At 44.3% G+C, this 72,089-nt stretch overlaps 1 protein-coding gene across 1 annotated transcript; it reads right to left on the bottom strand.

Annotated features, from left to right (window-relative positions):
- Window positions 1-40,825: 40,825 nt before the first annotated feature.
- On the bottom strand, window positions 40,826-42,242 carry LOC147683371 (uncharacterized). Its single transcript, XM_086942527.1, has 2 exons — window positions 41,906-42,242; window positions 40,826-41,610 (listed from the first exon to the last, which is right to left on the bottom strand). The coding sequence occupies exons 1-2, from the start codon at window positions 42,240-42,242 to the stop codon at window positions 40,826-40,828; spliced, it is 1,122 nt and encodes a 373-aa protein (XP_086798653.1).
- Between the last annotated feature and the right edge of the window lie 29,847 nt (window positions 42,243-72,089).

Raw genomic sequence — 72,089 nt, 5'->3', positions numbered from 1 at the left:
CAAAAATTACTACGACTAACTGTTCTCTTCCATCTACTATTTGATTTGAAATCATAAATTGCCTTGTTTAGTTTCCTAATTCTATTGATTGATTGAAGTGCACCTAGCAAAAACCATAGGGCTCGCTAGTATTTCTGGTTAAATCCACAGAAAGTCACTTTCTTTACACTGTTTAACATGAATGATTGTGAAAAAATTGTGCTTTTATATGGCGGATGTGCAAAACTATGCATAGCAGCAGTAAATGATATGTGCAAAAAAGTGCTGATATAATCTCTAAAGTACTAGAGAAATAAATAGCATGTTGTAGTGTGCAACAATATGAATAAATAAATACAGATAGATAAAACCATACATATTTATGAATTTCAGATTGAATAAAATCAGTATTATTAAAACAGACAATACATGCATACTAAAAACATTGTGCAAAATGTGTGTTACTGAATAAAATAACCACTTTGTTAGTGTTTTACAAAAAATCAGCTTCTCTCTGATGAGGACTTATATCGGAAACCTCCTATGAACACAAACCATATATAGTCTTTTGACCAAAAATGAAGCAAACCAAATTGTTACAGGTGTCTTACTGGAATATTGTTTACTGAGATCTTAATGTAGTATTCCCAATCTAATAGATTTTCTAATTAGACATGGCGTTATCGTGATTTAATAAACAGAGATCCAATGTACCTGGTAAACATACCAGTCATTAGACAAATACAGTTTAAAGAAAAGTGTGCATGTCTTCTGAATTGTTAAGGCCGTTTGGACATTTGCTATCAAATTCTAGAATAAATCTAGTCTCTAGTTGCCTTAATAGCAATTCTCTATTTCCCCCTCTGTGTTGTCTAGGAACAGAGGCTACCACAAAATATTGTAAGCAATTCACATTGTTATCATGCACTTGCTTAAAGTGGCGCGCCACTGGATAAGTGGGGTCACTGTGTATGATTGCCCGTAGATGTTGTAAAATCCTCACGTGAACAAGTAGCTTTGTACTTCCGATGTAATTTAAGCCACAGGAACACGTGAGGAAATACACTACAAATTCGGTCTTACAATTGTAATTTCCCACTATTTTGCTTGGAGAGGTGCTAAAAGGCGTAAGATAATTATTTTTATTTACTCCAAATTTGCAAGCTCTGCAAGAAGAACATTTACGAAAGCCTGGAATTGGTTTAAACCAAGTAGTATTAGTTCTGGTCTCAGGACTTGGTTGATCCAGAATAGAGCCCATATTCCTAGCTCTACTAAATGTAATAGTGGGAGTCAAAGGCAAGCTGGTACGTAAAACCGGATCCGTAAGTACATAGGGCCAGTTTTTATTCAATATGGACCTGATTTTCCGCTCATTTTCACTATAGGCCGTAATCAATCTAGGACCTTGTATGTTTACAGGTTCTGTATTTTGGGCACCCAATTCCTGAGGCTGAATATTGTCTTCCAATAAGTTCGGCAAAAGACTTTCTCTGGGTCTAGATCTAACTTTGGCCATGGCAGTGTTAAGCATCTTATCCGTGTAGCCCCGAACATTGAGTCTTTGCATTAATTCTTTTGCGTAGATTTCAAAGTTACTATCTACGCTGCATATTCTTTTTAGGCGTAGTAGCTCCCCGTAGGGGATGCTGGCCACAAGATGCTTGGGATGGGAACTGGTGGCATGAAGTGTCACATTTCCAGCTGTTAGCTTCCTAAAAAGAGTACTTTCTACTCTATTATCTTATATATATAACTTGACATCTAAAAATTCGATCTCAGTTTTACCTATATGGGATGTAAAGTGGAGATTTAAGTCGTTGTTATTGATAGCATCAATACATTTTAATGCCTCCACTTCACTACCTCTCCATACAATAAAGATGTCATCAATATATCTAAGGAAGCACATTATGTTGTTATCAAAATGTGCACTATGTTCTTTCCTCAGTACCTGTACCTCCCACCAGCCCATGTGCAAGCACGCGTAACTGGGGGAGAAACAGGCTCCTATGGCCACGCCCCTAAGTTGTCTAAACAAATCTTTGCCAAACAAAAAGAAATTGTTGTTGAGACACCAATCTATTAGGCTAATCATAGCTTTGTTATGTGAATAGAATTCACTAGATCTTTGTTGTAAAAGTATTTGACAGCCTGCAAGCCTGCACTGTGTTGAATACTAGTATATAGTGATTCTATATCTAATGTTATTAATAACAATTCTTCAGACCACAGTATATTCCTTGTTTTAACCAAAAAATCCCCCGTGTCTTTGACATAAATTGGCAATGATCTAACCCAATCTTGCAAGAAAAAGTCTATATATTGGCCAACCTGTTCCGCCACACTCCGTATGGCGGAAATGATTGGTCTACCTGGAATAGGAGAAACAGCTTTATGAACTTTTGGTATTAAATAAAGTATTGGCAGCACTGGACTATCGTTGTTCGTAAATTTCCATTCCTCTTGCGAGATAAGTCCTTCTCTGCGCCATTGCATACGCTGTTTTTTCAACGTTTTAGTAGCCTTCGTGTATTCCTTGTGGCTTGTTTTCTCATAACACGTAGAGTCATTTAATTGTCTCTTGGCTTCTGCAATATAATCCTCCTTGGGCCAAATGACTAGGTTACCACTTTTGTCCGATTTTTTAATTATGATTTCATTATTCTCCCCCAGTTTTTGGCATATCCGCGTTTTTTTTGTTGCACGTGTTTCTTTTTTTAAATATTTTTCGATGTTACTTGCAAATATAATTTTTTGATATCTTCAACAACACAGTCGTGGAATGTATCCACAGCATCTTTGGGCATAATGGGAATGAAGTTGGATTTTGTCCTAAAGGGCCTGATCCCAGCTCCTTTTTGTAGTAGGTCGATTTGTCTGAGTCGTGACTGGGTCAATTCATCTATGTCAGGATTTGAGTCAGAAGACTCACCAATATTTAGTTTGTGCAAGGTTAACAAAGTCGGAATATCAGCTGCTGTTAAGGTAGAACTCTGATTCTCAATACTTTCACTACTTTCCCCATTATTTTTGACTTTGTCTTTTTTCAGCACAAAATATTTCTTTAATTTCAATTTCCTGACAAAGCGAAAAATATCTATTCTAGTTGAGGCATAATTGAAGGGTTGGCCAGGGCAGAAGTTCAAGCCTAATGACAAGAGTTGTTTTTCCGCCTTTGTCAAAATCACAGTGGACAGATTGATGATAGATTTATCTAAATCTATTTCTTCCGTTGCCACGTGTTTTTCTTCTTTTTGTATTGACCTTTGCTTGTGCCTTTTTCTCCTTTCTTTTTTTTCGTTTGTCTTTTCTTGAGTTTGTGGCCTGTTTTCTTGCCTCAGTCTCAGGGTTCGAAGTCGTTCCTGTACTAAAATATCCAATTCTTCTTCCATATTCAGGATCGTTGTCACTGGCTGTCTATCCAAGCCTTCATTGCTCGATTCACTTATTAATAAGATTGTGTCAATGCTGGATATTTCTTCAGTTTGGCCTGATGCACCACCACCCGTCTCAGAGTGGGTGATGTTAAAAAAAAATTGGCATTGAATTGTTTGCGTTTCTCATTATTGTATTTTCGAGCGAATGTAAAGATTTGTCCGCTCGCGGCAGCGAGAGGGGGCAGCCACCAAGTTTCTCCACGAACTCCCAACAAGATTGGTTTGAGGGTGGCTACCGCTTCCAGGTCAGAGGGTCCATTTAACGGAAGCAAACCAAACTTCCGTGAATTAAATCCAAACGACTGCAGCTCCTACCACTTCCACCACAGCGGCGAGGAAGGAGAGACGGACCACTCGATTCAGGCAAGATGTTTTATTTAAACCTTCACATCCAGTTCAGCTATGGCAGAAGATGCGTTTCGAGCTGTGAAGCCCTTGATCACATAGAGACTGTATGAAAATTCGCCACTTTTAAAGTAAAGCTGCATACCCGCCCATAATCACATGATGCAATCACATGTTCATTAAACTAGAAAACAGACTTATGGCAACAAAAGTTAATGCATCGCAAAATCCATTCATTTTTTTTCAATGGTTATTTTGTGTGATGGTGTACCAACTATCTGCTAATTACATTCTACAGTGTACACTCACATGTATAGATAAATAAATATATAAATAACATGTACAATTGTGTGCAAACTTTGTATAATTTCAGGATAAATGCGATTATTGCAAAACGACGAAGTGCACCTAGCAAAAACCATAAGGCTCGCTAGTATTTCTGGTTAAATCCACAGAAAGTCACTTTCTTTACACTGTTTAACATGAATGATTGTGAAAAAAATGTGCTTTTATATGGTGGATGTGCAAAACTATGCATAGCTGCAGTAAATGATATGTGCAAAAAAGTGCTGATATAATCTCTAAAGTACTAGAGAAATAAATAGCATGTTATAGTGTGCAACAATATGAATAAATAAATACAGAGAGATAAAACCATACATATTTATGAATTTCAGATTGAATAAAATCAGTATTATTAAAACAGACAATACATGCATACTAAAAACATTGTGCAAAATGTGTGTTACTGAATAAAATAACCACTATTTTAGTGTTTTACAAAAAATCAGCTTCTCTCTGACTAGGACTTATATCGGAAACCTCCTATGAACACAAACCATATATTGTCTTTCGACCAAAATGAAGCAAACCAAATTGTTACAGGTGCTTTACTGGAATACTATTTACTGAGATCTTAATGTAGTATTCCCAATCTAATAGATTTTCTAATTAGACATGGCGTTATCGTGATTTAATAAATAGAGATCCAATGTACCTGGTAAACATACCAGTCATTAGACAAATACAGTTTAAAGAAAGTGTACATGTCTTCTGAATTGTTAAGGCCGTTTGGACATTTGCTATCAAATTCTAGAATAAATCTAGTCTCTGGTTGCCTTAATAGCAATTCTCTATTTCCCCCTCTGCGTTGTCCAGGAACCGAGGCTACCACAAAATATTGTAAGCAATTCACATTGTTAACATGCACTTGCTTAAAGTGGCGCGCCACTGGATAAGTGGGGTCACTGTGTATGATTGCCCGTAGATGTTGTAAAATCCTCACGTGAACAAGTAGCTTTGTACTTCCGATGTAATTTAAGCCACAGGAACACTTGAGGACATACACAGCAAATTCGGTCTTACAATTGTAATTTCTCACTATTTTGCTAGAAGAGAGGTGCTAAAAGGCGTAAGATAATTATTTTTATTTACTCCAAATTTGCAAGCTCTGCAAGAAGAACATTTACGAAAGCCTGGAATTGATTTAAACCAAGTAGTATTAGTTCTGGTCTCAGGACTTGGTTGATCCAGAATAGAGCCCATATTCCTAGCTCTACTAAATGTAATAGTGGGAGTCAAAGGCAAGCTGGTACGTAAAACCGGATCCGTAAGTACATACGGCCAGTTTTTATTCAATATGGACCTGATTTTCCGCTCATTTTCACTATAGGCCGTAATCAATCTAGGACCTTGTATGTTTACAGGTTCTGTATTTTGGGCACCCAATTCTTGAGGCTGAATATTGTCTTCCAATAAGTTCGGAAAAATACTTTCTCTGGGTCTAGATCTAACTTTGGCCATGGCAGTGTTAAGCATCTTATCCGTGTAGCCCCGAACATTGAGTCTTTGCATTAATTCTTTTGCGTAGATTTCAAAGTTACTATCTACGCTGCATATTCTTTTTAGGCGTAGTAGCTCCCCATAGGGGATGCTGGGCACAAGATGCTTGGGATGGGAACTGGTGGCATGAAGTGTCACATTTCCAGCTGTTAGCTTCCTAAAAAGAGTACTTTCCACTCTATTATCTTATATATATAACTTGACATCTAAAAATTCGATCTCAGTTTTACCTATATGGGATGTAAAGTGGAGATTTAAGTCGTTGTTATTGATAGCATCAATACATTTTAATGCCTCCACCTCACTACCTCTCCATACAATAAAGATGTCATCAATATATCTAAGGAAGCACATTATGTTGTTATCAAAATGTGCACCATGTTCTTTCCTCAGTACCTGTACCTCCCACCAGCCCATGTGCAAGCACGCGTAACTGGGGGAGAAACAGGCTCCCATGGCCTCGCCCCTAAGTTGTCTAAACAAATCTTTGCCAAACAAAAAGAAATTGTTGTTGAGACACCAATCTATTAGGCTAATCATAGCTTTGTTATGTGAATAGAATTCACTAGATCTTTGTTGTAAAAAGTATTTGACAGCCTGCAAGCCTGCACTGTGTTGAATACTAGTATATAGTGATTCTATATCTAATGTTATTAATAACAATTCTTCAGACCACAGTATGTTCCTTGTTTTAACCAAAAAATCCCCCGTGTCTTTGACATAAATTGGCAATGATCTAACCCAATCTTGCAAGAAAAAGTCTATATATTGGGCAACCTGTTCCGCCACACTTCGTATGGCGGAAATGATTGGTCTACCTGGAATAGGAGAAACAGCTTTATGAACTTTTGGTATTAAATAAAGTATTGGCAGCACTGGACTATCGTTGTTCGTAAATTTCCATTCCTCTTGCGAGATAAGTCCTTCTCTGCGCCATTGCATAAGCTGTTTTTTCAAAGTCTCAGTAGCCTTCGTGTATTCCTTGTGGCTTGTTTTCTCATAACACGTAGAGTCATTTAATTGTCTCTTGGCTTCTGCAATATAATCCTCCTTGGGCCAAATGACTAGGTTACCATTTTTTAATTATGATTTCATTATTCTCCCCCAGTTTTTTCATCAGGTTGGCATATCCGCGTTTTTTTTGTTGCACGTGTTTCTTTTTTAAAATATTTTTCGATGTTACTTGCAAATATAATTTTTTGAAGTCTTCAACAACACAGTCGTGGAATGTATCCACAGCATCTTTGGGCATAATGGGAATAAAGTTGGATTTTGTCCTAAAGGGCCTGATCCTAGCTCCTTTTTGTAGTAGGTCGATTCGTCTCAGTCGTGACTGGGTCAATTCATCTATGCCAGGATTTGAGTCAGAAGACTCACCAATATTTAGTTTGTGCAAGGTTAACAAAGTCGGAATATCAGCTGCTGTTAAGGTAGAACTCTGATTCTCAATACTTTCACTACTTTCCCCATTATTTTTGACTTTGTCTTTTTTCAGCACAAAATATTTCTTTAATTTCAATTTCCTGACAAAGCGAAAAATATCTATTCTAGTTGAGGCATAATTGAAGGGTTGGCCAGGGCAGAAGTTCAAGCCTAATGACAGGAGTTGTTTTTCCGCCTTTGTCAAAATCACAGTGGACAGATTGATGATAGATTTATCTAAATCTATTTCTTCCGTTGCCACGTGTTTTTCTTCTTTTTGTATTGACCTTTGCTTGTGCCTTTTTCTCCTTTCTTTTCTTCGTTTGTCTTTTCTTGAGTTTGTGGCCTGTTTTCTTGCCTCAGTCTCAGGGTTCGAAGTCGTTCCTGTACTAAAATATCCAATTCTTCTTCCATATTCAAGATCGTTGTCACTGGCTGTCTATCCAAGCCTTCATTGCTCGATTCACTTATTAATAAGATTGTGTCAATGCTGGATATTTCTTCAGTTTGGCCTGATGCACCACCACCCGTCTCAGAGTGGGTGATGTTAAAAAAAAATTGCCATTGAATTGTTTGCGTTTCTCATTATTCTATTTTCGAGCGAATGTAAAGATTTGTCCGCTCGCGGCAGCGAGAGGGGGCAGCCACCAAAGTTTCTCCACGAACTCCCAACAAGATTGGTTTGAGGGTGGCTACCGCTTCCAGGTCAGAGGGTCCATTTAACGGAAGCAAACCAAACTTCTGTGAATTAAATCCAAACGACTGCAGCTCCTACCACTTCCACCACAGCGGCGAGGAAGGAGAGACGGACCACTCGATTCAGGCAAGATGTTTTATTTAAACCTTCACATCCAGTTCAGCTATGGCAGAAGACGCGTTTCGAGCTGTGAAGCCCTTGATCACATAGAGACTGTATGAAAATTCGCCACTTTTAAAGTAAAGCTGCATACCTGCCCATAATCACATGATGCAATCACATGTTCATTAAACTAGAAAACAGACTTATGGCAACAAAAGTTAATCCATCGCAAAATCCATTCATTTTTTTTCAATGGTTATTTTGTGTGATGGTGTACCAACTATCTGCTAATTACATTCTACAGTGTACACTCACATGTATATATAAATAAATATATAAATAACATGTAAAATCTTGTGCAAACTTTGTATAATTTCGGCATAAATGCGATTATTGCAAAACGACAAAGTGCACCTAGCAAAAACCATAGGGCTTGCTAATATTTCTGGTTAAATCCACAGAGTCAATTTCTTTACACTGTTTAACATGATTGATTGTGAAAAAAATTTGCTTTTAATGGCGGATGTGCAAAACTATGCATAGTAGCAGTAAATGATATGTGCAAAAAAGTGCTGTTATAATCTCTAACGTACTAGAGAAATAAATAGCATGTTATAGTATACAACAATATGAATAAATAAATACAGATAGATAAAACCATACATATTTATGAATTTCATATTGAATAAAATCAGTATTATTAAAACAGACAATACAATCATACTAAAAACATTGTGCAAAATGTGTGTTAGTGAATAAAAAAACCACTATTTTAGTGTTTTACAAAAAATCAGCTTCTCTCTGACGAGGACTTATATCGGAAACTTCCTATGAACACAAACCATATATTGTCTTTCGACCAAAATGAAGCAAAGCAAATTGTTACAGGTGCCTTACTGGAATACTCTTTACTGAGATCTTAATGTAGTATTCCCAATCAAATAGATTTTCTAATTAGACATGGCGTTATCCTGATTTAATAAACAGAGATCCAATGTACCTGGTAAACATACCAGTGATTAGACAAATACAGTTTAAAGAAAAGTGTACATGTCTTCTGAATTGTAAAGGCCGTTTGGACATTTGCTATCAAATTCTAGAATAAATCTAGTCTCTAGTTGTCTTAATAGCAATTCTCTATTTCCCCCTCTGCGTTGTCTAGGAACTGAGGCTACCACAAAATATTGTAAGCAATTCACATTGTTATCATGCACTTGCTTAAAGTGGCGCGCCACTGGATAAGTGGGGGCACTGTGTATGATTGCCCGTAGATGTTGTAAGATGTTGTAAAATCCTCACGTGAACCTGTAGTTCATTGTGGTATATATATATATATATATATATATATATATATATATATACAGCAAACTCCCAACTGCTCTGGACGCAGTTAAAGCGGGCGCAGACCTCCAAAGCAATCCCTCAAGTTGGAAAAGATGAGCCAGCACAACAAAAGTTTTCAGTTGTAGCAGTGCATTTTAATCGACAGCAAGTAGTGCAGAGCAAGTGCCCTCCATGACGCGTTTCGCCCCGCGGACGGGGCTTGGTCACATATATATATATATGTATATATATTCTGGTTCACAGTGCATAGCTACGCGAATGCACTCTCCTCGATAGGCAAAGATCACTCCCAATCCATTATGCGCATTCCAATTGTGTTTATTTCCTCAGATGCAGCATCGTGATAGCAAACACGGAATAAACCCCAACGCGTTTCGGCGAAACACTCGCCTTGGTCACGGGTGGTTACAATGCCGGTGCTCAAACAATAAATAAAGTTCCACGTGATAGGTGATCAAAAATAAACAAAGGACTCAAGGCCCTATTATCGTGGCCATCTTGAAGTGGAGTATACTAACGTAAATACATATGGCGCACTACAGCATATTATGCAAGTTATATGTAAACACTCCTGTCATTCGAGTGAAGGCATAGGAAATATCATTTAAATTAATTGATAACATTTGCAAAATCAATTTCATATCACATATTATCCAATATAAAGTGAATTGGTGTACAGCATAATTATGATATTCGTGTGGAAATCATCATGGGGCAGCAAACTGATAGCAATTTGTAAAACATGGTTGCCACAATGAAATTCAAATTAATTTTTTTTTGAAAGTGTCATGAATACTCCAGTGAGCAGCATTACATTGTCAATACTCCATACACTGTTGCAAACAGTATTGTATGTGCCTGTTAAATAGTCCCAAGTGAGATTATATAGTGTAAGTCCACACGATCTTATCCAATTAACATCACCCAAGTGGGATTTCGTCCTGTGCACCATTATACTTCCATTACCTACAATCAAAACACAAGAGAATGGGCCAATCAGAATTCCTGTATTCTATGTAGTAGATTTTGCTTGGAGCATAACTTCTTTGTCTTTAATGATATGCATTACAGACAACGACAAGGTACAGCGATGGGAACTTGTTTTGCTCCCAGCTTCGCCAATCTATTCATGGCGAGCTGGGAGCAGCAAGTAGAGAAGACCCACCAGATGTACCGGAGCCATGTGAAACTTTGGCTGCGCTACATCGATGACCTGTTCATCATCTGGGAAGGTTCACAAAAGGAAGCAGAGAGCTTCATTGGTGACCTGAACATAAATGATCAGAATATTATCTTGGAGGGCCAAATGAATACACATACCAAGGTGTTTCTTGATCTATGTGTCAAAGTATCTGGCAATAAGCTATCAACCAGCCTATACCGCAAGGAAACTGCGGGGAATACCTTATTGCATGCGGAGAGTAGACACACAAAAGCCTTGATAAGGAGCAATCGGTGAGGTTTGGTCTCTGTTGTCAATCGATCTCATGTGTTCTAGGACACGTTTTTTGGCTGGGAACATTGTGCTCCCTACGTATTTCCTGGAACACGGGCACATCAACACATATACACAATATTCAGATAAGCATGTAAGATGTCTGCATCTGAGGAAATAAACACAATTGGAATGCGCATAATGGATTGGGAGTGATCTTTGCCTATCGAGGAGAGTGCATTCGCGTAGCTGTGGCTACGCGCTGTCAACCAGAATCTGTATACAGGGTTACCTTTGCCCTGGATTGCACCGTTGTCTTGGTGTCCCGGCGCTGTTGCGAAGGATGTGAGCCTGAATATATATATATATATATATATATATATATATATATATATATATATATATATATATATATATATATATATATATATATATTACCTACTGGCGGTCGCCAGTAGGTATATATAGTTAGGATTTTTTCTCTATGGGATTTTTGAAAATTCTATGTCTAATACCTTTGGCGTTTGTCGACGGAATTGGCTGAAATTTTCAGGAAAATGGAACATTTTGTTTCTGAGCAGCCCCTGACAATTTGGGGGGGTTTCATCAAGGGGGGGGCCGAGAAAAAAGGGGGGTCCCAAAACGCGTTTTTCCCATGTTAATTTCCATAGGGCGGTTGGCCTCACTTTTAGCTCGAACGGCTGAATGGATTTGCACGAAACTTGGCAAAATTGTAGGGACTGTTAGCCCGATGTGCCTTTGCTAGGTCTCAATATATGTGCTCCAGTGGATTTTGAGTAATTTAGGTTCAAAAAAAGATATATATCTGGGCGGAGCCTAACCACACATCTGATCTGATTGGCTGTCAGCACTTCATCCAAGAAGTGTTGGCAGCCATCTTGGGACCAATATACATGATAGCACCTCATTAAAAAGCATTGTAGTTAATAGAGGGTTTTAGGACTTTAGTTGCATTATAAATCATTTGTTGATGGTACCATACTCGTTTTAGGAATTGTGGTGGGTTCTAAGGTGATTTTACCATGTGAAAAAACCTTCTGCTGTGATATCATGAATATTGTTTGAACGAAAACTAATATCTCATGATTTTCCCACAGTGGTTTGGAAGGGGATCTATAAGCTAAACTGAAAGCATATTTTCTGTAAATTCACATTATCTTTCTCAGTCATGTGAAAATGAAGTCTGACATTCTCAGTAAAACATGTACATCCAACAAGGACAGAGACTGTCAGTTGATTCCTTTGTGTTCTACTGCAGCCTCCTAGAGTGTTCTAAAGAACAACTAGAGCGCTAACAGTCCTACTTATTACAAAGGTATGGCACACCTGAAGCCATCTTGATTGGAATAAAGTGGTAACTCTTAAAACATTTAATTTAAAAAGGAACAAAATGAGGGGGTATATTATGCAATAGAAGGTATTATTAGTGCTGCAGAAAGAAAAATTAGGGCACATTTTGAGTGACTTTTCAAATCCTCTTCTATTTCATTAAAAAATTCTGACATGCAGTCTCCCAAAATGGCCACCAGAGACAAAAGAGCCCAAATGTAGCCCAAATATCACCCAGATGTAGCCCAAGTATAGCCCAATGACAGAATGTCCCAGAGTGTTCTAAAGAACAACTAGAGCGCTAACAGTCCTACTTATTACAAAGGTATGGCACACCTGAAGCCATCTTGATTGGAATAAAGTGGTAACTCTTAAAACATTTAATTTAAAAAGAAACAACATGAGGGGGTATATTAGGCAATAGAAGGTATTATTGGTGCTGCAGAAAGAAAAATTAGGGCACATTTTGAGTGACTTTTCAAATCCTCTTCTATTTCATTAAAAAATTCTGACATGCAGTCTCCCAAAATGGCCACCAGAGACAAAAGAGCCCAAATGTAGCCCAAATATCACCCAGATGTAGCCCAAGTATAGCCCAATGACAGAATGTCCCAGAGTGTTCTAAAGAACAACTAGAGTGCTAACAGTCCTACTTATTACAAAGGTATGGCACACCTGAAGCCATCTTGATTGGAATAAAGTGTTAACTCTTAAAACATTTAATTTAAAAAGGAACAAAATGAGGGGGTATATTTTGCCATATGAATTATGATTAGTGCTGCAGAAAGAAAAATTAGGGCACATTTTGAGTGACTTCTCAAACCCTCTTCAATTTCATTAAAAAATTCTGACATACAGTCTCCCAAGATGGCCACCAGAGACCAAAGAGCCTAAATGTAGCCCAAATATCACCCAGATGTACCCCAAGTATAGCCCAATGACAGAATGTCCCAGAGTGTTCTAAAGAACAACTAGAGCGCTAACAGTCTTACTTATGACAAAAGTATGGCACACCAGAAGCCATCTTGATTGGAATGATGTGGTAAGTCTGAAAACACTCAATTTAAAAAGGAACAACATGAGGGGGTTAATTTTGCCATAGAAAGTATGATTAGTGCTTCAGAAAGAAAAATTAGGGATCATTTTGAGTGACTTCTCAAATCCTCTTCTATTTCATTAAAAAAATTCTGACATGCAGACTGAAACATGCACTTTGAATACCAGCAGCAGACGTCCCTGGTGAGCAGTAGCTTTACTACAGTGATCTAATGTGCAACTAGAGTGCTAACATTCAGAATTTATGGCAAATGTGTGACACATCTGAATGCCTTCTTGATGGAACCAAAGTAAACAAGCATTGAAAATGCAATAGATCTCGCCCTCGTTTAAGTTAAAGCCATTCTGTTTGTAATGAGGTGGCTTTTTAGCTTTGCTTTTATTAGTGTTTTTTCAACTTTCATGTAAATAACATGCATCTGTATGCATATAAGTATATGTATGCATGCATTTATGTTTGTATTTATATAGATATACAGATGATATATGTTTATATATGTATGTATATATATATATATTCATTGAAAAAACCATAGGCTATAGACCATATATAGTTAGGAATTAGCATTTACAAAACCTTGAAAATTCACTGAAAAAACCATAGGTTATAGACCATATATAGTTAGGAATTAGCATTTACAAAACCTTGAAAATTCACTGAAAAAACCATAGGTTATAGACCATATATAGTTAGGAATTCGCATTTACAAAACCTTATTTTACTCACACAAAACCATTGAAATTCCATATATAGTTAGTTGCACTAACTATATATCGCGCACCCGCAATCCACTGCTGATGATGTCACATATTACATCATTCATGACATGGTCAGTGACATCACTGATGACATCACTGATGACATCTCAAATGACATCACTGATGACATCACTGATGACAACATCCAGTGACTGTATGTTTCTGTAAAGTTAAAATATGTCTTACATATTGAAGAATGAGTGGATGTATAAGTGTCTGGATGAAGGATTTAGTAGGTGCATGACTGACTGTATGAGTGAGTGATTAAATGTGTCTCACTGAGTGCATGGGTTAGTGACTAAACTGTCTTAATTTGTGCATCATTATGTCTGTTGTTCTGTAAACTGTTGCATGTGTTGATAAGTAGCTATATGAGTAACTATATGGGTTATTGATTGGTTGCCCAAGTATTTGTATGGGAGACTGAGTGTGTGTGTGGGTGGCTGGGAGGTGTATGACTCTGTGCATAGATGTGTGAGCAGTTGATTCACTAGATGTATGGTTTCAAAAGTGCATGTGGAAACAGCTGTATGGGTGGTTGACTGTGTGCATGAGTGTATTGGTGAGTGAATGGATATCTCAGTGCTACATGTCAAAGTAAGTACATATGTAAAACACAGTACATGTGAGAGTTGACATATATAAATAACTGTGCATAAGAGCCAGTGAATGTGTGAGTGGCTGTATGGATCATTGTGAACTTGTATCAGGGATTGTATAAGAGAGTAAATATGTGTTAGTATATGTTTGAATAAGTAAAGTTTGTATAACTGTATAGTTGAGGAAATGGAGGTGTGATTGATTCTTTGCATGACTGACTAGGTGTGTGAGTAACTCCATGGATGAGTGACAGTCTGTGAGTGTCTGTTTACACTGATTGTATCTAAGGTTATATTAGAGTCTGAAGAGGTTCATCGTATTATCACATGAATGATATCATCAGTGATGTGATCAGTAATGTCAAATGAGATGTCATCAGTGATGTCATCAGTGATGTCATTTGAGATGTCATCAGTGATGTCATTTGAGATGTCATCAGTGATGTCATCAGTGATGTCACTGACCATGTCATGAATGATGTAATATGTGACATCATCAGCAGTGGATTGCGGGTGCGCGATATATAGTTAGTGCAACTAACTATATATGGAATTTCAATGGTTTTGTGTGAGTAAAATAAGGTTTTGTAAATGCGAATTCCTAACTATATATGGTCTATAACCTATGGTTTTTTCAGTGAATATATATATATATATATATATATATATATATTTCCATTGCACAGTTCCATTAAATTGCCGCCAAACACTTGTTAGGTAGGGTCGTCGTTCATGAGGATGGACTCACATTATTTCAAGTGAAAACTCTCCGGGGAAGGAGAAATCACTGGATCTCATGGGCACGTTCTTGATTCATAATCCACCATTTATTCAGCGATAGCAAGACACGTTTCGGCTCACATCCCTTAATCAGTACAATGATGCTCCTATTGGAAGGCAGCAGGGGCAATGAGAGGACTGCGTCATCCCTGGACAATACCATTTTGTGGCCGCCATCTTAGGTGTAAAATACATATATATTCAGTATAATACTTTAATGCCTGCTTTAGCTGTATAGATGTAAATATACTTTATGTTACAATCAATATTCGACCTATGATAGCCAATTAAAAGCAAGTTAGTGTAACATCATTCATTTCACCACAGACTGGCCCAATATTTGAGTCCCCTTAAAAATTCTCGCTCTGTATGAGCCGCCCTTTGTTGCCCTTATGGACTGTTACTGTTTTTGTGATTAATAAATCATAGAAACAACTTGGTAATTAGCTGATTCGGGCAAGTGGTATTGAGTGCTTGTTGCTGAGGGACTGTGAATGACTGCAAAACAACAGCCCCTAAGGGCAACGGAGGGCGGCTGATGAATGATATTTACTGGTTGAAACCTTTACCATTCATATGTCTTTACCATTCATGCTTTTACATTGAAATTAGTTGTAAAGGCATGCCCTGTAAAGGCATATGTTGTAAAAACAGGTGTGGTAAAGGTTATGCATGGTAATGGCATTCGTGTTGTAACGGTATGCATTACAAGCAAATGCGTAGTTCCGTCATACATCCGCCTAAGTGGTCACTAGGGCAGGAAGACAGTAGAGTAGTAAGGATGCCATGGGCTATGGTGGAAGCAGGGAAATGGCCCTTTTGACGGTTGGAATAGTAAATACAGTAATTATCAGGGTTCATTTGGCCCCTCTGGGCCCTGATGTTACTGCACCTACTGCACAGATGGTAGTTACGTCCTTGCAGGTGGCCTAGAAGCCACATGGGAGATTCGCCAAGTCACTCTACAATTATAAGCCACAGAAGGACATATGCAGAACATGTGCTTGTTGTTGCCTCATCTTCCCCATCGTTTATGGGACCAGTTTAATTGCTCTTGCTGCAGGGGTCCAAATTAATGCAAGACAATCCCATCCTACACGCACAGTCGTTAATCGCTTCCTCTTCTAAGTATATTCGAAACAAATACAAATATATTGCAACTCTTATATTAATGGAGCTCTAGAAAATGGATTCGGTGCTCTCCTGCTGGGAAGATGAGTGTTTCCACAAAATGTTTTGCTTTCTACCTTTTTTAGCCTTGTGTTGATAATTACGAGAAGGCATCGCTGAATATTGGAATTTTTTGATTGCTGCCTTCCTACGTATGTCCTGATTTTGTACACATTTATCTAAGAGAATGCAAACATTTTTGTTCCCTAAAGTACCATCTTTTTAAAATAAAAACTGGGCAACAGTTGACTTCTCAGGTAGGCTGTAGCATGTGCGTAAGACTAGTGGTAGTGGAATAGCTGTGATGCAGGGTATTGACCTGCATCATTGTCTGCAATCATACAGCAGTCCCAAAAGCGAGAGATGTCAATATATGTATTACAGCTTCATATAGTACTCAAAACACTCTAGGATCTATTCATGTAAAAGTAACACAGCACAGCGAGTCACCTTGCTGCGCTGCATTAGAGAGAAAGGGCAGGAATGCACCGTATTTATTACAGTATTGTGCTTTCCTCTTCTTTCCCCAGTGCTGATTCACCATAGGCTGCCTAGCACCAATGCAGGCACCCTTGTACCATGGTGCAAGGGTGCCTGTGTTGCATGCAGGATTGTTTTTATGCAGGAAGGTGCCCCTTCCTGCACAAAAACAATCCTGAGAGGCATTTTCCTCTTTCTATGTGTGTGGCATAATGCAGCACGCATAGAAAGAGGAAGTAAAGAGGAGAATTAAAGATATTTCTCCTCATTACGCCTCCCCTTGGAAGGCGTCGCATTTTGACGCCTTCCCAGGCCTACCACTTTTGGCGAATCTGGGAATGCACCAAAATCATAGGGAGTTGCTCAGGAACAGCCACGCAACGCCAATGAATGTCTTCCCATGGCAGAGTGATGCAACACAGCAATCTGTGCAGCATTGCGTTACTCTGGATTTATGAAGCCACTCAGCGTCACGCAATAGGGCCTTTCGTAGCTTCATAAATCGCATTTTTGGCTTGCGCTGAGCATGCACCATGTTGAGTGTTGCAAGTGCGAAGCAACCCCAGTCATAAATAAGCCCCTGACTGTTCCAAGGCAAGGACAGAGAAGGCAATGTTATGTTAAAAAGTTTATACCGCGCACGTACACCGAGACGGTTTCTTGGCGCTCATAACAAACATAGCTAGCCAGGGCAGAAGGTGTTACTCAAAGGCCGCCTTGAAAAGGAAGGTTTTCAGGGTTGACTCATCATTGCAATCAGGGGTTGGGCCTAACTTGTGCAATTCTGTGTAGCATAATCATGCAGAATTACCTACAAATTCCACAAGATAACACTTGAATGACATGAAACGAGTACTTCTGTGTTCATCATTATTTCTTAGTGAAAAAAATGCCCCCTTACATTGGAGGCTTTTTGTTCTAAGATATAGAGCTAAATGCAGCAGAACGCGAACAGCAAGTGTGAGCAACCGCTTGATCTTGAGGTTGGATATTCATCCACTTTACTACTGGCATTGAGCTCAGTTTTCTAAACTGGGCGGGAGGATACATTGTGGGCAAAGGAACTGCGCAAAATGCAGCAGAACAAGAATAGTGAGTGCAAGCAGCTGCTCACACTTGCTAAATGTGCTCTTGCAGTAGGTTTTCCCCCCCAAATTACTCTTAATGTGCGTTACAGAATTCCAATAGAAGGCCAGGTTAGATGTCCTGCACATCTAACCTGGGCTTCTATTGGAATTCTATAATACATATTAGCAACCCCATTATCGCCGTTTTAGCGGCAGTTTCCTGCCACTAAAACGGCGATAATTTTAACGAGGTTCTTGCTAATATGCCCCATTATTTTTTTTAGAACTTTTGTTAAGGGCTCTAGAGATGACATTACAACGCCCTTCATGCTTACAGTGTCTTCAACAACAAAAAGATTTAGCGCTTTTTTCACAAATTGATTTTTCTGGTTTAAGCATGTTTTTATGTGTGAAATGGCTGTATTTAGGCCTGATATACAGGATTAACCTCCATGCAAAGGGTGGGATATGGGCATTAAAAGGTATGATTCGGGTTAAGAGTTGTGACCACACAGACATTTGTACGTTTACAGACTGATCTTTGCCAAAGGCTCATGGGTATCCCTTTCCAGGATGGAAGGAAAACAGACCCCATGCCCCAAACCTCTAGATCGTGCAAAAGAAGGAGTTTCTCCATGCGTAAAAATGTTTTCCCAATAGAGACAAAAAATGATAATTTGTAATTGGACATGGTCAGTGGCTTCCCCAATGCACAATAGTACTGTGTGTGCAACATCACAATGTGGGAACACTAGCATTTAAAATGTTACAGGACATTCACAGTAGTCAACTTGAAAATAGAGAGCAACCAGACGAACTACAGGGAATGTTTGCCAATTCCCAAAAGTTGTATATCTACACAGGTGCATGTATATGGGTTTAGTTTTTATTAGCTGAAACAAGCATTCGTATTGAGTTTTTTACACTGCTAAAAATAATGGCAAGGACACTTGCAATTCAGAGTTAAGAAACTAAACATGATGGCAACAGTAAATATATATTAGTGCACAGCCTTAAGTTGAGATCCTCTAGCTAACGGGTCCTAATTTAAAATACATTCAACTGGCAGAAGAGCACTTTGTAGATTTTGAAATGTAATAGTCTTATAATACATGAGAATCTGCAATCCCTGTATAAACACCTGTCTCTAATTTCTTTATAATCAGTGTCTTGTGACTCACCCAGTCCCAATTATAAAGAAAAGACATTAGTACTCAATTGTGATAAGTATTGCAGTCCAGTTCTGATGTCGCAATGCCTACAGCCAGTGCCAGCCACGAGGTGAAAGATAGGTCAGGTCATGGAGCAGCTGTATAAAGCAAGGAAAATTAATTGTTGCTTTTCTTTTTCCTGCTCTGTTTTTTCTAGTTTACAGTGACTAGCCAAAACAATATTATTTTTTTCTTTCCTTAGATAATTATAGAAAAAATTGAATATTTCTACATCTTTCTACACATACTAAGCTACTGAAGTTTTCTTTTTTAAACTAACTTGTATTGGGCTAATTCTGAAACCTTTTTGCAGCAAATATCTAACAGGTTTTTGAAGTATTTAAATTTTTGCACAAGAGCTTCTCCTTTTATTCTTCATGTTTTCAAACATGCCCTGTCTTTCATATGAAAGAGTGGTTTGTGGGAAAGGTGATGGTGTGACTATGTATTATAAGGGATAAAGTACCCCTTGCCTTACATGATAAGGATATTGCAAGTTACCTCGGAGTTTCATAACCCTATAAAGGAACTCGACCTTCGGGCTCATTCCTCTCTATAGTTATGGAATTCCGAGGTGGCTTGCAATATCCTTACAATGTATGTCAGTGGGCGCTTTATACGTTATATAAATGTAGAGATAAAAACTCATTCTACTTACTTAAAAAATTCCAAATTCTCTAGATACCGTTTTTGATTGAACCATTATGCAGGACCATTTCAACATTGCCACTGGTGCGCTTTCGTTATTCATTATAAAGAAATAATTATTTAACCCCTAACCTTTAGTAAGCATCTGGCCCAAAGTCAACCTCCTTGTTTCATTTTAAAAATGTTAAATCTTTACCATTATAACTCAAACACATCGTCATATGATCTCCTCATTGCAATCCATTTCAAAGCCCGGATCTTCTCAAAGAACAGACTTCACACTGCTTTTCTTGCAAGTGGTAACCTGAGATCACAGTCCAAGGAGCACCAGAGCACACCACCCAGAGCTCTAATGAGGATACGCTAATGAGACCTCCAACCAAAGGTCAGTTTGCAAATCTTAGCCAACGTGCAAGTGAAACAAGCCAATAGATAAGCTTCGGATGTTCTATGGTGCTTTCGCACCGCTATCCTCACAGTGTCTGTTTCACCACGTCTGTGCATCACTCTGGACTTCTGTTGTGTAGGCAATTTGACTAAACCGTAATATAGTTCCACAACATCTGGAATACCGGAATTAGAAACCTAACCTTACAAAGAACAGGGATTCCACTGAACATGTGTGAAACCCCCTCTTTCCAGAAAAAAAATATTTTCTAGAGTCCCCTCACCCACTAGGGTTACCCCTAAGTGGCATGCTTTATCATTGGGGTCCTCTCAATCTGCTGCGGATTGAGTCGTGTTGCCACTTGCGAACTAGGTGGGAGCACTTAGTTTTTGGAAAATATGCGTGGTGCAGTGATGTGGCGTGGGAAAAATAGGTTAAAAATACCTAGCTAGTGAGCTAATCTTTTATTCCTACTCCTAGTTTGTATGTTTCAAAATCAGGGGTTAATACTAGGGAAAGACCTAACTGGAATGAGTATGGTGTTCTTAGTACTGGGTCAGTAAATTCCAAAGAAGAGTTTAGATTACGCACTCCACTTTTGAACAAATTGTATGATTTGTGGCGTGCACAAGAGATATCACTCCCCGACAAAAGGTGTGGAAATCAATATACAGTCCGCGACACTTAGGATAAGTGCCGACTCTCCTGGCAAAACCAATCTAAACGAAGAAAACGTTTGGCAGAATTTGTTTCAATAAGTGTATTCAGTCAGTGATGTCCTTTATCATCATAACGATTTATTCCATGTTGTCTTTCACATGTAAATTAAGAGTTCATAGAATCATGATAGATTAATCAAAGTATCGGTTCCAGATACAATGTATTCATTCATAGTAAACTGATCGCATCACCCAATACATTTCGGACAGAGTCCTTCATCAGGGGTTATCTGCAAACAATACAAATTAACGTTTTGTAAGAACTACCAAAGTGTCTACTTAAACAATTAATTAACATCAACCTCGGTGTTCAAGCAAAAATAGAGCGGAAAAGTAAGCAGGTGACAAAAATAGAAGTAAACGTGGTCAGTGGGTGAATCGGAAATGAGAGAGTGCCGTTATGATTATGAAACAACAAAAGACTCAGTGCGATGATAACCGCGTCGGTGCAGAAAAAAAGTGCTTGAGAAAATCCCAGTAATGGATTGAAATGAAAGTGGCTAAAGAACACATGCTGTTCCACGTTGCATCAGGAAATCCCTAAAACATAGCCTCAGTGAGTTTACCAGTGATACGGTTAAACTAATGTGCAAAGTGACACGCGCTACATTCGATGCAAAACTTACCGGCAATTCAGCTCGGAGTAACCCAACTACATCGTGCGACTATCGCTATGAGTGAATGTTTGTTGCTATTGCATGTGAGAGAAGAAAGCTGAGTAAAACATGCTCATAGAAAGAGGACAAGGTGAAAAGCCAAGAGAATGGCAGCCATGTTGTAGTGATGTATAACATGAAAAACGTAAATAATGTGCGTGGTAAGTTAGAATGTCTAAATCCAACAAAAAATACGCCAGATTCATATATAAAGATCAAGGATCAAATAGCAAAACAAATGTATGCATCAAACAATCAGCATAAAAGTGACAATGTAAATATAACAATATACAAGTAACGACAATGTGATAGAAATGAAAGGAATTCGCTCTTCACAAATAACAAGAAAATTCCATCCGGTCATTTAAACCAGAAGGCTTGAAAGATTGCAAAAACTTAATCCAGTGATTCTCACGTTGCAAAAGAAAATTATTGTTGTCTCTACCCTCACGCTTGGCCACCACTTTAACAGCAGCAAATCTGAGTTGACTTACACTATGTCTATTGTCTTTAAAGTGCATTGCCAAATTAGATTTTATGTTCTCAGTCCGTATGTTACTTTTATGTTCGTTAATTCTCGTTTTCAATTTGCGCGAGGTCTTGCCAGTGTAGATCAAACCACATGGGCATTTTATGATGTAAATTACATTATCAGTATCACAAGTTGCATTGAGTCGCAAATTGATGTTCGTGCCTTTCATTGGATGTTTCATGATTGGTCCTTTAATCAAATTATTGCAATTCTTGCAGTTCAAACATGGTTGATTGCCCTTATATACAGTAGGATTGGATTGTTTGGGTTTGGTGATGATCTCTTTCAAATTATTCCCCCTAGTGTAGGCAAATAGAGGTTGTCCTTGATAAATGTGTTTAAAATCAGGCTCTGTGCTTATGATGGACCAATGGCTTAGTATGGATGCTTTATATGCTCTAGAAACTACTGAGTACTTTGAAACGACCACTGGTCTTTTCATAGTGTCTTTCTGTGCAGGGTGTAATGTCTCATCACAATTCACTTTGTCACAGCGTTCCTTGGCATTTTTCAAGATCGATTGTGGATATCCCCTCTGTTCAAAACGTTTGATCATGGTAACAGCTTGTTCCTCAAATTTAGTAGTGTCTGATACAATTCGTTTGACACAAAGGAGTTGAGAGTATGGCAAGTGGTTCTTCAAGGCTGTCTGATGAAAAGATCTGTAGTGCAGAGTGTTGTTTTTGTCTGTCACTTTTCTGTATAGATTGGTTTCAAGATGATTACTGGCCCGGATGATTTTGACATCCAAGAAAGTGATGGATTCTTTATTGAACTCGTGTGTAAATTGAATACGGTCATTGATAGAGTTCAATTGTGTTAAAGCTGTTTGTAGAGAGTTTTGGTCTCCATGCCATAAAACAAAAATATCATCAATGTATCTTAGGAATATCGTGGCATGCGTTTCCCAAGAGATGAGGTTCAAGATGTGATTTTCCTCAAAGTACTTCATGAATGCATTGGCATAGACCGGTGCAGCACAGTTGCCCATAGAAGTACCGGACAACTGTACGTAGTGTTGATCTTCCCATGAAAAGTAACTCTGGTACAATTTAAAGTGCATCAATTGCATGATGAAAATTTGGAATTGAATGTCTAGATCAGATTGCAACAAAATGTTCTCAATGGCTTCCATACCAAGATCATGAGGTATGCTGGTATCCAGAGATTTAACATCTATAGAACACAGCCAAATAGAATCCTGTTCTGTAAAGGAAACATCTCTTATTTTGTGTAAAAAGTCTGTAGTGTCTTTGACATAAGTGCGTGAGGATTGAATTAGGGGTTGTAAGTATTTGTCAATGAGCTTTCCTGTAGCTTCATGTATGCTGCCTCGTGTAGAGACAATGGGTCTAAAAGAAGGTTCTGTCAGATTTTTATGATTTTTCGGTAGCATGTACATGCTGGATCTTCTTGAGTTGTTTGGAGTCAGAAATTTCAATGTTTTCTGGTTGATGATCCCATTGTCATGAGCTGTCGATAGAATATTCAACAATACTTCTGTGAATTGACCCGTAGGGTTGTGTTGTATGACACTATATGTGTTGGTATCAGATAAATGTTCTTTGACTTGTGCACAATAGAAGTCTGTATCCATGAGTACTAGTGCTCCCCCTTTGTCTGCAGACTGATAGGTGATATCTGCTTTTTTGGCTAAGTTGTTCAGAATAGAGTACTCTTTGCTGGTCATGTTGGTGTGTTTCTTGCTACGTTTGTAACTGAAACTAGCAATGTCATTCTTTACCAAGTTCTCAAAAATATCAAAAGATTTGTGGCTAATAGGCGCCATAAAAAGACTCCTAGTGAGTAAGCCTTTGAGTTGGTCAACTTGACTGCCACTAGTGTCTGGCATGATGTTTTCGAAAAAATGTCTGAGACGTAGATTGCGCATAAATTTGAACAAACTTATCTCCAACTCTAACTCGTTGGTGGGACTGGTTGGAACAAATGAAGTGCCCTTTTGTAGCACCGACTCTTCTAGCTCTGTAAGAGTATAGGATGAAATGTTAATCACTAGGTTACTTTCTTCTTTGGTTTCTCTGTTCCCTTTTTGAGTGTGGAGCTCCTGGTATCTCGTTCTGTCTCCCTCTCCTTTTCTTTTTCTTTTGACTTGGCTCCTCCGGGGTCGTTTCTTTCTCCTGTACCTTCCTCTAAAAAAGGAACCGCAGTGAGATTGGATGAATCAGCGCTTGTGGAAGGTTGTTGAGAACTGACATTTCTGATGTTAATGCATGTTTCTCCTTCAGAAGAGGATGTTTCGGTGTCAGTGTTGGTCTTGTATGGATTATTCTGGCGTCTCCTGGCATAGACCTCAGCCCAGGAATACACTTCCCCCAGCTTGTAATCAATAGTATCTCGTCGATACTTGTGTATCTTGCGTTCATTGATTTCACGTGTGTGTTTGTCAAGTTGTGTTGTGATGTCCTCCAATATCTTGGACCCTTCATCTTTGAACAACATGTCCGATAATTTCTTTTTACATTCTTCAATGTCTTTGTTTAAATCTTCCAGAGCTCTGGAAAGTTCATCTACGATTAACAATATCAAGTCGAGCGAACATTTATTTAAGATGGCGTACCATCTGTCTACAAATTTAAAGCTGTTTCTGCATAGCAGTGGTTTCAGCGGGATTCGGAGACCCCTCGGAATGCGTTGAGCTCGGTGATAGCGTATCAAGGTGCTGGCGGGCGTGAAGCCTTTGGCTAATTTCCTTTTTGGTGAGGTATAACAACTGTTTTAGGCAACTTTCTTTATTTCTTAAATCCGTGAGTGCTGTGATGTCATCATACGCCATGATGTAAACTGAGGGGTGCGGTAACCACGGTCAGGGTCAGTAAATTCCAAAGAAGAGTTTAGATTACGCACTCCACTTTTGAACAAATTGTATGATTTGTGGCGTGCACTTAGTACTGGGTTGACATGTTTCGAGCTTTTCCCTAAAGCTCTTCTTCAGGACCACATGAGGGCCAGCCCCGTGCATACCACTCCTAAAGAATCATGTGAATGGGAAACAATGGGGTGCACACCTACTGTGTGTTCACCTAATACTTAATACATACGGTTGTACACTGACATGCTGTATTTTTGTTCAGGCAGAAATATGCCTCATGATCTGCAGGGGTAGAGGGGCTAGTAATCACATCTTCCTCAAAGCACTCCTCTCAGAAAATGACCTGATGGCACCCCTGGAGACCGGTCTGGGACAGGATTCTTAAGGAGTGGTACGCATGAGGCTGGCCCTCGTGTGGTCCTAAAGAAGAGCTTTAGGGGAAAGCTTGAAACATGTCGACCCAGAACTAGGGACACCATACTCATTACAGTTAGGTGTTTCCCTAATATTAACCCGTTATTTTAAAACACACCGATTAGGAGCAGGAATAAAATATTAGCTCACTAGCTAGGTATTTTGAACCTATTTTTCCCACTCCACATCACTGCACCACACATATTTTCCAAAAACTAAGTGCCCCTACGTAGTTTGCAAGTCGCAGCATACCTCAATCTGCAGCAGATTGAGAGGACCCCAATGATGAAGCATGCCACCTAGGGGTAACCCTGGTGGGTGAGGGAACTCTAGAAAATAATGCTTCTTTCTGGAAAAAGGGTTTTTCACACATGTTCAGTGGAATCCCTGTTCTTCCTATGGTTAGATTTCGAATTCCGGTATTCCAGATGTTGTGGAACTGCATTCAGTAAGGAGGGTGAACCTAACCTTAACCTCTACCTCACCCCGTTTTTTGATTGTAAACCGTAGTATACATCGTACCCAACTGTAATATCTTACTGCTGACTGATCATTGCCCTTATCAGCTTTGGTCCAGTCAGTGATTTTTAGTAATGGAATTGACCGTTTCAGAAGCCTGCATTACAAAGTTATTGATTTTCAGCCCTCATTAACTGATTTTTTGCACCCTTGTTTGTAACATATTGAAGGTTCAATTATATGTCACTTATTCCAGTGTTGCAACAGATGTTTCCTTAGATGTGCATGCCTCCTGGTATATTGAGTTCAAGGTGTGCTGTTTCTAGTCTATTCCTCTTGGGGATGAAGTGTACACACATTGGTTAATTGAGGTTTTTAAATGTTTCTTATGGAGAATGTCCAGAGAAGGTGCCTCTCTTCGTGTGCCAATAGATAAATTAGAAGCTGTAGCTTTTGTTTATCTTCCACTTCAAGAAATGTCTTTAGCATCTTCGGACACCGTTCTACTTGTACCCCAACCTCCATGTATTAGGGACAACCATCTTTTAGGTACGGGGACAAGTCCGATGAGATTCTCTCTTCAAGCATAGTAATGTGGTTGTGGGGCTCTCTGCTCCTTCAAATATAATACTGTGTGTGCCTCACTACTTCCAAAACAGGTTTCCACTGTATCTTTATTTTGAGATTGCTTTACTCTGACACTATCACAGAAGCCTGACGAAGAATATCACAGGTGTTAAAACAGATCCACCTTAGTACTTCATCAGAATACCTTGTGCCAGCTCATTTCCATCAACTGTCCTGAATGGGAGTTGTGCTTTCTCTACTCCTCTCATGTTTTGAATACTTTTTAAATAGGTATGGTTATTTACTTATATATGCTAAATTATATGAAATTATTTCCAGAACCTTGCAGAATCAAGGTGCTGGAAGTAGGAAGCGCCACCATCACTCAACTGAATAGTATTTTATTTGCCAATCTCAAGGGGATGAATAACTGAGGTGTACCATCTGGAATTCGAAGTTGTGACTGGCAGATCATTTTATGTCCTAGCGGCAACTATCTTACTCATATTGTAAATTTGGATTTGTCCGCTAGCGACCCTTTCCTTTGTTATTTTCTTTGCAGGTATGTTACTTTTGTTTTGATTCGCAAATGGAATGATTGTTGTATTGTCGGTGCACAGTGCTAGCAGCTAGTTGTACCTGTCTCCAGAGTGAAAAATTGAACCATCCTAAGTATTTTTGGGATTTCACTGTAGTTATTTGTATAAGGCATCCCTACTTCCTCTCTCCTTATGCTATGTGCAAAGACACCTGGGGCCTTATTACTTATGCACGCATTTTTTTCCTAGTTAGCAGTGGGCGCACCTTACAAAAGGTGCCCCGAGCGCTAACCAGGAAAAGGCACGGCCCCCAGGGCAGCCGCAAATTCACACTGCCTTGGGGGCTGCGCATTCATTTGAAAAACGTAGCAGTTGCTTTGAAGCCGCTTTGTGTTTTCACAGTGCAGGCAGCAACACACCTGCAAGTTTACACTGGATTAGAGATCCCCTTGCAGGCGGGTGCAGTGAGTGACTGCACCCACCTGCAGCTGGATGTTTGGGAGAATCCACAGGACCCCCTTCACCCCACCTGAGGGCTGCTATCAGGGGTGCAGACAGTACGCCACCTTTTAGGTGGCGCACTGTCAGTGCACCCCATGACAGCTTCTTTGCCTCTGCATCTATAATAGACGCAAAGGGATTCCTTCATTTGCATGGGCCATGCCCACATGCAAATGAGGGAATGCCCTCTTGAGAAAGCACTGGCACTGTATGTGCACCTGCGTTTTCAGTATTACAGAACGGGCAGCACAAGGATCTGCTGTCCCTTCTGTTTTACCAAAGTGCCCAGGGCCACGCAAAAGCAGGCACAAAGGCCTGTTGTGCCCCTGGGGCACTTTGATAATACCCTGGTGGCCTATTTAAGAGCTGGCTTACGTCGCTCTTGCACCACGCAACATGGCGCAAGAGCGATGTAAACCGTGGGTCGGATTTATGAAGCCAAGCAAGACCACTTTGTGTGGCCCTGAGGGGCTCCGCAAACCTGGAGTAATGCAATGCAGCGCAAATCACTGCATTGCCTTACTATGCCCTGAGAAGGTGTTCCTTGGGCGTTTCGTGGTTGTTCCAATGCAACTCCCCTGTTTTTTTTTGCACATACCCAGATGCACCAGAACTGGTAAACCTGGGAATGTGTCAAAAAGATACCCCTTCCCAGGAGAGGTGAAACGAGGAGACATATCTTTCTTTCTCCTTGCTACTCCCTCTTTCTCTGTGTGCTGCATTCTACAGTACACATAGATAGAGGAGTATGGCGCTCAGGATTGTTTTTGTGCAAATAGGTGTCCCCTCCTGCAGAAAAACAATCCTGCATGCAATGCAGGCACCCTTGCACCATGGTGCAAGGGTACATACGTTGGCACTAGGCTGTGAAAAGGGCACCAACTCAGAGGAAAAGGCAGCAACGCACATTCCTGCCCTTTCACGCAGTGCAGCGCAGCAAGGTGACGTTCTGTGATGCACTGCGCGACAGTGCTGCGACTGCATGACTTCTTCATATATAGGCCCCCTACTGAGGAGAGCGAAGGGCCTCTCTCTCCAGTGGAAACCCTTTGGAGCCTTCCACGCTGCCATGGGGCTGCTGTCCCTCAGTGAGGCCAAGCAGGAGTGCTACTCAATGCTGCTTGTATGGTGCTACACGGAAGGGGCAGGAAGAAGGACAGCAGCTGGGGGCAGCAAGTTCCGCAAGCTCTTCAGGGAAATGCAGCTGCCCGCAGACACTCTGCACCAGGTGAGAGCATGCTGCTGGCCAGGCATAATGCTGCCACATTCAGCTTCCTATTGCTGCTCAAGCCCCCCTGCGAGGCAGCCCCCCCAGAACAGCAGCATTACTACCCAAAACTAACACTGGGAGTAGCGTAGCTAAGCAAAGTGCACATCGCACTATGCAAGCTACGCGTAGCTACGCGAACTGCGTAGTGCGGTAGGGAAAATGCTGTTTGCACTGATTGCACAGTGCCGGATACTTGTCTGCACTGTGCAATCATTGTAAACAGCATCTTGCGCAGTGCAAGCAGTCGTTTTCTGCCGCTCAAATAGATTTGTACTCGAGCTGCAGCTTTCTCAACGCGGACTGGTGGTTTCTCATCTCGAGCGGTCGCAAGCTCACGCGACCACTCGCAATGAGAAAACTGACCTCCCTGGTTGAGAATCTCGCTGGGAGGTTTATTTTCCATGCTCGCGATCAGCAACTTGATGTTACTGATCGCGAACGAGGAAAAAGTCTCGTCGGGATGGTGTTTTGCTCGCTCACGGTCACAAGCAATAAATGCCCACTACGCTACGCCTTTTTGCACTGTGCTACGTGCAATTCGCGTAGCGCATAGTTGCGCAAACTACGCACACTCCGCGAGCGTAGCGTAGTGTTTCGCCCAGGGCTACCCAAAACATAATCTGCAGCAAACCACACTACTTGCAATTACATATAATGACGTTTCATTTTTTAAATGTCTTTGCATTCGAGTTTCAAGCGCCTTGATTCCCATATTTCCAACAGCTTTGCATATTTCTGTTTATATTTTTGGATATAACCTGACTTATGATTCTTTGCAAATCCTTATTTTACTTAACATGTTTTCGTATGTCAATCTGCAGATATTCATTATTCCCAGGACCTTGCTTACTTCATATATCTTTTCATGTAAATGTACAAGTAGTCAGTAACGTGTTCCTCGTGCAGAGCATGCCTCGCTGCTGCAAACATACCTTTCTGATGTCAAGCAGGACACAAACATCATCTTTGCTCTCTTCAAATATATCCTTGGCTCATTGTTTAGACGCGTATGTTTTGGCCATGCTTTGAAGGTATCAGGCTGGAACTCATGTAGGTTTCACATAAAAACCAAAAGTGTCTCCCTGTGTATTTCTTACTTTAAAAGTACTTTGACTCTTCTGGCCTGCATGGTCTACCGCTTTTTCAACTTTCTTCACATTTACTTTCATCAAAAGATATTTTCACGACCCAAACTTGTTGGAGATTGACTTCTATCAAAGACATGGTATATACGATTTCAAGGAAAAATACTGATGAAGCGTTTCCTATAATGGGAAATATTTTCTCCCTGGATTAAAAAGTTAATTGGTGCAATTAGACACGAGTATAATGTCTGTATGCAAACATACTTATACATTAGCTCATTCCTCGAAGTCTGCGGGTGGCCCAGATTTTCAGAACTACTTACAGAATTTCTTGAAAAGTGAAAGGATATCTGAAAATTGATCCAAACCTGAGATTGAGCATACATAATCAAATTTCCAACTTGCTCAACAGGTCCTTTGGGGTTCGAGCCCTGGCACTTTCAAAGACATTTTTATCTAATGGCCAGATGTATGCTTTTGACATTTGAGGTGTGTGGATTTTGGATCAGATCATGGTGGCAGACCTCACTTTAGATGTAAACATGTTATAAAAACAAATTCTGCACAGAAAAATCATCAGATTTATAATAAATGGCAGCAAATTCAGTGACTGACTATAATATAAAACCAGCACATTGAGGTGTCCCAGGGCTACATTGATCACCTTAATTTAAATCACCATGGAATAATAAGCGGCTGGCGAGGCGAAGCACAATGGCTAATATGGATCGGGCGGCGGGGGGGGGGGCGTCCGCCATGGAAGTAGGCTGCCGCAGAAAGGGTGGAGGGCGGACACTGGGATTTTTCCCTGCCTCTCCGATCCTCTTCTCACAGTGGGGCTTGTCGGGCATGGGAAAACCCACATGCTTGATTGGCCGAGGCAAAATTGAATGGGCCAATAGAGTGCAAAAAGGGTGGAGCCCAAGGTGTTTCAAAAGTATGGAGAGCGGGCCACGTACATATGCCATCACTATGTTCTGATCGCCATCACTGATTGCAAGCCATCTTCGTTGTCAGTGCCCCCCACTCCACCACCTTCTATCAGGAGTGGCGTAGGAACGACAGAGGGGGGCCAGCAGGTGCACAGTGAGGGGTAATCTAGAAGACGCAGGAACCACGAAGCCGGAGCCACCCAGTGGGAGCAAGAAGCCGTGGCAAATGGAAAACAGCCTCTGCAGTGTAGCGGGCCTTGCTTGTATCATAACAGCACCCGCACACGCAGCAGTAGACACCACGCTACCAGCGGCTGCAGACAGGTGTAGAGGCGAGGCCAGGGTCAAGGCAGGGCAACAAAAGCAACAAGCATTTGCAATGGAATAGGTCTCTCATTTACGCGAGTTTAAGCTATTGGTATTGTAAATGACAATGCCTTTTATTTATGGGTTGTTTTTAAAACAAATAAATAAAAGGCATTGCCATTTACAATGTCAATAGCTTAAACTCTGGCAAATGTGAGACCTATTGCATTGCAAATGCGTTTGGCGCCCGTGTTATAATAAAGTTTTTAAGCGATATGAGAGAGCTTGCCTGCCTGCAAAAGCAGGCATGACAAAGCTATTTGAGGAAATAGTGCTCGGAGGCTCTAATTAAAGCCTACCAAGTAACAACACACGTAACAGCTGGTGTCACTATGGGAGGCTACAAAATGAGACAAGGAGATACTAAGGAGGGACTACTAAGCCTATTGACAAATGAACAGCCACAGCTTAGAGTGGACAATGACACAAGCCAATGAAAAATATGGGCAGATAGTGGGCAGAGCTTCCAGTCCTTACCTGAACCCAGCATGTTTCGCAGAGCATCGGATTCGCTGCCCATGCTCGACCTAAAAAGGACAATGCAGGCTCAGAAGTAGCCAGAGCAGTGAGGCTACAGGCAATAAGCCCTGCCCCCCATTTTACATTGCTTACATTGCGAGTGGCATGAGAACAGCAAAGTGAGCATGCAGTTGACCAAGCCAGGGAGGGAGCATGGTACCTTGGTAGCTTTCTTGTGATTATCATGATTGATGGCAAGAAAGGGGCAAGCAGCGGTAGCAATGGAGAGGAGGCAGCCAGGAGATACTGCCTAATACCAGACCTATATGAGGCAGAGGAGAATGAGCTTGAGCAGGCAAACTGGTATGGAGATCATCAAGTGGAAGCATGGAACCATTTAAGGGCACCCAGACACGGAGAACAGCTCAAGGGGAACAAGAAGCTGAAGCGCCTGATTCAAAAGTTGTTCTTGATGGCAGGTAATCTTTCAGGGTTTTTTGGTACCTATGCCTTCAGTATGGGGTTGGCCAAAAATGGAGAGAGCTTTGATATGAGAGAGCATAAAATAAAAAGACTGAGCAGACGGTGGTTCCGAGTTCACTGGACATACATCAGGCCCGACGGTATGGCTGGTCTTGCACTCGCACATCACCAGGGTCCAAAATTGGGGAAGCTTGTAGAAGCAATACAAGGGGATCTCGTGAAGAACACAAGCTTGGTCTAGTTAGGTAGGCCGTGTGAAATGGGCTCAGCTGTTGTTATTAGCGCTGGCGACACTGGGCACGAGAGGGCCACCAGATGCCATGGTGATTCATTTGGGGGGCAACGACCTTACAATGTTGGGCAGGCAGATGCTACTAGAGAACCTGCAAGCATATGTAATGGAGATAGCCAGGCTTGTGCGGCCCGTGGACATACTTTGGTTGGAAATCATTGCCCATTTTGAGAGGCAACGGGCCAAAGACCACGGTGCGGTCGAGAGGTCCAGAAGAAAGCTGAACATATCTATGAGCAAGTTTGCAAGGGCATGGGAGTTTGTTACTCGCTGATTCATTAATTTGAGGATGCCAGACTACTATGTGGAGGACCGGGTTTACCTATCAGGTATGGATATGGTCCTTCTTAACATCACAGAGGCCCTCGGGCTTATAGGTTGCTCATAGTGATGAGTACTGGTCCTGAGTCAGCACCATTTAACCTGTGCTAATAAATTCTGAAGGGTGGCCGGTAGAGGGTAAAGAGTTGTAAGCAAGTTAGTCCTTGGAATGCCTCACGGAAGGGATGTTAAAGGAAAGCAAAGGATTCCAAAGCAAAGGAAAGTGATTTATTTTTAAATGTCTCTCTTTCTTGCTTCCAAATGTTGGCATTATGCTGTTTATGGTGCATTACTTCCCTGTGCTCAAGGAGAGAGCAGGCCTGTCTGCAAATGTGTGTGTACTGAAAGAATTATGTACTGGAAGTACCTATGATTCAAGTACAAATGTCAATACTTAATAATACTTAGTGTGTTTAATAGACAGGACAATCTGTACTTTCCTAATAACTTGCATTAGTGTAGAATGCATTTGGGAAAAAACTAAACTATTAACAAGTCTAACAAAATAAATCAGGCACCTTCCGCTTACTTTGGGAGTGTTGGAACATGGTGATCCAATGAAATATGGAGGTCATCTCCCTCAACATGCAATCATTTAAGCACGATGTTTACAGCTTTAGGCATGTCACTTACAAATCACCAAGATAATGCGTTGGAGTCAAATTAGTTTAACTGAAGCCAACAGACACTTCAACATTAAATGCATTAAAGTGCTTGGTGCGCGGCTCTCCTGGATAGGTTTGACGGCTTCTCAGGGAGCACGGCGCACAGTTTGGGAACCATTGGTTTAAGTGATGATGTCAAAGCGATGATTTATTGTTTTATGATTGATGATGCAGTTACTAGACAAGAAGTAACATGATATGTTTGTGGTTGTGTACTTTTGACAGCTTTACGAGAACTTTGACATTTAATGACTGATTAATTTGGTGATGCAAGAGAAATGGGGGTGTGTGTAGTTCCTTAAACGTATAAGTCAGTTTCCAGGGGAAGAAATATGCTCCAGCAGGAGCACAGGCCCTCACAGATCCCGAAAGGTGTCATGCTTCATCATCGGGCTAGCTCCTTAGTGGGCTGGTGCAGCAATGCCTGACGGGCACCCACTAGGACCCTCTTTGGCGGAGATCTTTTTTTAGCCATAAGGTGAAGTGGGTGTGTGAGGGCTTAGCATAAGTGTTGGGTGAATGGGTAGATGTGAGTTAAAACAGGTGTGGTGATGCTCAAAATCACTGAATTTAATGAAGGGGCTCAAACCCCTAATTAAAGAATTATCAGTGCCACTTTAGGATATAATGGCCCCCGTTAGCTACATGAAGTAAAAATGGTTTTATATGGTCGACATGTTTCTCACCAAAAAATGTCAAGAGGATCATGTGGTGATTCTTCAGGACCGATAGACAAAACACACACTACACTGTGACTGGATTCAGTAAGTCAGAGTTCTGTGAAGATGAAATCCAGTCATACGATCACTCAAAGGATAATATTATATTCCTTTAATAAAATCTAGATCAACCCGATATGGGTAGTTATGGCCCCAGGAAGTAGATCAGAGGAAATGCTAATTAGCATCTCGAGCACCGCTGTGTAACTTACCCCGGCTCTGCTTCCTCGATAGCACCATTGCACGTATTTACAGTAATTGAATGAATAAATCAGTGTTGAGGTTCTGAGACAATTACTGTAAATACGTGCAATGGTGCTATTTACATGTTTGTGGACTAATTGTGTTACCGCCACACGCTATTATGCCTGGGTTCTGAAACTCTCTTCTTGAATACTGTCCCACTTTCTATGATTTCTTTACTTTTGGTGTAAATAAAATTATAATGTTCTTATTGGGACTCCTATAACATAGATATTAGTGTATCTCTGTGTTCATGACTGTCTTTTACTTATTTTGTTATGTTCCTGTATAATTATTTGTAACCCAGGTCCCCTACAGATTACTTGGGCTCCCTTGTTCCTTTAAAATATACTTTTAGAAAGTTGGCATTTTCTTGCCCCAACCCTTTGGTGCCTGCAGCCTGTATCCTAGGTGTAGCTGGTATTTGGTTTTTGTGTATTACTCCTAGACAGTGGGACAAAGGGGAATCGGTATTGGTAGGATGGGCCATCTCTTACACTCTGTCACCTACCACACATGTGCATCACAAAGACTCTGCCTTAGCGCACTCACAAAGGGTTTCACACTAATCTTGTGTGCCCCAAGACAAGCTGGAGCCAGGGCAGGGAGGTAGGGAATTCCAGACACCTCTGTAGGGAGAGGACTGTAGAAGCTTCTCCTACTTCAAAATGGCCATTGTGTATAAGAAGTGGGCCCTCAGGTCCAACTCTTCAGTACACATCAGGACCTGTGGAAGATTCATAAGCACTGCAGTGCTGCTCGAATACAAGAAGGACTGTTACTTTGTTGCCCTGCAGCCCTGCTGCCTGCGTGAGAAGGACATGACCTGCATCTTTAGCCCAGGACCACCAGAGTGACGATAGTTGGCTGGCATGCTGATCAGAATCTCAGGGACAGAAAAGGCTCCCTCCAACCTCAATAGTGTACCTCGATTTTGCCTGCTGTGAATCCTGCCCCCCTAAGTTGTGCCATCCCTGTGATGGACTCTTGGAAGTGGGCCAGAAGGTACTCTTCCAGCCCAACTGTGGTCCTAGCAGAACTAACGCAGAACAATGCATCGCCTCGCTGCTCCGCATTGGAACTGTTGCTGTGCGACAAAACCTCAGAACTGGCGCTGCACAACACATCCTTGACTCAGAACCTCTCATCACAGCCCACAGCTCCTCTAAAACAGCATGACACATTCTCGATTCAGTACCTCGCATTGCAGCCCCACAGCTCCTTGGAACCACTGCTGCGTAACTCATCTTCAACACAGGACTTCGCAACGCTCCACACCCAGGATTTAAGGGACTATGTTCATCGGGCCTAACTTGGTCCCTGTATCTGTCCTGCGTTCCATCACAGTTGGCCTGGACTCGTGACTTTGTCCCGATCTGTTGTGACAACATAACTACAGTTGGCACTTTGTGATTTTAAGAGCTATTCCTGTTTAAATTTTTTAAATTGCAAATCTACAGTTCTACTGATTAGATTTATGTTATTTTGGAGTCAAATCATTTATTACATTTTACTCTATTTTTCTAAACTGGTATGGGATTTCTCATCTGTTGTGTGTTCACTTTGTTGCAGATTTTGTGCTGCATCAATACTTTACTCATTGCCTCTAAGTTAAGCCTAACTGCTTTGTGCCAAGCAACCAGAGGGGTGAGTACAGTATAATTTGGGATTTGCTTATGTTTCACCCTGACAAGAATGGTGGTTGCTACTTGAGTAGGGTTTCACACACCCTCAACGAGTAACCCAATTCCCTACACATATGTTTTCTTTCATTTTGTAATATCTGGTGTTTGTAATTAGAATACATTGTTATCATAGTTTAAAAAAAATATTTATGTATATCTAATATATATTTTAAATATTTTGTTTATTCATTTTTTGTAATTATATTAAAATATATATTTAAATTTTATATTTGTAAAGTATAATTGTGTATATATTTTAAAAAGTACTTTTTAAAACATATTATTTTGAAAGTTATTATATGTTTAAAGTTAATATGTTTTCAATTAAAATAGTGTATAATAGTTTAAATTCAATATAATGACCTATTCATTGATGATATTGTAATCTTCTATATTTTTGTTATCAATATTTTTGACTTTACAATCAAAGTATATAATGTTGATGTTTGCACATTCAAAATCTTTTTAGCAATATTTGTTGTGCTGATATTTTTGTCAATGATATTTCATTATACAACCCTGCACCCTGTCTCTGACTCTGTATAAACAGTTAGCAGCAACATGGTCTGTGTAGGGCAGGTTATGTGTAGATTCCACCCCACCACAGAAGCAAGTGCACAGGCCGTTGTTGTCTCTTGGGTCTCCTTCCCATGCTCTGTGCCAAGGCACTCCTGTAGCTGGAATGAAGTCCTCTCCCTGACAACTAGACAGGCTCAACCTTACCAAATGATGCTGAGGATTCCACACCAAAAGTCAAGGGGGAGCACAACATATCTGCATTTTTACCTATTGTATCACAAGTTGCTGTGTCACAGGCTCAGGCAGAAGGAATGATTAAGCAACACTATATTCACTGAAAAAAAGAAGTTAAAGTGATTTTATAGTTAGAACAAAAAGTCAAACACCACGTAACATTAAAAAAACAAAAAACACACTGAAATGCACCAGTTATAGATTACCGAGCTAACTATAACTTTTGAACAACCTCACATATAGCATCACTCATTACATTTTAAATGACAATTGATTACACCATTATTGACAAACATTACATTGTGTGTGACTTTTTCACCTAATTATAATGTCACGTTACCACTGTGTTTTTTCAGTGCATTTCTGAGGGTTTGATTTCTATGTAAGCGAAAGTGTTATTTCTTTAACTAATTATAATGCCACTTTAACCTTTGCTTTTTTCAGTGAATTTCTTGTTTTTCTCAATCCAATTTAAGGAGTGTTTTCCATACAAAACTATAACATAATGTCAGTGAATTTCTAGTTTAAAAAAAAATCATATTCTCTGAACCTACCCTATTGCAAACTTCCTTTGTCCATGCGCAGTGTAGGGCTGCACTAGGCCTCCCCAAGAGGTGGAGGGGTAGCACACAGACCATGGAGGGAGGGCAGGTAGGGCTGGTGCAACACATGGGATCACAGCTGGCAGCCTGAGGAGCTGGGGCTGCATGCTCACCTCGGAAGGTATGAGGGAGGGACAAAACAAGGGGCAATGGAGGGCAGGCCAAAGGTGCATGGACAGCAAGCAACCTTGGAAACTACACAGGAGGAGCAGGAAGCTGTACAATGGACTATGGAGGGGAGGCGGGAGAGACAGGGGCGCCATATGGAACACATTGAGCAGTTTGGAAGGGCAGGGGCAAGAAGCTCACCTTTGAGAGCAAGTAGAAGGGAGAGAGGCAGCAAGAGACCATGAAGAACAGACCCTAGAGGTGAGTGAAGCAAGCTGGACTCGGAGAGCAGGCGAGAGGGGCGGTAGCATTAGAGCAGCAAAACTGACCCTGGGGGACAGGCGTGAAGGGCTTGGGCAGAATACGAACCACAAAAGGTAGGTCAGAGTTGGAAGAGAAGCAAGCTGAACTTAGAGTGCAGGTAGGAAGGAGAGTTCCAACAAGCTGACCTTAGAGAGAATACGGTCTGGCCAGGGGCAGTACAACGGATGAAAGACCGCAAGCAAGAGAGAGCATTTAAACACAGTCATAGAGCGCAGGGTAGTGGTGAGGGGGCAGAAGAAGAGGCAACAGGCTTTTTTATTTTTTATTCTATTTTTATTTCTTAAGTATGTAATCAATTTTTTTATTTAGTAATGCTGTGACTATTTTTCTATTTCCTTCCCATGTTTTAATTTAAATGTTGGTGATGTTCTTTTAAGTGCATGTCCATCACTTCAGCGAAAACTCTCCAGTTACTCTTGCCGGAAGAGACCAGCTAGTGATATTAATAGCAGTATGCCGTAAAATACTTCATACTGCAATCCTTCTCCTCATGTTGGCATTTTAGTACATCAGTAGGTGGTTTTTGCCCTTCTTCACCTGCTGCATGTCTTCTTTGTACTCAGCCCAGGCTATGTCCTTTGAGTGCACCGATCTGAGGTGCTTCCATATTCAGGAAATGCCCATGGAGTAGTGGCCAGGATAGCCCTGATAATTGCACAATACACATTTCAGTGCATTGATTTTTTTCTGCCCTGTAGGAAGTGTTAAAAACTGCCACTCACGAGATTCCTTCTCCACCTCAGTCAGTGATTGTGCTATAGTTGTTGTGGGCACCACAATTTTATCTTCATCCTTAGATAACGGTATTAAGTTACTGCCGGTGTTCCACTAGTCTATTGTGCCTTCTCCTCAGTTTTGGTAAATGAGATGATGTATATAAACTTTTTCAAGCTCCATCTTCCAAATTCTATTGAGGAACTTTCTTCCTGTTTTGTTTCTATAGTTTATGGGCTTGTTTTTACCACTGTTGACTTTCTGGCCAGTAACATGTCTGCTCACATTTTAATTATTTGTTTGACCTACCTTAAGATACAGCCGTATTCCTGCTGGACCCATGGAGTATATGAAGGAGTGCAGCATCACTCCAGCATGACCTTTACTTTACTTGCCAGGACCCAATGGAGTCCTGCAAGACGCGGAGATTGGTCTTAACTATAATGGGGTACTTAGATTGTAGAGGTTTCTTCACAGGCACAAATAAGAATGGTTTGTTGAGGTTTTCAGTGATTTTTAATTTTTAATTTTTAAATTGTTAAGGTAGTGCAGTACCTGAAAATGGTATTGTGGTAGCTGTGACTATCAGTAAAATACCATCTTATTAGCTAATATCATACATTTGATAATTTCTCAGACAGGGCCCATCCTCTTGCTCTTATTAGGGAGTGGGACTTTAGAGCATTCAAACCCTCTACACTTTGGGCCATATGTATCAAGCAAATTCGCATTCGCAAAGGCCGAAATTCGCAGAATTTGGGCCTTCGCGAATGCGAATTAGCTTAATGGCATGCATGAATGCAAAATGTACTCAAGTTAAGGAATCGCTAAAAAAGCGATTCTTCTTTTTGCGAAATTAGCCTATCTGCGATTAATCTGCGATTGTGTACATTTGCGAGTTTACATTTTGCGAAATTCGCAAAAGGAAAATCGCAAATGTAGGAAATCACTGAAAAATCGCAGTACAGCAAATTTCGCTAAATACTGAATCGCAATGATATGTATGAAAAAATCGCAATAAGCGATTTTTGAAAATTGGCAAAATACAGAATCGCATTTACCTCCAAGTAGGATCAGGTGGTAACCAGGTGCAAACTATTTAAGCAGCAACAGAATTCAAAAAACTGTTCACCACAATGTCGGGGCTTTACATCATAGCTAGGAGGTTGCGTCTGAGAGCTGCTGCACAGAGGAGGCTACGACAGGAGAGGATATTCCGTTTGCGCATAAGCATCTCCCAGCACCTTGAGGAGGAGCTCTACACCCAATACAGGCTGGAGGAAGACAGCATCAATGATTTAATTGCAGAACTCAGACCCCACCTTGAACCCCCCACACGCAGGACAAATGCCATATCCACTGAAATACAGGTCATGTGTTCAATACACCTGTTGGCCTCTGGAAGTTTCCAGGGGGTGATTGCTTCAGCAAAAGGGGTGTCACAAAGTGCCCTTCCGTGATTCTTCCATGCATTCCTAGATGCCATGGTTCAGAAGATGCAACATCACAATTACTTCCCCAGCACACCTCAGGCAATAGCACAGACAAAGCAGGACTTTTATCAAATCTTGCATGTCCCACACGTGGTAGGATGCATAGATGGGACACATGTTGGTATATACCCCCCCTCAAGCAATGAATACATCTTTAGGAACCGGAAATGCTACCACTCACTGAACATTCAGGTGGTGTGTGATGCCAAACACATCATTACTGACATTGTAGCAAAGTACCCTGGCAGCACACATGACGCATTCATCTTCCGACACAATGGGATATACCGTAGACTCTCAAGAGGGGAGTTTGGCGAGGGATACCTACTCGGTAAATACCTTCAGACATAGGGGTCATTAGTACCAACTACCATGTGCATGTCACAGACTAACTTATTTTTTTCAAACCCACAGGTGACAGCGTCTATGGAGTACGGGATTTCATCCTGACTCCCTACCTCAATCCCAACAATGCTAGTGAACGCAGGTACAACAGGGCACACATTGCAACCAGAGGCACCATCGAATGGACATTTGGGATCCTGAAAAGCAGATTTCGGTGCCTCCATAAAAGTGGAGGTGCACTCCAATACAGCCCCAATAAGTGTTGCAAAATAGTGATGGCTTGTGCCATGCTCCATAATATTGCCACAATAAAAAGGGACACCAGTGGAGCTGAGTGACTCAGGATCCTCAGACGTAGAGGGGCCTGGACCAGGACGTATGGTAGCTGGTAGAGCTGTGGCAGCGGCTGGGCGCCAGAGGCGTGATGAGATTACGCGCAACTATTTTTAGGTAAGGAAAAACGACACAATGCCAAGTCATGTAAGTGTGAATGTGGTTTTTAATCCTTAATAGCAGGATATGTATTAACAGAAAACATAAAGTAGTCATACAACATATGTTTGGCACATGTTACAATCACAGTGCTCAGACGAATGAAGGATTGACATTCCAGTGAAATGATGCGCAGTCTAATGCTATATTGAAGGTGTAGCCCTATTGGTCCTGCTACTACGGCGCCTCTCTAAGGCGGGTGGTAGGGTGTTGCTCCCCCGACCTGACTGCATATCTTCTTCACTTGGAGTCAAGATTCCCAGCCCTGTTGTGCGTACTTGGCGCAACTCATCCACAGCAGTGGTTTCTTGCAAAAGTGCATTGGCAATGTCTTGTGCAGCATGTGTGAATTGCCGCTGCATCTCAATGCTGCGCCTGGCCTGAATGCTTGATGTAGCCACCAAGCGGTTGATGGCCCGGGTATACCTATCTTGGCATTGCAAAGCTCTGCGCCTAGCAGCACCCTCTGTACGCAATTCCTCGCATACCGCCTGTAGGCCATCCCTCAGGTCATTCCTGAGTCCACGGAAGCCCTCCCTCACCTCCCTTTGTAATAGTTTAATGCTCTTTGCCTGCAGGCGCTGCACCTGCAACATGTTGAGTTCCAGTCCAGCAAAAACTGAATCCTCGCCTCGCCCTTCAACATTGTTGGCCGTGCGCCGTCTGCGCCTGGCTGTACTACGTGGGACATGCTGGTCTGTTGCAGGTCCCTCTTGCTGTGGCTGTGTGTCCTCATTGGTTACATTTTCACCACTTGCATCTGCGTCATCCTGTAGTGGCGCAACTGGTCTAACAATGTGTCTCCTCCTTTGTCTGTGGGTGGCCACGGGGCTGTCCTCCCCATCCGTGTTCACATCTTGGCCGGCATCTCCTGACTCAATACTCTCAACGACTGTCCCACTGCCTGAGGGATGTGTTGCAGATGGTGCTGTGGACAGAACAGCACACATTAATTGACTTTACTGACTAGCACGGTATAAATACATTTTTCACACCTGTTTGTTTACATTGGTCTTTTGTTTCTCTGACATGACCTGCAGAATATATGTTTGACTATTTTATCTGCAATTTCAACACTTTAATTTACATGTGACTACATCTCCCATGATGCATTGCTATGTCTGCCTGTGTGCCTGCTCTGGACTACCTATCTTGTTTCCTGACACTTGCTCACTGCTGGGGGGTGTTGGGGGGTGTAAGGGGTGTGAGGGCATGGTTCTTACCTTTTCCAGATGCTGGCTGGTCAGAGCTGTCGAGATCAGCCACTCCTCCCACACTCTCTGGCTGCAGGGTCCCCTCCACCAGTTCCTCAAGGGGTGTGGAGTCTGAAACAGATGAGGTCCCACCACCTGTTATCCTGGACTGCTCCAGCCTGGCAGCTAGTTTTTCCTTGGAGCGCAGGCGCAGGTCATACCAGCGCTTTCTGAGGTCCTCCACACTCCGGGGTGTCACACCCACAACATTAACCTTATGCTGGATTTCTTCCCAGATTCTCCTTTTGCGGCTCTCTGGTACCTCCCTGGATTTTTCCCCAAAAAGTAATTCATGGTTTGAAACCATTTCATGAATCAGAGCCTCCAGTTTTGTCTCTGAAAATGTTTGTTTTCTTTTCCTGGAGCTTTCACTCTCCTGCTGCTGGGATTTCTGCCTGGGCGTGTCTCAGCCATGTTTCTCCAGGTACACACTGCACTGTTCCAAACACACCTTCACTCTGCCTCTGAATCAGGAACTTAGGTGCAGCATGGGTAGTCAATCACTTCCTGGTTGTGATGTCATCATGCTGCACCAGAGTTCCTGATTGGCTTATTTGCGAAATTCTCTAAATTGTGATTTTTCGCGGTAAATTGCGTTTTTTTTGCGCTAAATTGCGATTTTTCAGTGCGATTTCGCAAATTGTCTGACTCCTAAGGGTTAAGGAATCGCATTTGGGTACATCGCAAATAAATAGCGATTTCTAAGGAATCGCTAAATATTTGCGATTTCTTTCATACATACCATTTTGCGATTCTGAATGTGCGATTCAGTAAAAATCGCTCATTGAGAATCGCAAATCGGTACTTTCATACATATGGCCCCAAGTGATCACTTTTTTGGTGTTGGAAAAATGTGGGGTACTTACCAAAACCAATGGCACCACAGGAGGAATGAAGAGAATAGCACTCCTAAAAAGAATAACAGCAAGAGGAGCAGTAGACCTCCACTCAATCCTTAGTTTGGGTCTTCTTCACCATTCCACCCGGGGATAAGAAAGTGTCAGCAAAGCTGTTTACTTGTAAGCTTTGTGACCATACATTTTTCTGTGGTGTTGGAAAAAAGTACTCCTTCAAGCACATTGGATATGTTGAAACACCTAAAAACTTTGCCTACTACTCAACTCTCCACAGCAAAGAGGAAATACCAGGGCAAACAAGCCCCCTTGCCAACTGAAAATGTATACACTGACTAACTGAAGGACACTGCTCCTACTGCTACTGCTGCCACCCTGATCCTCAATTCAAACCCATTCTATTACCAGATTACAATGTATTTTAGGGACAACAGTACATTTGTGTCTGCTGAAGAGCAGAGCATCCAAGTCAGGGAACAATTTTCGACAGATCACAAGCAAGTCTGTATAAGTAGTATTTTCAATATTGTTGCATTCAATTTTCGATGCCCCTTTCTCTTGTTTTTAGTTAAATGTCCCAAAGATTTTAAATGCTTAAAAATGCTAAACATTGTTAAAAAACACAAAAATGGTTATCCTTAGAATCACTTTTCCTGGTTAAAAGATAGAAACATGTTTCTGTTATACGTTATGCTTTCAGCTGTATTCAGTGGGGGTTGGCTGCTGGCACAGGCCTGCGGCCAAGACCTGCAACAACCCCCCACATATGGACAACACCCCGCTGTGAACAGCCTTCGGCATGAGCAGCATGAGTGTGGGCGCAAACCCCCAGTGGCAGTCAAGCCTCACTGAATATGGCATTCTGCTGTTAGCCAACCCCCAATGTGCCTGGCCTCTGTCTACATAATGTGCACAAACACTGTGGATGACCAAACCAAACAAATTGTTTTCACAACATACTTTAAGCATGGTTTATTCTGGTGTCAATGATTGGTTGTGCAAGTATGCATGAGAAAAGTAAATTGAAGTGTGCAATTAATGCTGAAGAAGTAGGGTGATTAAGTGTGCAGGAAAAAAAATTATTGACTGAATACTAGTTTAGAATGGAAAATTCAGACATGACACCGCAACCGATACCTGCACCTCCTGTATTTTTACAAGACCCAGGACTTCCATGTATGGGGTGGGAGGACTGGAAGGAAACATTTGAAACCTATTTGTATGCTATAGGTGGAGACGTTTTTGTTGCTAAAAAAATGACCCTTTTGAAAAACAGTTTGGGATTGGAAGGCAGAACATTTCTAAACTCTCTGCTTAGGCCTGTAATGGAGGGGAGAAATGCAGACGAGGAGTCTGATGCAGAGGAGGATGATGTGCAGGAAATGGCAATAAGAGCACTGTAGGAGAATTTTGGCAGAAAGATTAGCATTATAGTAGAAAGACATACATTATTTTCCCATGTGCAACTGAAGGGGAAACCATGGAGCAGTTTGTTGCAGTCTTGAGGAGGTTGGCTGTCTCGTGCAAATTCAGAGATCTCTGGGATGAAATGATAAGAGTTCAAATGATTATTAGGACAAACAACATTACAATTCTGGAGAAGCTGTTGGGACTCAAAGATCCCACTTTAGATAAGACCATTGAAGTTGCCAGGCAAATGGAGAATACCTCTCATTATGTCATGGAATTGGGAGGCGTTGAGGTTAAGGGAGCAGGTGAGTCTGAAAATGCTTTCAACGTGAATGAAGTGAAGAAATCTTTAAGTAGAGGTAATGAAGGGGAGAGAAGGGAAGAAAAGACTCAAAATATTGAGAGAAGGAGAAAGTGTGCTACAGGTTTGGAAGTGAGCGGCATATGGCGGAGGCAAAAATAGTCCTGCTGAGGACAGTAGGTGTTTCAAGTATAAAACGAATGGGCCACTTCTCTAGAGGGTGCAAGATGATTGAGAACTTAAAGTCCAGAAATGCTGTGAATTTAGTGAATGGTCAAAAAGATCCATGGGAAGAGATAAAATAAGAACCAAGTGAAGGGGGAGAATTTGAAGTGATGGTGGTGAGTGAGAAAGAACCACCATGCACGAGTCAGTCAAGGGATACTGTTGAAGAATACCGTCCGCCTGAGTGTGCGATAAAGGTTAAAGGCAAAGAGGCACATGTGCGGGCTGACTCATGCTCCCCATTCACCATTATTGATACAGTGATGTGGGTAAAGTTGGGTGCATGTGGTTTATGTGTTCCTGATGTTGAACCTACAGGGTATTGCGGGAACACATTGTCAGTCTTAGGATATGTCCATGCAGAAGTGCAATTTCAGAACAGGAGGGCGATGGCGAAGGCTTATGTGGTGGAGAATGGCAGACCTTTGTTGTGGTTGAAGGAACAGCGAGCTTTGGGCATGATCTTGAATCCCAATCACCCGAAGCAAGGGGATGAAGACCCCAAAATACCATTAGCCTATTCAGAGAAAGCATGGGAAAGGTTGGTGATGGAAATATGCAGTCCCTTTAACTGTGGCAATCAATCTGGTATGAATGAGAGGTATGCAGTGATGATGATGGATGGTTTCTCACAATGGCCAGAGGTAGCATTCATGAAAGAAGTGACAACTCCAAGGTTGTTGCTTTTTGTGAGGAGGTGTTCCGTTGTGAGGGTTGACCTGCCTCCATACTGACTAATATTAATTCCCAATTTGTTTCAGATGAGTTTGAGTTCTTCCTGGCTGAAAAGGGAATTAAGCATTGCACAACTGTGGTGTATCATTCCAAGAGGACGAGAGATTTGGAGCGCTTTAACCACAATTTGAGGCAAAGCCTGCCAATGGGTGTGGCCAGTGAGGGTGATTGGAGGAGGCAGGCAAGAATGTGCTGTGGAAGTATAGAACCACCCCACTCCCTTTCTCAGGAGAGTCTCCATTTCACCTTCTTGGAGGAAGAGTATCGCGAGCCAGCCAGAGAGGGTGTGTCTGGGAAACAAGGTGGTGAAGGACAATGTAAGCTGTTTGAACTGAGGAGACAAGGTGTATGGAGAGATGAACCTGAAGGGTGGAGAGCATGACAAAGACGTGTAAGGGGGAATTCTACAATGGAATGTGATAGCTGAATAGGGGTAAAGTTCTAACCTGTTTTGATGTCTCATGGCATGCACTAGAGAGAATTATCTAAAGGGTGAACTTATGCCTATTTAATGTGTGTGCTGTGTTAGTTATTAGAATTTAGTTACTATAGTATTATATATAGTAGCTTATCCCAGCAAATTTGTTATTTGAGTAAATAAGGGGGATGTGTTGTGTCCAGGAAATTGCATACTTCCACCACTGGATTCTGGAGTGTTGGGATCCAGAAGGCTAGGGAAACTCGCAGTTGCTGAGGAGCTGGGATGTGTCAGTAGTAATTTGATACTGTTTATTAAGCTCCTGAATATACATCCGGAGCTGTGCCCATCTGTCTTTTTAAAAGAGAGATCCCTCTATTTATTAACACACAGCAGGTATAGAGGACTAGGAAAGATGGGCAAAGGCAGTGCAGGGTGGACAGTGAAAGGAGCCCCAACAAATAAACGCTAGGCCTCAGCAACTTGTAGCAGTTTTAGACGGGCGTGGGCGGAGTCATGGGGTGGAGGAAGAGGCGGGGCTTGAGCAGGAAAGGGACAGTTAGAGTAGGGACAGGGACGAGGAAGGAGTGTGTGAATAAAGCTCCTTGAACATCAAGTAGTGTCTGTCATTATTACATGCACAACTCTACAGGAACCTCAAGAAATAGAAGTACCTCAGCAAAGATAGGTTTTCCACAGTCGGTCCTTCTTAAATGTTACTGCTGGTCCCTTGACTTGTGGTAAAATTATCCCACAAAACATTGCTTTGGAGAATGGCTAAGAGGACAGCATCTCACGTTTACTAATGGACCTCTGTTTACCTATTACAATATTTTAATTGTGTCTCCCTGTCAGCAGAAAACATACCTATTCTAGTTCTCTACTAAGGTCACCTCCTTTGGCAACAGGAGCCAAAATGGCCATGATAACGTTAGGATCAAGGGAGGCTCACTCTATAACCCTGTTTTAGAAAAAGAAAAAAGCAACAATTAAGTTGTGGCATGTCCTTTGTGCTAGAAGTTGGTGTCATCTGTTCTCTCCCTTCACCTCATATCCCTAGATAACTATGGATGGATATTCTTGTAATTAACCCCAGCTCTTGTTCCTCCCAGGAATAATCCATAAGACAGCTGCACTGAATGGACTTTTATTCTCCTGATAGGTGATGCTGAGATGGGAAAGGTACTCATCTACCTACTTGGTATATGAGCGTGTACTTGTGCCTTGAGTGCTCAACAGTATGTAAAACAGGTATTCTGATTTTTTGTTTGGCCCTGCATCCATTCTAAATAGCATTGATCTGCCCATGGTGATATGAGGTTCACAACCTGTTTTGTGATCTGGAGAGATGCACGAAGCATATCCTCATAGCTGACATCAGACAACTGTCAATGTCCTGGGTTTATCACATAAAGTGGTGGGGAAAGCACACCATGTTTTGTAAATCATTAGCCTTGACCCCAGACCCTTGCGCTGACATTCCATGAACATGTTGAGTGTGTGTCTTTATAATAGATGTGTATCCATGTGTAGTATTAGGATGCTGTGTGGGTGGGAGCCTAAATGCTGGGACTTTTGAAAGGCCCATGGTTTAGCAAGCCACAAGATTGAAGGTGGATGTAACTTAGCCAGACAGTGGAAGTGTATTGACTGCATTCTTGTGGCTAGAGAATGGAGGCCAAGATACTGACATGAGGGAGGATGGAGACGGAGTAACCCTTAGGAATTCAAATCGGTCTTTGTTAGCGAGGACGGTTAATTAATTCTTCCAGCAGTTTCTGTTCTTAAAGATGAGGAGGTTTCAAGGCAGGGTGTGATTACTGCTTCGGGATTTCCATCAAAGCCAAGTGAAGGGGAAACAATTGAGCAGTTTGTGGCAGTCTTGAGGAGGTTGGCTGTCTCATGCAAATTCAGAGATCTCTGGGATGAAATGATAAGAGTTCAAATGATTATTAGGGCAAACAACAATTTAGCATTAATCTGCCCATGGTGATATGAGGTTCACAACCTGTTTTGTGATCTGGAAAGATGTACAAAGCACATCCTCATAGCTGACATCAGACAACTGTCAATGTCCTGGGTTTATCACATAAAGTGGTGGGAAAAGCACGCCATGTTTTGTAAATCATTAGCCTTGACCCCAGACCCTTGCACTGACATTCCATGAACATGTTGAGTGTGTGTCTTTATAATAGATATGTATCCATGTGTAGTATTAGGATGCTGTGTGGGTGGGAGCCTAAATGCTGGGACTTTTGAAAGGTCCATGGTTTAGCATGGCACAAGATTGAAGGTGGATGTAACTTAGCCAGACAGTGGAAGTGTATTGACTGCATTCTTGTGGCTAGAGAATGGAGGCCAAGATACTGACATGAGGGAGGATGGAGACGGAGAAACCCTTAGGAATTCAAATCGGTCTTTGTTAGCGAGGACGGTTAATTAATTCTTCCAGCAGTTTCTGTTCTTAAAGATGAGGACGTTTCAAGGCAGGTTGTGATTACTGCTTTGGGATTTCCATCAAAGCCAAGTGAAGCAGTTGTGGTCCATTACCCCCTGTCTTTCCTGTGGCCTCCTGAACAGGTCCTGACAGTTGACATTCACACTCATTCCCCTGACAGGGGAAATCTAATTTCAATCACTGGAGGCGTTAGGAGCTTTCTAGATCCAGTTTTGAGGCAGCATTCACGGGGGGAGAGGGACCGCTTTTCTATAAATAATTTTTGTACAATTTATACTCAAAATATAAAATGATCTGTAATTTAGGATTTTAATTAATAATACAATTCCATGAAGAACATATAAAATTAGAGAGCCAGGGAGACGCATCGGTAAAGGAAACCTTTGTTTGGCAACCAGCGGGGGACGAAGTGCAGAGGGCTGCACGCCCCAGAAGCCTGTGGGGCGAACGGCGAAGTGAGACCCCCGCCCCCTTGACACCGGGGGCCTTATCAGCTGCTCGTGCCTCCCGCTTTGCAGGAGACACATCGGTAAAGGAAACCTTTGTTTGGCAACCAGCGGGGGACGAAGTGCAGAGGACTGCACGCCCCAGAACGCTGTGGGGCGAACGGCGAAGTGAGAGCCCCGCCCACTTGACATCGGGGGTGGATTTAACCAATGGACCTTTCCCGCCACGCGGGATGCTTAGCCCGGGAAAAGGGCGGGCCGTCTGTGGCTGTCCGGGAACCAGTCGGGGCTGGGCTGGGCCAGCCCCCTAACAACCTGAGCTTAATTTTCAATTGGACTCTTCAGCGGTGAGTGGCGTACTTTATTTTCAGCACTTTTTTTAAATTAGGCGGGTTGTGACATTATAGGCAAACGCAGTGCCACTACTCCAGTGGGCAAAATTACATCCATAGACACTTTGCTGGAACAGGCAATGAATTTGGTTAGCAGCGAGATTGAGCTCACTGAGAGAAGACTGTCCTTGGGCCCCTTAAAATCTCAATGTGCAGACCATACTGATACTACAGATATAGGTGAGGCAGAGGCAGCGAGACATAGAGCGATTGAACACTCGCCACAAAATCTTACAGGAGAGAATATGCTGGACATGGAAGAACATGGCTCTACAGGACTAATTGTCAATCTTGAAACTGGAGGTAGCCCAAATGAATCTCTGATCACAGCCAATCCGGACTTATCCCCTAACCCAGAAGTATGTGGGACGAGAAAGAAGAGGAAGGTGTTGAAGCCAGCCTGCCCCAAACCCAAACGAAGACAGCCCCCACGTTTGAACTCACAACGTACGTTAAACATGTGGATTAAGGGTGCTACGATCCCTGTAAACCCAATCATAAGTAGCAAACCAACTGATTTAGTTGATGTGGTCACCCAAAGTAATTCCACCCAGACTAAACTTTACGAAAACTGCTTTTTCTAACTTCACACTAGGGGACACTGCTATAGATATCATTGTTGATACATTGTACGATCGTGTTAAAGGGCTTGTGGATAAAAGTTTCGATAAGTTATGGAAGCGACTAGATCGCCTGGAATCCCTAACTATCAAGGCCACACTACCTTGTAGGGAACACAATGAGGCAAATCGACAGGTTAGCATCTCGGAAAATCCCCCTCAGAATGTGCAACTGGTACGACAAGCGCCCCAAACTGTAAAGTTGTTGCCTGTTTCCTCTGATTCCAATAAAACAATGCGACCAGGTATCACCTAAAATGTAAACCCTGATGATGTACAAGGTGGTCCGACAGTTAGCACAAGTATTGTTGACAGTGGCATCAAGGGGCATGCCGTACCAAATAAGGATGTCTTAAACTTACCTCCTGCATCCTGTCCATATGTGTTAACTCTCGCAAGGGTACCCCCACTAGAGAAAAATACACCAGAGTCCTGGGAACAACTGCGGAATAAATGTGTAGACTGGATGGCTAAACAGAAAGGGTACAGGAGGTCTGATATGCACGAAATCTTAATGGTACGCAGGGTGGGTTGAGTGGGACCTGCGCTGAAAACTATTAGGGGTGACTGCATAGTTTTTTTTTTTTATTGTTTTTATTGGCATTTTCATCATAAGAACAAAAAACTTGTGATAATAACACATCGATAGCACAAAGCAGTAGCACATCACCATTATCCAGCAGAATAGCGTCTTCACTCTGGTGATCAGTGTTTTGCGCAGCAGCATGTAACCCAAAGTCCAATCGCCTCCGCTGCGATGCATGAGTCATCTGGAGTAGTGTGTGGTATGTGTCAAACGTCTAGCATCCCCCAGTTACTCGAGGCCTGTACCCCTGTGTTCCTCTCGCTTTCACTGAAAAGGGATCTAAGGCCCACCCAGTGACAGTCCATTCTCTCCTGAGCTACCGTCTTCCCAATCATTCCCAGGGTCCTTTCCCTGACCCTCCCCACCCCCGTCGTCAGTATGTGTGCTGCGTCGTTCCATGAAGCAGGCCCAGAAGTTTATCGGCCTGTTCCTGGGTGGCAGTACCTTACTATAAAGTTCAGTCTGCGTGCAGCAGTATGTCATCGTGTTTCTCCAGTGCTGTATTGTGGGAGGGGGCCCTTTTATGCACCGCACGGCAACACACCTCCTAGCAATCAAGAAAGTCATGTCTACAACCCTCCTGCGCGATGCATGTAATGGCCTAGAGTATCCCAGCAACGCCAGGAGGGGATCTGGTGTCAATGTAAGACCCACTGGGTCATTTACTTCTCTATACACTTCACCCCAGAAGGTCTGTATCTCTGGGCACTGCCAAGCCACGTACATGAAGTCCGCGACCTGCGTTCCGCATCTTTCACAAGCGGGGGATTCCCTCAACCCATATCTGTGAAGTCATTCCGGCGTGTAGTACACTCTGTTCAAGTATTTAAAGTGCACCAAGCGGTGCCTGCCATTCAGCGAAATGCGTTTTGTGCTAGCGCAACAATACCTCCAAACGTCCTCCGTGAGGTCCGTGTGAAGGTCCGCCTGCCACGCAAGTCGCGGCTTGGCATAGTCCGATGTTCGTTCAGCCAGAGTTCTGGAGTAGAGCCTCGATATTAATCTGTTAGGGGTCTTGGCAGCCACCACCCATTCAAATGCTTTTACCGACTGCAGTTCCTCCATCTCGCTGCCCAAGAGCGCCTTCAATGCCAGTCTAACTCTATGGAACTGAAACTGAGTCAGCGGGCTTACCCCTGTCCCCTCAGTTTCCAGCTGATCCCATGTGCGCGCTACCCCATCCTCGAACAAGTAGCCCATTGTGTGTATGTTCAAGCCGCAAAGCGCCGTTAAGACTGCTTTTTCCTTGCACGGGGTTAGCCAGTGTGCCCAAGCGATCGCCGTGTTCGGCGCATACAATACGCTACATGCCTGTGCTTCCCTTATGCTGTACCAGGCATGGACCACCGGGTTTAACGAGTCCAGAAGGCCCGTACGCCTATCGTTGGGTTGTGATAGAAGTGCCGGCAGCGGCCTGGGGGCGGCAACTATCGCCTCAATGCAAACATAGGGTATATTGGTTGAGCCGTGAATCCATCTGTACGCCGGGGTTGCTTGCGCCGCTCTGTAGTAGAGCTCCAGGTCTGGAGCTCCCAGTCCCCCCGCCTTGTAGGGCCTGACCAAGATGGACCATGCCACTCTCGGTTGTTTACCTGCCCACGCCAAACGTATCATGAGTGCACGTAGCTGCAAGAAAAAATTCTTAGAGAGCACCATGGGGATGTTGCAGAACAAGAATAATAGCCGGGGCAGGACCACCATTTTCATAAGCGCCACCCTACCCAGCAGTGACAGTGGTAGTTTGATCCATCTGTCGACATCGTCTTCCAATTTGGAAATTGCTGTACTATAATTTTCCCGTAACAGCACCTCCGGGTCTGTGTGTAGCCTAATTCTCAAGTAGCGTACTGAATCAGTGGTCCACTGTATGGGGTATTCGGGGTCAAGCTTAGTCGTCGCCGGAGTAAGGGGGAACATTACAGACTTGTTCCAGTTCACGCACACCCCTGAGAGCGAGCCGAACAGCTCCACCTCCTGCAGGACCGGTAGCAAGTGGGTTTCCGGTTTCCTAACGTACAAGAGCGTATCATCAGTGTAAGTTGAAACTATCAAATGGTACGTGGGTAATCTTATACCCCTGTGCCCATGATATTCACGCAAGGCGCAAGCCTGTGGCTCCGCTACTAGGGCGTATAAAATAGGGGACAGAGGGCATCCCTGTCTAGTGCCTCTCTGTATCTGTATCGTGCCCGTGGTCAGCTGCCCTACTCTTATCCTGGCCCTTGGGGAGTCATAGAGAGTGGACAGAAGGTTCAGAAAAAGTTGTCCTACTCCCATGCGGCGCAACACGTGCAGCAAAAAAGGCCATTCAACAGAGTCAAATGCTTTTTCCATATCGAGAAATACTGCCACCGCCCGGACCTCCTGTCGAGTGTGCTGGAAGGCAGCAAAAACCGTCCTCAAATTATGTGTGAGGTTCCTCTCCGGGACAAAACCCGCCTGTTCTGGAGCCACTAGTCTGGTAATCATGGGGCTGATGCGGTTGGCAAGTATTTTGGCAAAGAGTTTTGCATCCACATTCAGCAGGGAGAGTGGCCTGTAAGAGGTACACTTGCCGGGATCCTTGCCAAGTTTCAATATGGTAACAATTATCGCCTCCCTCATAGATGGCGCCATCGTGCCTGACTCCATCATGTCCTCAAAGAGTGTCAGCAGTCTTGGAAGTAGAAGATCTGAAAATGCTTTATAAAAGACCACTGTGAGGCCATCGCCACCCGGCGCCTTTCCTGAAGGCATAGTGGAGAGTGCCAGCACTATCTCTTCCCTCTCGAGTGGGCGTACAAGGAACCACCGGTCCACATCCGTGAGCCAAGGTAACCGTATGTGCGTCAGATAATCAAGTATCCGCTCCTCCGGGACTGGGCCTCTGGAGGCGTACAGCTCTGTATAGTATCGTTCAAATCTCTCAGCCACTTGAGCTGCAGTTAGTAGCTTGCCCGTTAGGTCGTTTCTCATCTCAGGAATCTCTCCACATGGTCTGGCCCTCCTCGCCAGTCGCGCCAATACCGCGCCCGGTCGCTCCCCTTCTCCATAGACCCTGGCAGTGGCAAACTTCCCCATGTGTTTTACCTCTAAGTCCGCCTCCTCATTGTATTCCTTCAATACGGCTTGTAATTTAGTAGTAAGGTCATCGTCCGGTAAGCGCAATTGCTTCTCCTCTATCTCTCCAAGTCTGGCCTCCAGAGTCTGGAGTCGTGACCTAATCGATTTCAACACCCCTGCATGCTTGGAAATGACTACTCCTCTGACATAGAGCTTGAATGCCTCCCACACGGATTGGGTCGAAGGAACCGACCCTACATTGACATCAAAGAAGGTTTCTATATCCACAGCCAATTTGTCTCGGAAGGCAGTGCCCAATAGCGAATACGGGGGGAACCGCCAAGCAAACGGTGGGATCCGTTTCATCAGGGCCAGGACCGATAGCAGCACAGGTGAATGGTCCCAGTACGTACGGGGCAATACCTCACAGCGGTAAACCATCTACAGCAATGACTGCGACGCCAACCAGTAGTCAATACGAGTGTGTATATGGAATTGCGCTGAGTAATGTGTGTATCCCCCTAACGTGGGATTCACGGTCCTCCAAACGTCCCTCAGGTTCAGGTCAGTCATGTGTATGTTCAATTCCCTAGCTGAGGCAGTGGGGTGCCTGGTGGGACCGTCGGATCTGTCCAGATGTGGTTGTCGTACCATGTTGAAGTCTCCCCCCACAGCACATAGCCCTCAGAGTAAGACTCTAACCTGATTGCAATCTCAGCAAAGAAGTCTGGGCAGTCATAGTTCGGCCCATACATGTTGACCACACAAAGCTCCATCCCTTTCCCTCGACATCTAGTGATTGTGTACCTTCCATCCCTGCTAGTAACCAATGGTGTCCAGGTTATTCTAGATTTGGGGTTTACCCAAGTGAGGACTCCTCTGGCGTGTGTGGTGAACCCAGAGGCGTGTATGTTACCCGCTAGACCCCTGTATCTCAATATGCAGCTGTCCACAGGTAGGTGTGTCTCTTGTATCAGTGCAATATCTATATTGTGTCTAGCTAGGTATTATAGGACCTTCCTAACCTTCCTGTGGTCATTGAGACCGCATACATTCCATGTGATCAGGGTTAACCTGTCATTAGTGGTAGTCGAGTCTCAGCCCTCAGACATCGTCACCCAACCATCTCAGATATTTCCTTAAGCTGAGCGCAGTGTGAACTTCCCGCGTAGCAAGTGACAGTGCAAGCCATGTGACATCGTAAACTGAACATTTCACAGACAACTACCACAACATAATGCAAAGAACACACCCATCACACGACCCTCCCACGCCTGCCCTACCCCAACCAGGACGCGCACCCTCTTCCCTCCCGCCCCTCCTTCTCCAGGCCCCCCCATTAACTCAACCAAAGCCCCCCCACCCCCTCCATCGCTCATGTACATCATAGCCCCCAAACAATACCAGTGAAATACACTTGTGGGCAGAGGTAGCTGGCCAAAGGTAAGTCCTTCTTGTAGTACAACCGTAAATAGAAAGAAGCAATAGGCAAATCACCGATAAAGAAAACCGCTTCCAGCCCCCCCGTCTCCATTGTCCCGTTACCGTGTTGCCTCAATGGTTGCCCTCAACAGTGGATAGTTCGCCATAGTCCTCAAAGCAGACCGCTTATACCAGCACTCCATTGTCCACCAGCCTCCTGAACATCAATTTGCCAAATGCACACTTAGATCTGCCCCGCAAGTACACTGCACACATGTTGTCAGTCCTGTTCGTCCAGTGGGCCTTGCTCTTCTTCTGAGTGTCTCTGCGCGTGTTGCTTCGATTCCATCTTCCATTCCTTCATGGCACGCTGTAGTTCCTTCGGATCCGTGAAGATGTGTGACTTGCCCTGACGATTGACTCTCAATTTCGCTGGGTAGAGCATTGCATAGTCCGTCCCCATGTCCCGGAGTTGTCTTTTCATAGGTAGGACTTGGCATCACGCGTCCTCCACTTTCGCAGTGAAGTCAGGGAACAGCGAGATTGTAGACCCCTTGTATCTCAGCGGTTGTTTCTCTCTCTCTAGTCTTAACGCCATATTGCGATCCCTATAGTTTAGCAATTTTGCTATGATGGGGCGCGGCGGAGCGCCAGGTTTGGGCCTGGGGGCCAGAGAACGGTGTGCACGCTTAACATACTCGAGAACACTGTGTCACTCAACAGGCTTTTAAGGAGCGTTTCTATGAATTGTTCCATGTTCCCCGTCGGTGTAGTTTCCGGCAAGCCCGTTAGGCGTAGGTTACAGCGTTCAGATCTGGCTTCAAGGTCCTCTGTCTCGTCCGCCAGTGCCTGCAGGGCGCTGGCGAGCTGCTTGTTATCGGTCCACCGCAGTCTGTGCCTCTTCAACCTCCGTGATACGCCTTTCCACCATGTCCATTCTCTCCACCTGCCTATCCAATCGCTCTGCCATCCTGTCCATCCGATAGGTCAGCGCATCTATTTTGGTGGCCAGTGCTGCCATGCTTCCCTGGAGTCCCTTATCTATCGCCATCAGCAGGGCCCTGATGTCTTGCGGCGCATCCAGCTCTTCCTGCACAGCATCCGTCTGCCCCTTGCTCGAAAGTTTCTCAGCAGATTTAGTGCCCTTGGGGCCAAAAGACAGCTTCGGCTGCGCCCTGTCTGGTTTCCCCGTGATGTGCTCACTCTTCTCTCGGGCAGCCCCAGGAGGGCGCCCCGCCGTAGGTGGGCGCAGTCCTTAACTCCTATGTCCCTGGTGCGTCACTGCTGTAGTGGGCCCTCGCCGGGGCCTGTGTTATGCCCAGCTTACAGCCAGCAAGCCTCACACTGACCTACTCCGCCGGTCTCCGGGCGCTGGCAATGGCTGGCTGCTCTCCCAGCAGGTTGCGATGCGTGTGTTATGGGCTCAGCTCCGAGTGCGTCGTCACCCCGGGGACTCCAGTCTGATGCACTCAATCGTGCAATCGGGCTCTGGGCAGCACAGTGGCTCCAATAGATTGCGGCTAGAGGCAACAGGGGCCTCCCTAATGCAGCCACGCGCCTCTATGTAATGCCTCTCAGCCGTCAATTCTGGCTCCGCATGGGCAGGCGCTCCTCTGCCGGTATATCTTTCGGCCTCACTAGTCACCTCAGGAATTCCCCTCTCCTCACCTCCGGGGATTCCGCTCTCTGTACCCCCGCTGTTGCCGCCACTGCCGCGTCGCCCCGAGGGCCCTCTCCGGTCTGGTCTCTCTGGTCTCGGTCGCCGTCTCACGCAAGGGCGCTGCTCCACACGCGGCTCTCCGCCCCGGCTGCGACGTGCCGTCCGGGCGCTGTGCTCGCAGTCTTCGCACGTTGAGGGCAGCGATCACCTCATCAGTAATGCCGCTGTCCAAAACTGCCTATCTCATGCAGTCTGGGGCACCACACGGTCAAGATAATTGGACGGATATTTTTCGAGACGGAGGAGCTCCTGGTCTACGCAGCCATTTTCCTTGCGGGCTAGCTCCGCCCCCCAGGAGTGACTGCATTGTTGTTCTTTTTTCCTTCCTAGGACTGTTGGATCCATACTTGCAGTTAAAGAGACCAACAGCTTTTTTTCAACAAACATCTGTGCTCTACCCCTAGGTTTCTTTTATAAACCACCACCCACACAGCGTCCACTTTTTAGCCCTTCCTATCAGTGGGTAAACCGATTTTTGGCTATCTCTGATCTAGATACCCTGGATTGACCCTCATCCGAAATTCACTCTACCGGACTGGTCCGGGGTGAAACAGACCCAACTAATTGATTGTTCTGACTCAACATTGAAGGTGCTGAGTTGGAATGTGGCAGGCTTGGCCTCAAAATTGTCATCGTATGTTATGTTATGTTATTGGAGGTTTTATTGAGCGCTCAGCTACTCTAACAGAGTGTCCCGGTGCTATCAGACCATACACAGCATAAAACCAACAGGGAAAGGGTTACTGAGAAAACAGCCACGTCTTGAGCTCTTTCCTAAAGGACAATAAATTCACACTCTTTCTTAACGAGAGTTGCAGGGCATTCCAGGCCCGCGGCGCAAGATATTTAAAATACCGACCCCCAATCCGGGCACGCCTAATTACTGGGATCGTGGCCAGGAACAATGAAGCTGACCTTAAGGCTCTGGATGGGTGGTGAAAGCCAATTCTCTTCCTCAAATAGAGTGCACCGGTGCCATGGAGAGCCTTAAATGCGATGGTAAGGGCCTTGAACATAATGCGTTTCCGGATTGGCAGCCAATGAAGAGACTTCAACAGTCCTGCGGCATGAGATCTACGGGCGAGGCCAAAGATTGCCCGGGCAGCCGAATTCTGCACTACCTGTAAGCGTCAAAGCAGGTACTCAGGCAGGCCAAGGTAGAGTACATTAGCGTAGTCCAGCCTTGAACCGATCAACGCTTCCACCGTAATTTTCCTGTGGGCAATAGAGAGGAGAAGAAGGAATTTCATTAGCATTTTTAGTATCCCAAAACACTGTCCAACCAGGCCCAGAATCTGTGGTTTGAATGAGAGACAATTGTCCACCTTAACTTCTTAGCCGCCATAGTGTCAGCAGCAGGGGGATGGGGATACATACCTGCAGGTCTTCCAACCGGGGTCCGGAGGGCAACCAAAGAAAAGGACCTCAGATTTGTTTGAGTTACATTTCAGCTGGTTAAGTTGAAACCAGGCAAAGACCGCACCCAGGCAGCACTTAATGCTCTCACCATCAAAGTCCGAGCTCCCTCCACAGGTGAAGACAAGCTGGGTGTCGTCGGCGTAAGAGACAATCTGGGCACCAAATGACTCTGCCAGTGCCGCAAGAGGGGACATATAGATGTTAAAGAGAGTGGGGCTCAAAATCGACCCCTGGGGAACTCCCACCTCCAAAGGCGGCACTACGGCAGAGTACGGAGGAGGCCAGACTGTCTGTTGTCGTTGGAGAGAAAGGACTCAAACCATCTGAACACCGTTCCCCGGACCCCAATCTCCAGGAGTCTTTCCAGGAGGCAGTCATGGGGAACGGTGTCAAACGCTGCCGAAAGATCTAACAATAGCAGCAGTGCTTTCCCTCCGTTGTCCTGGACTTCCTTGATGGCCTCTGACATTTTCAACAGTGCAGTTTCAGTGCTCAAATTCGCCCGGAAACCAGACTGGGTGTAGTGCAGGATCCCATGTGACTCAACAAAGTCCGAAAGAACGGACTGCACATGCTTTTCCGCCACCTTTGCAAGGACCAGGAGCAACGAAATAGGTCGATAGTTAGCATGGCAACTAGGGTCCAGAGACGGCTTTTTTAAAAGAGGGAGGACCAACGCCTGTTTCCATGCTTGCGGCACAACCCCTGATTCTAAAGACCGGTTTAAGATCGAATTGATAATGGGGTTAACAACATATGCCATGCTAGCTAGAAACTTGGCGGGACAAGGGTCCAATGGAGAGCCAGATCTCATTTTAGATAGAATTTCCAGTGAGGTTTGAGGCTCAATGGGAGGAAAATTCGACAAGTTGGGCTGTCCGGCATCCGGCACAGATGCAAGTGGCCCTCGGTTAAAAACTCCTCCTGTCACTACAGATGGAAAAGTAGCCTGGATGCTTTTGATCTTATTAGCAAAAAAGCTTGCCAGTTGGGTAACCCAGGGTTCCGAGAAGGAACACTTAGGAGTGATGGAGGCCGGCGATGTGAATTCCTTCACCACCAAGAAGATTTCTGTACTGGCATTAGTGGCCTCCACAATCCTCCTGGCAAAGTATGCTTTCTTTTCCAAGTAGATTTCCTTGTGATAGGCCTTAGTACAAAGCCTATAGGCCTCCTTCAGTGAATCCAGGTACTTTGATCTCCATGCTCTTTCAGGCTTCTACAGAGCCTACGACTGGTATTAAGTGCTGGCGTAAACCACGGTGCCGAGGCACGAGAAGAGTTCTTAAGGGCCCGCTCAGGCGGCGCCAACTCCCTCAGGCAGTGCGTAAGCCACGTTTGGAAGAGAGCCAGATCCTCCTCTAAATTGCCCATCAACAAGCAGGGGTGGTTCGACAGATACTGTTCAATCATGTCTGGAGATACTCTATGGAGGGCGCAGGATGTCTGAAGCTGACGCCCAGTGACTCTGGTGGTAGAGCCGCTTTTGTCCTGAATATCAAAGGTAACCAGCATATGGTCAGACCACAGTACTGGTTGAGGGGGGCAACTACAATATGGGTGGTAGAAAAAATTTGGTCCAGTGTATGCCCCTTATTGTGGGTGGGGGGCACCAGGTAGGGTAATAAGACAAGGGTTTGGTGGAGTCTAAAAACGTCATGGTGTCCACGGCATCGGCTACATCGAAGTGGATGTTAAAATCGCCAAGGAGTACGCAGTGTTTAAACTGCACACTCAATGCCAAAATCACTGAGTAAAGTCCCTCATGAAAGGACCCAATGGGACCCGGGGGTCTGTAGACCAACAGTCCAGACAAAGATTGGGCGGGTGACAATGCCAGACAGAAGCCAAGCGCTTCAGCCCCATGAATGTCCTCCATTGGTACAATGGAACATTCAAACCATCTGTCAATCACCAGTGCCACTCCCCCGCCTTTGCCCATGCCCCGATCCTGCCTCAGCATAAAATAGTTAGGGGGTAGGGCATTGGCAATATCCGGCCCTGAAGCCTCGCCAAGCCATGTTTCCGTCAGAAAAAGGCAAGCAGGTTTAGAATCAGATAGCAAGTTGAACAGGTCCTGAGCATGTTTGCTCACCGACCGAGTGTTCAGAAGGGCACAGCTGAAAGTGCGTTCAGAAGGGCCCAGTCCATGCGTAGGAGCTCCAGCGTGCCCCAGCTCCACGGGGTCCCCTAACGGCAAAGCTTCGCTCAATGACCATCCACAACCGTCACAGTGAAACGTACCCTCGAAGCAATGACCCTGAACAGAGCATCCTCTATTGCTGAGCCGTCTCAAGCTCAGAAGGTGCGCTGAGGAGTATTTACATATTGATCTCAGGGGCTGTGTCTGGGAAATTAGAAGATTGGGCAAATATGATAAACAAATTTGACATCCTTATGTTTCAAGAAACCTGGGCAACTAAGAGCTATACTTCGAAGGGTACGAGTGTTTTAACATCATTCCCCCAATTCTAAATATGATAGACCATCGGAGGTTTATCAATATGGGTCAGTATTGCCTCAGGTGGTAGAGTTAAATCAATTCCCTCTGGGAATGCTAACTTCCAAGTTCTGATTTATACACAGGGTGCCTCCATTTGTTTTATTAATTTTTATAATTATTTTTTCAACCATACCAAATGCTAATTTTGTTCATCTTTTTAACTTTATTCAGGACCCGGAGAATTCACTGGGAATGTACAAACTGGCAGGGATATGCCCGGGGGGTGATTTCAACGCAAAGATAGGAGAAGGAATTACTGGGAGTTTCCCCCAGTTTATTCAATACAATCCATGTGAGAGAGGTTATGAGCTATTAGATCACCTATCAAATTGAAGTTTTTTTAATGTGATGGATATTGCAGCCATAAATACTATTGATAATCCACCTCCCACCTATAGAGGCTTAGGACGAGCCTCAACTATAGACTATGTCTTTATATCTCCCTCATTACAAGATCACTTACTTGGGGCAGAGGTTAGGGCATCTACCTTTGGAGACCATAACCCCATCACGGTCTTGTTAAGGGTAGCCCTGCGTCCTAACATTAGAAGAGAACTGGGAGCGGGAAATTTAGAACTCTCAACTGATAGTCTAAGAGTTAAATGGAAGGGTATGGATTGCAGGGAGACCATCATGAAGATGTTAAAAATGTATCCATCTCTCTGTGAGACTTGTCTTACCTTGGCAGACCCCAACCCAGAGGCAGTTTCTGCTTTTATTCTATTATGCGCAGGCATTAAAGAACTGATTTCTAGACCGGTAACCCCACACAAATCTGATCCTAGGTGGTTTGACAATATCTGCTCTAGGGCTAACAGGGACCTTAGAGCAGCTTTATCAGTTCCCCCTAGAGATCCTACCCTTATTCGAACTCTAAGGCATAATTATAAAAGTGTAATAAAATGTAGGCGGGATACAGTCTTAAAGGAATATTGGAATAATCTGGCCTGCGCCGCTAAACTTAATATCACAAACAATTTTTGGTCTGCCATAAGTCCCTGAGAGCTTTTGGGAATACATTCACCCCTCTAAGCTGTAATATTACTAGTGAAGTATGGGTCGTTCATTTCTCGAAAATATATGCTTCCCCGCCCCAATGTGAAGACATTATGGAAAATGTTATGCCCACCCAAATCCAATTGTCTTTGAGTGAGGTCGAGGAGGCAATACTCCAGAGTGCGGGAAATAAAGCCCCAGGCCCAGACGGGCTGCCCATCGACCTTATAAAATCCCAGCCAGAGTTCTGGGCTCCTTTGTTACTAAATGTTTTTAATAACTTAATCACAACAAAATTTCCAAGTACATGGTCTACTTCTGTAATTATCCCCATTTTCAAAAAAAGGAGATAGATCTGATCCAAGTTGTTATAGGCCTATCTCCCTAATTGACAATACTCTTAAAATATTGGGGAGAGTTTTATTTAACAAGATCAGGACCTGGGCAGAGGATGAAAATATATTAAATAAATGTCAGCTGGGTTTTCGTAGCAATCTTGGTACTGTGGAACAGTGTTTGAATCTTAATTTATTAATAGGGAAGTATACCATCGCCCAACACAATCCCCTCTACCTGGCATTTATGGACCTCTCGTCCGCTTTTGATTTTTTTTTCTTTTTTTTAATTAACTTTATACTTTATTGCACATCCAAGTTTAACACAGCTCTTATCGCCTACAACCCGGAGGCCGGCAGCAATCCAAATTGTCACGTCATTCCAGGTAAGATATATCTTACACAGCCTGCATGCCAGTATCCCGGAGGCCTGGCGGCAAATCGGGTGATGGTGGGACAAGTAGAAATATAAAGCATACAATGAGGGCACATCAAAGAACCCCGCTACCCCACTGTGTGTACATGAGGAGGGAACCTTCCCCCGCCCATGCTATCGCTTGCCATGCATTACATCCGACCTCCTTGGCTGATTGGCCAGAAATAGTGCCGTTTCAGAAACATTGCAACCTACCCACCCCCCAAACTACCCCCCCCCCCACAACAGCCTCCCCCCAACCAAACGTGTGCCTGCTATCCTAGTGTGTGCTACCTTCTCGTACAACGCCTGTGCGTCGGGGGAGCAATCACTGCAGTCCAAATAACTACAATTGTCAGGGTTGGGACAGGTCCCCCGAGTGACACATCCCCCCACCTCTAAGTATAACTCGTGTCTCGACAAGGAGTCCCTCCCGTTGCGTACTACCAGTCAGTCTGTGTCCAGAGTCAGGGCCATACACCCGGTGCGTCCTTAAATGTCTGCAGCATCGCACCCCAGATGATCCGCAACCCCGTCTAGAGTTCCCTCTTCCCCTGCATTTTCAAGGTCAGATCCCGAGTCTGAGCCATCTCGAGTATCCAGATAGGCCCTGTGCAGACCCCAGAAATTCTTGGGGCGATTCCTGGGAGGAAGCAGTTCGCTGTATGTCTCTGACTGTGTACAGCAGTAGAGTAAGTCCGTCTCCCATTTTTTTCATCGGTAGTGGCCCCCTCATCCAACACACCGATACCGTACGTTTGGCAGTCAGCAGGGCTAAGTCGGCCAGTCTCCGCAACGCCACCGGTAGTGGTTTGGAGTAACCCAGCAGTGCCATGGTCGGGTCGGGCTGGACGTCCGTCGCTAGAATCCGGCTCAATTCAGAAAATACCTCCGTCCAGATCTTTGTATTCCTGGGCAGGACCACGCCATGTGCATGAAGTCCGCACTCGGGTGATGCCAGCGTTCGCACTCCGCAGAGCCTCTCAGACAGTACCTATGCAGTCTCTCCGGGGTGTAATATACACACTGCAAGTACTTGAAGTGAATGAGCCTGTGCCTGCTATTCAAAGATATTTTTCTGGTCCTGATGCAACAATAACTCCACATCTCGTCAGTGATCAGCGTCTGGAGATCTACCTGCCAAGCCGCTCTCGCCCTAGGTTGTGGTCCACACCTGTGGCGGTCCCCCATTTTCTTAAGTCTGGACACCAGTTTACACGAGGCCGGGTTCTTAATAACATAGGTGAGTTCCGGCACCTCCGGGGGCTCAGCCAGCTCCGGATCAAGCAGCTCCAGCAGAGCACTGCGTACCCTATGGTACTGGAAGCTATGAAGCAGCGACTTCCCTGGCAGTGATTGCAAGGCCTGTGCGAGAGTTTTCATTGTACCGTCAAGGAACAGATCTCCCAGCTTGGTAATGCCCAGCTCCATCAGAGCCTTCACGACCCCTCTCTCTGCCAGAGGGGGTATCCACACAGCCCACTCCAAAGACATGAGGGGAGAGTACAGTCTCTCACCGTCTTGCATTCTAAGCAATTCATGCCATGCATGATTCATCGCCTTGATGGAGTCGAGCACCCCAGTTCTACAGTCCACCGGGTGACAAATCGTGGCCGGGAGTGGGATCGGTTCCGCAAACAGCTGTTCCAACTTTACATGCGGTATATCAGGAGTACCATGAATCCACGTGTGGAGATGAGACGCCTGGGCAATACGGTAATACTGTTCGAGGTCTGGGGCGCCCAGACCTCCCTGCTCATAGGGAAGGGTCAAAATCTTCCACTGGACTCTGGGCTGTTTACCACCCCACGCCAATCTGATTAGGACCTGTGTGAGGCGCCGAAAGAATGGCCTAGACAGGACCACCGGTATGTTATTAAAAAGGAAGAAGAATCGAGGTAGCACCACCATTTTCATAATCGCAATTCGCCCCATCAGCGACAGTGGCAGCCTACACCAGACCTCTACATCATCCACCAGCTTACTGTAATCTCTACCATAGTTATCACGGACCAATAACTCAGGGTCGGTGTGCAGACGAATCCCCAAGTACCGTATGGAGTCCGTAGTCCATTGCAACGGGTACTCCGCCACAAATGGGACAGTCACCGGTGTCAACGGTAGTGCAACCGATTTATCCCAGTTCACGCGTAGCCCAGACAATGCCCCAAATCTCACCACCTCCCGCAACACTGACGCAAGATTGGTTTCCGGTTCTCTAACATATAGCAAGGTATCATCCGCATATGTGGATATACCAATCTTGTACGTGGGGAAGCTGATCGCTTCGTGCCGTGGTATTCTCTAATCGCACATGCCAGGGGTTCTGCCACCAGTGCGTATAGTAGTGGAGACAGAGGGCAACCCTGTCTCGTGCCTATACTTATGGCAATGGGGTCAGTGACGATGTCCCCTAGTTTCAGGCGAGCAGAGGGCTTATAATAGAGTGCACCTAGCATCTGAAGGAAAGGTTCCCCTAGCCCATACTTCCGCAGCACCCTCAGCCTAAAGGGCCATTCCACAGAGTCAAAGGCCTTCTCCATGTCCAGAAATAGTGCAACAGCTTTGTTGTCTTGTTTCACGTCTTGCATGGTGCCCAGGACCGTGCGGAGGTTATAAGTCAGGTTCCTTGCAGGAACGAACCCCGCCTGTTCCGGAGCAACCATCTCCGGGACAATTATAGCCAATCTCGCAGCTAGCACTTTCGCGTACAATTTGGCGTCCACATTCAAGAGGGAAAGCGGTCTGTATGAGCCGCATTCCCTGGGGGACTTCCCTGGCTTAGGGATAGTAATAAGAAGGGCTTCCCTCATAGATTTCGACATGCTGCCCTGTTGACATATTTCATCAAAAAGGTGCATCAGATGAGGAACAAGGGTTTCCTTGAAAGCCTTGTAAAAGGCTACCGTGAGCCCATCCGCGCCCGGGGCACTGCCTGATCTCATACCCTCCAGGGCCTCTAGGATCTCGTCTCGCTGTATAGGCATCATCAAGAATTCCCTTTGGAAATTTTCCAGGAAGGGCATTTTAATATTACTAAGGTAGTCATCAATCTCCTCCTCCATATGCTCAGACCGGGATCTATAAAGCTTAGAATAATAGTCCTTAAATTCTGCAATGATGTCAGCCTGCTCAGTGACCACCTCTCGAGCGGATGTAACTAGCTCCTCTACCACAAGCCTGGGTCTACTACTGCGCATCAGTCTGGCCAGTAACGAACCTGGGCGATCCCGCTCCCCATATGTCCGCGCAGTGGCGTACTTCCCCATATGTTTAACCTCCCTGTCAGCCTCCTCATTGAATTCTGTGACCAGTTTTTTAATCTGTTCTTCTGTGGCTGCATCCGACGTGCGCCTGTGGAGCCCTTCCAAGTCAGCTAATTGTGTCTCTAGGCTTTTGAGTCTGTGCCTGATGGATTTGAGTACCCCAGAATGCTTTGCCATCGTCATTCCCCTAATGTAAACCTTAAAGGTGTCCCACACCGTATGAAAACTATATACCGACCCCAAGTTAGTGTCAAAAAATGACTCTATGTCTTCCGCGACCTCCCCCCTAAACGCCTCGTCCAGTAGAGAATAGGGCGGGAACCTCCAGGTGAACGGTGGGATTTTCCTAGCAGGCGCAGCGAGGAGCAGAATCAGGGGCGAGTGGTCTGACAGCGTGCGCTGGAGAATTGTACAGTTTTTAACCAAGTTCAGTAGGCTGGAGGACACAAACCAGTAGTCAATTCTCGTATGTATGTTGTAGTAAGCAGAGTAATGAGTGAACCCCCCCCCCATATGTCTACCATGTCTAACTTGATTAGTTCCGAGTGCATAAGAACGGCGGCTGCCGCTGGACTGCGAGCTGAGCCAGCCGATCCGTCCAGATCCGGGTGCATCACAAAGTTAAAATCCCCACCCCATACCATTCTGGAATCAAGATATGTCCTGCATGTGTCAGCAAGGGCCGTGTAAAAAGCGGGGTCATCATAGGTGGGACCGTAAACATTCACTACAATTAAATCATGCCCTTTGCCTGTGCATCGTGAGACAGTGTATCTACCCTCCGGGTCCACATGCAAAGGTGTTAACATTAATTGCGAGCGGGGGTTCACCCATGTCACCACCCCCCTAGAGTGGGTAGTGAAACCAGCTGCAACACAATTGCCCTCCAACCCTCTCGCAGATAACATCGTACTAGTAAGTGGGAGGTGTGTTTCTTGCAAGAGAGCCACATCTATTCTGTGTCTGTGAAGGTAACTCATCACTTTTCTAAGCTTGCGATAGTCATTTAAACCCCGCACATTCCAGGTTAACACCCTCAGTAGACCAGGACGTCCGTCCCCAGTTAGATCCTCATTGTCCTCCATCTAGTTTCAATACAAGCGGGTGGTGCACCGCAGAATCACTCGAACCCCCAAGCAATATAGGCAGTACCAAAGTAGCAGCAACAAATAGCACAACACCAGTCTCTACGAACCTTTGAAACTGAACTTCCCATTGTTCCCAGACAACACCCCCACCCGCATCCATTTAACAGTCACCCTCCCCCCGCCCACAGCCGACCACCCCCAACCTGGTCAGACAGAGTCCCATGTCCCCTTCCATCCCCCCCTGAAAAACCAACTGAACTAAACCCTTAACCAGCTCTCTCCAGAGGTCAAGTGCCGAAAGCGCAGGGGCAGACGTTGCCAGCCAAAAGCAACTATCTATCAGTTCGAAACTGCAATGCCAAAGCAACGCAGCGCCCCGCCCCTTCCGTGCATTTAGTGCCAACATGGTCGAGAAAAGCACGTTTCCACCCCCCCTCCCCGTCTCGTGGCACATCGCGCATCACAAGGCTACCTGCAACCCGCAGTAGAGAACCAACCAAACATATCCCTTAGTCGAATGGCTACAGCCCATATTGGGAAGCAACCCCCGGCATCCCATGACATAGAAGAAAATCGGAAAGTTCTCACCCAGCAGGGTAACTCCAGGGCATTGTCATGGCTCCACCGCACAGGAGCAGACTCCGCTCGGCCTCCATGCAGTTCACAACAATGTCAAAGTCCGATCAAGCCTAGGGGGGGGGTGTCCCATTCAGCAGAAAGGTCTATCCAAAGCAAACAGCCATCCAGTGATCATTCCTGTTTGTCCAATTGCGATGAGGCGTTGCCGTCGTCTCGGTCGCTCCTCGGGCTGTTCCTGCGCTCTCTGGACCATTCCTTCAGAGACTTTTGCAGCTCCCGGGGATCAGTAAAGAAATGTGAATGCCCTTGCCTGTTTATCCGGAGCTTCGCAGGGTACATCATGGCATAATCCAACCCAAGTTCTCGCAGTTGCTTTTTGTATGGAGCGAATTGCCTCCTTTCCTCCTGCACTTTTGCGGTAAAATCCGGATAGAGAGAGATATCCATTCCCTCATATTGCAGCTTGCCTTTGTCTCTGGCTAAACGTAGTGCTGTGTCTCTATCCCGATAATTAAGAAGCTTTGCAATTATCGGTCGCGGGTTTGCACCCGGTTTCGGCCTGGGCCCTAGTGTGCGGTGGGCCCTTTCCACTATAAACATAGGGGAGAACACCTCGTCACCAAGCAGTGTTTTCAATAGTTTCTCCACAAACAGCTCCATCTTGCCAGTTTGCGTGGTCTCCGCCACACCCATGATGCGAATGTTGGATCTCCGCGATCTCGCCTCCGAGTTCTCCAACTTGTCTTGGATCACCTGCAGGAGTCTGCCAAACTGCTTGCAGTCTTTGTCCCACTCCGACTGTGCCTCCTCCTCTTCCGTCAGCCGCCTCTCCGCCATGTCGAGCGGCTCGGCATGCTTGTCCACACGTTCCGACATGCGGTCCATACGGTATGTTAGGGCGTCAATTTTGGTACCAATGGAAGCGATGCTGTCTTGTAGCCCTTTTTCCATTGAGATCAGTAAGTCTCGGATATCCGCTCCCGTCGAAGCGTTAGAGGCAGCTCCCCGCGGGGACGTATCTACGACCTCTGTCCCCTTGGTGCGTCGCTGCTCGAAGGATAGTTTGGGCTGCGTTTTGTCGTTCTTGCCCATTGTGGCCCTGCTGGACATCAAAAAGTAACTTCCCTCAAAATCCCAAGGCCAGTTTGAGCAGGCCAGCGACGTCTCGCAGAATGGCGTGTGTCGCAAGCACCGAGTCCCAAAAAAAACCACGGCACCCACAGGCGTGTTCGCAGGAGCGTGGTCAGCCGGTCCTTCAATCCAGTATGCCACACTCCACAACAGTGACCGTTCTAGGACACAGCCCCACTGTGCCAACTCCTAGCCACCAGGGTCTCCAGGGGTCCTGGCGGCAACAGGTATCCAGGTCTGTCACCACCCTCTGCAGCACAAGTATCCCAGTGTCCACTGTCAGGGCTCACAAACACCTGCCTCGACAAAGCCCGTGCATAGCAGGAACCTCCCACTGCATTGACAGCGTCTCATCCACTACTCCATGTCACAGTAGCAGGCTGCGGGCGGTGTAGCAAATGGCCGACACCAAGGCATGCCGGGCCCCAAAATGGCGCCAACCAGAGGGCAACTGGCAGTGGAGTCCGCTGTACTGTACTTGCTGCGCACCCACCCGGTGTCTCCTGTCTCCACAAGGGGCTCGTTGCTGGGGCCTGAAGCAACAGTAAATACACTTACAGGCTTCGCGTAGGCTCTTGGGCCCAACAGGCACTCCCCGATGGCGCTTCGATCCTCAGTCGGAGCAGCGCTTCTCCTTCGCGGTCCGGTATCAAGCCGCTATGCCTAGAGTCCCGCCCAAACAACAGGGCTCCCCACAGCACCACAAGTCTCAACGCAGATATCCCCGCAGACAGCTGCAGGCGTGGACGGGAAGTTCAGCTGGGGCGCACTGCTGAAAGTGCTCCCGGGACCCCAGTTTCACAGTCCAGCAGAATGGCCAACCGAGGCACGGTGCACGGCCGATCGCCGCACCCAGGATACCTTCCTCCGCAGATGGGTTCACGAGCTCCCCAGCTCCAGGGCAGCACAAGGGCAGTAGCGCACTGCCGGCACTTCCGGCGCCACGCAGGCCGCACGTCGAGCGACGCCTCTCGGGCACCTTCACAGGCAAGGCCGGGGATGGAGGCCTGGTCCGCCACCGCTGGATCCCCCCAGCGAGGATGTCCCAGTACTGCAGCGTACCGGGCCCCGAGCCTCCGTCGCTCACTCCCGAGGGCCGCAGGGGGTAACAGCAGGCAGTAGAGTCTTTCGGGCACTTCTCAGGATAAGTTTGCAGGATATTTACGGGGCAAAGGCTAGGAGCTCCTCACTCCACCATGGACGCCGGCAAGCTCCGCCCACCCTCGTCCGCTTTTGATTTTGTTAACAGATCGAGGCTTTGGCAACGCCTTTTAGATTATGGACTAGATAAAGATTTGGTGTACTTTTTAGCATATCTGCATAGAGATTTAAAGGCTCGGGTAAGGATAAGTATGGTTGGAGCAGTGTCAGGAAACATAGTGGTCGGTAGAGGTGTTAGACAAGAGTGCGTTCTCGCCCCACTTTTATTTATTTTATATATTAACCCCTTCAGCGCAGCACGAATTTTCGCGCTGTGCTGAAGGTTATAAGAAACGGGCGTGGCCGTGACGGAATGGTTTCGTCATAAGCACAGCCCAACCGGCGCTCATGACGGAACCGCTCCGTCATGAGCACCGAAGAGGTTAGTGAACTTCATAATATTTTGTCTGACCAAACCACCGACGTCCCCATAATTAACGGAAATAAACTGCCTGCCTTACTATATGCAGATGATGCTGTTTTAATGGGTCGAACACCAAACGCTCTGAGAAATTTAGTTAGGGGATTTGCAGATTTTATGAACAGTTTGGATCTTTGCACAAATTAAAAAAATCTTTTTGTAATGTGTTGTGGCCCTAAGAAACGTTCTATTAATAGTATTATCTTGGGCCATGATTCTTTGATATGCACCTGCACTTTTCCTTATTTGGGCATACAATTTTCGGACAATGGGTCCTCGACACCACACTTGACTTATGGACGGACTAAATTCTTAAGAGCTATAAACTCAATATTAAATCTCCCCAAACCAAAAAGAATTGAGGTGGTACTGTCCCTACTTAAAATCTATAGGACACAATGCGTACCAATCATGACCTATGGGGCTGAAATCTGGGGCCACATAAACTTGAAAAGTCTCCAGGTCGAGGAAAATAGATTTTGTAGGAGGCTCCTGGGTCTACCAATTTCATCGTCCACTTTCGTATGCCATAATGAGCTAAGAATGCCTTACTTTGAGGACCATATTAGGTATCGCCCTGTCCTGTTTTGGCTAAAGGTTTGGAAAAAACCTGCAGCCACTCTAACTAGGGAAATTTTGGCTGATTGCCTAAAATGTAATACGGGTAGTGATATCCCCTGGCTGGCCCAAGTACTGGCAAATTTGATTGCGGTTAATCTTGACCATATGTTCAATAATCCTGATCAATTAGATGGAATTGATGGAAAGACCATCCGTAAAATCTTATATAAACACTATGGGGATGCAAGATACGCTCAGGAATCAGCCAAAGTATCCGTGAAACAATATATTTTATTGATAGGCGAGGGCGGACCTCCTTCGTGCTTACCCTTCATTTACCTTTTAAAAGATATTTCATGCTGGGAGCAAAGCCTTCTTTTTCGTCTCAGATCAGGATCAATAAAGTATTTGTTGTGTTTCCCTATAGGTTATCAATCTAATATTGAGAATTTGGTTTGCCCATGTGGCAACCTAGGGAAACAGCCTATGTTACATTTTTTTTTTCTTTTTATCAAAATTACAGTATGCAGCTACTGATACCGTTTTTTAAAACCAAGGGCATAACGGATTTTAAGGTGGCATACAAAATTATTCTCCAGCTTAAAGATTTTTTGAAAATTTCTTTATTTGCAAGATAGGTCACTGCATATTTTACAGCCATTCGTATAGCGTATCTCTGTATCGTGACATATATCTCAGTATGCATTTCAATAATAACATTTTCCATTTTCTGTGTATAGTAACATCCCAACTCCCTAACTCCCTCCCCGTTCCCTCCCCCTCCCAGCACTTACTCTTTCCATATTTCAACACTATGAAGGTTTTGTGTCATTGTACACGTTACAATCGGCATCCGATAGGGGTACCGATCCCCGTTTTACATCATACATGTACAGCATTTAGTTCATTGTGTGTCTGCATCTCAGCTCCCGTGTATGTTCGGCCATGGGTACAGTATCCCCCTGCGGCGTTGATAGACTCGTACTAGTCCCCTTGTTCTTGTACGCCTTGTTCGAACGCTATAAGTAGGGCATTCCATTTCATTGAGATGGGATGTTTCCTAAGGCCTCTGCGTTCTTCCCTGCCTAGTTCCTGTCCCTCAGCCTTGCCCCACCTGATCACCTCCCCGCTCCAGGTCCCTATGTCTGGCGGCCTTGCCGATTTCCACCTCATCGCCACTGACCTCTTCGCTAGTAGCAGTGCCAAATCCACAAATCTGGATTCCACACTCCTTTTTTTCTCTTTGTGTCCTATCCCCAGCATGCAATAAGAGGCGGATGTGTAGGGTCTATCTGGTGCTATGTCATTCAATATGTGGTGTATTGTACCCCAGTAGTGTCCCAGCTTGGAGCATTCCCAGAACATGTGCAGCATACCTGCATCTTCCTGCTGGCATCTGGGACAAGTATCAGCCGCAGTCGGGAACATTATGTGTATCTTGTGGGGAGTCAAATATGCCCTGTGTATAATCATCAACTGTATAAATTTAAACCTAGGGTTCCGAGACACTTTCTTTGGCAATCTCAATACCAGGTCCCAATCCTTGACGCTCAATGCCACCCCTATTTCCACCTCCCATCGCAATTTCAGGGGTTGTAGGGGGTCAGCCCT

The sequence above is a fragment of the Lissotriton vulgaris genome, chromosome 11 (assembly GCF_964263255.1).
Source record: "Lissotriton vulgaris chromosome 11, aLisVul1.2, whole genome shotgun sequence".
In the NCBI taxonomy this organism is placed as follows: Eukaryota; Metazoa; Chordata; class Amphibia; order Caudata; family Salamandridae; genus Lissotriton; species Lissotriton vulgaris.
Note: the sequence above shows the minus strand (reverse complement) of the source record. Positions and strands in the feature narration are given on the sequence as shown.

Excerpts from the sequence above, each read along its gene's own strand:
- LOC147683371 (XM_086942527.1), bottom strand. The coding sequence starts at position 42,242 with ATGGTTTCAAACCATGAATTACTTTTTGGGGAAAAATCCAGGGAGGTA. Across the intron at positions 41,611-41,905 it reads CCAGCCAGCATCTGGAAAAG|CACCATCTGCAACACATCCC; the intron begins GTAAGAACCATG and ends TTCTGTCCACAG.